Source organism: Juglans regia, chromosome 12 (genome assembly GCF_001411555.2).
Source record: "Juglans regia cultivar Chandler chromosome 12, Walnut 2.0, whole genome shotgun sequence".
Classification (NCBI taxonomy): domain Eukaryota; kingdom Viridiplantae; phylum Streptophyta; class Magnoliopsida; order Fagales; family Juglandaceae; genus Juglans; species Juglans regia.
The window spans coordinates 6,120,305-6,192,393 of record NC_049912.1 but is presented as its reverse complement, the minus strand read 5'-3'; the positions used below and the strand labels follow the sequence as shown (position 1 = coordinate 6,192,393).

The following is a 72,089-nucleotide window of genomic DNA, read 5'->3' as shown; positions in this document are numbered from 1 at the left end:
ATTTTAATTGAAGTTATTGTTGTTGTTGTTGTTGTTGTTGTTATTATTATTATTATTATTATTAATTATCATGTATAACCGATACATGTTGAAACATGAAACTGTCGCAGCAAACCACTAAATTCAGTTCAACCCCACGCATGTGCGTTCATCTCCCTAATCTCCTTGCACCTAGGATTTCTTGAAGCAGTATGTGTGTGTGTGTGTATCCGTAAGGTTTTAAATTCACGCACAACAGCCCATTCTACAACTAGGGTTGCCGCTCAACCTCCCATCCTTCACAAACTACCCGACGTAGAGAGACCTCAACTACATGATCCTCCACGTCCAAACCGAGAAGAAAGCTACAGGCGGCCAGTCACCAGGAACCCATTATCGAAACAAAAGCACCTCTCACAACAACACCACACCCTTCTCCACAAACGATTTCCTCCCCAGCCACTCCACCCCTTGCACCGCCCATCATGGTTGTATCGCACGACACGAAACCCAGCAGCCCCACGAGACACCAATGCAACCTCTATTCCTGCACCACAAAAACAGAGCATGACACTTCCACCAAGCACGGCAAACCAGAAAGCCACAACCCTCCACAACCGTCTGTTGCTTCTCCACGGCAACAACCTTTCTCCCCCACCGCGTGATGCTCCTTCACGTAAAGCTACAGCTACTGTCACGCCAACTTTTCTACCACTGACAGTACAGAGTAGCGGCGAACCAACATGGCCACAATTGTCTTGAACCAGCTAACCTCCACAGAAATTGCTGCAAGGAGCTTCCAACCACCTCAGTTCCGTCACACGACATTCCCTCTCTCGGTAGGCCCACGGCGACTCACATCTCTTTGTTTGCTCCTTGCTTCTGGGTATGATAGCACCCATTGGCTTCTCTATCTCTCTCTCTCTCTCTCTGTGCTCTGCCGCCGCACTTGTCACCGTTGATCTCAACTCAACCACTCATGTTGTCCCTACCTTCTTCTACACGGCGTCCTCTGTTTTTGTTGGGTAAGCAATGCCACACAACCCTTTGATTCTAGAATCAACATTTGATGCTTTAGTTGCTTTTAGGTCTTCAGCTTTCAGAAAGTACATACATATTTTACTATAATTACAAGATTTGCCATTAAAGCCCTTGCCGTGTAGCCATGTTTTGAACCCTTTTAAGTGTTATGACCAAAATAATCCTGACCTTGCGCAGTGTCTTCGTCTTCAGGTATCTCACTTTCTCTCTAAAGTCAACGCCTTCCCTCTTATTTTTCTCTGTTTCATGCGTTTCCTGCTTTGAATTTTTCAGGTGGTGCTACTGTGTTTTCCCCACTCTGATCTCCCTCATTAGACGCTCACTCTCTTCCATTTCTCTTTTATTCTCTTCCGTCTACGAAGTGGTTAATTTCCTTACCGTGGTGTTGACGTTGAGCTCTGTCGAACGGATAAGGAAACCGAGTGCCGTTTTACATTGTTTTTCATGGTGTAAATTAGTGGCTTTTAATATTTTGATCATTGGAAAATTTCTACTATTTATAATCGAATTTGAGGGCTTGGTAATCTAATGGTGTTTTGTTGTTGAAGAAGGATTATAAGGGGTGGTTGTTTGGTTTGACATGGTTGTGCGGGAGGAGTTTTGTAACTGTTCGGGGTTGTGTTGGTTGTTCTGAGTGTTTATATAGACAATTGGATTGATTTGTTTTTCTAGTGGGTTATAATTTGCGGTCTGAGTTGATATTGACAGTCAAGACTGTTCTTATGGCTAGTTGCGTGTGACGAGGTGTGTTTGGTTATGGTTTGGTGGATGTATTGGTTATTTTTGAAATTGAAATACGGTATTTTGGATTGAAGTGTGAGCTGTTCAGTTTAGCATTTGGTTGTTTGAGTGAGGTTATTTTGCTTAATTGAGGGTTGGAATCATGAATTTTAATTATTTTGGATTGAGGTTGCGTCAATGGCCTTTTAACACTTAGTGTATATTTTGTTTTTATGAATAGGTGACGAAATCATTAGAGGTTGTTTTCAAGGCATAAATAATACGCTGCAGGAGTCAAGTAAACGGGATTCCTATGCTAGACTTTATACTAGTTATTAAGATTGAGGTTGACTTTCTAAAGACTTTGCATATTTTGTGATGAAATGAGAATTTGAGGAAAAAAAACCAACATCGGTCGCTTATTTGCACTACTCATGAAATCTATACGAAAAAGGAAAAATATTTTCTTACATGCATTGTGTAGACATGAGCTAAATTTTGTCATGTTGTCTCTGAAATCTGAAAAAGAGCGATATTGAGAATATGAAAAATTGTGCATTGATTTAGAAAGATGTTTTGACTTTTGTTTTCAGTATGTGAGAATGATCTGATTATGTTTTGATACTCTGTTTTATTTTGATATGGCATCTAAAAACCTTTGGCATGGTGTACTGATTTTGTATCTGACTCTGTCTCTGCTCTGTTTGAGTTGGTACCAACTTCTCTGTCTCTGAGTGCACCCACTTTAGAAACAAAGTGGTTTTATTGTGATATTTTCTGTGTGCACACTCGAGGCTCCGAGAAGAATAAATGAAAGATTTCACCTCTGTCTCTGCCTGGTTTGGCCACGGGGGATATCACAACCCTACCATGGGGGTGAAACATGGTCTTTGCTCTATAAGATGCTCTGTTTTGATTTGATGATGATGCTTATGTTATATTATCCCAAAATACTTTGGGTTTTACTTGTCTTAAAACCATCGCTCTGTTACTTTTGAAAAACATGTTTTGTTATGCATGATAACTCTGAAAAAATATTTTTGTTCTACATGCTGTACTTTGTAAATGATCATGTTTGCACGCTAGCATATGTCATCTGCTTTCTGAGTTGTTGATAACCCACCCCTATCTTCATAATATTTTCAGATGATGTGGAGAGTCCAACTGAGGACCTGGATTAGATTGGTGAGCATGATTAAGTTGAGGAGAGAATGTTAGAAGAAGGAATTCTGATGTCCTTTAGTTTTAATGTTTCTTAGATTTAATTATATCTTGGGTTTAGTAAGACTTATGAAATTATCAGTTTGGTTTGTTATGACTACCGAGAGATTGTGGACTCCTTAGTTTATTTTTGCTGTGGTAATGACTTTGTGGAGTTTTCAAGGTGTTTATTTAGAAGACATGAGATTGAGTTTTGCTAATAAAGTTTTTGGAGATTTATTTTAGTTGTGTTGGGAAACTTATTTATAAGTGGTAGGTAGTAATTCTCCAAGCCACCTGGGTTTGGGGCATTACATTTGGTATCAGAGCCAAGTTAGAGGTTCTACAGACTATAGTATGTGAGATTTCGGAGTATAGATAGTCTTTGAGAAATCATTTTCAGATTTGTTGTAGTAGTGGATTGGACTATGAGGTTGAATATTTTAGGTGTGGGAAGTCTTAGGGCAGGTTTGGGGCCAAAACCAAAACACAAAATTCTCATCTCATCTCATCTCATCATTACACCTTTTTCAAATCTCCATACAAAATATAATAAACAATTCAACTTTTTCAAATCCCAATACACATTTTTCAAATCCCAAAACAATAATAATATTAAAACTTAATATTTTAAACTTCAAAACAAAACACAAAATTCTCATCTCATCCCCCAAACCTACCCTTAGAATTCGTAGACTTTAGGATTGACTTTGATGTGTAGGATTTCCCCGGTTTATGAACTAAGTTCATGTTGATTATGGTTTGTTTTAATTACAGAGTCTTCTTAAATAATTAGATGGGGTAAGGTATTAGATTTTGGAGATTGACTATTACTATCGTTGTGCGTACTTCTTTTCTCTCTTTTATAGGTATTCTTATAATTTTGAAGTATAATATATATGTTTTGTTTTAAAAATACCACTAAGTAATTATGTTCAAATAAACTCTATTTTTTTTAAGCGATTATTAAAGATCCGAGTTATTTTGTCAGGATGCCACCTCGTCATCGAGAACAAAGTATGTCGGACCTAAATGCAAACGAGAATGAAAGGGAAGCAAACCCGAGTGCTTCCGAAGTTCTACGAGCAGTTGCACATCAATTAATTGATGACCTCGTGCATAATCCCTCAGGACCCCAACGTAACTATAATGATGGGGGTTGTACCATAGAGTATATCAATCGAATGCACCCCCCTTTATTTGATGGGAGAGGCGATCCAACTCTGGTGGAGGATTGGATTCAGGACATTGAGGAGATTTTGTGGGTCCTAACCTGTACTGATGAACAGAAGGTGACGTACGTCACATTCAAGCTAACTGGGGAGACAAAGAGGTGGTGGATTTCTGAAAGAACTATCAGAGAAGCAGATGAGACATAGATAGTTAGTTGGCTACATTTCAAGCAAATCTTTCTTGAGCGCTTCTTCCCTATCCCTGTCCGTGATGACAAGGCTATGGAATTTGCCACCTTGGTGCAGGGAGCAATAACAGTACACTAGTATGCAGCCAGGTTTTCTGAGTTATCCCGTTTTGCTACTTATCTAATTCTTGATGAGGAAAAGAAGGCTCGCAAATTTGAGCAAGGGTTGAATGAGAAACTTTATGAGCGAGTGGTGGGTTTTTAGATTCGAAACTTCTCAGAAATGGTGAATAAGGCCACAATTTTTGAGCGAACCCTCCAAAGAAGCGTTGCATTTCATGAACAAAGGAAGAGGACTACTCCTACTGGGTACCATTCTGGCATGGACCAGGGATCGTAGAAAAAGAGGAATGAAGGTAGTAGCTCGGGAAATAGGGCGGTTCAGGGTAACCAACAGCCTTATCAGTGTAGGACATGCAATCAAGTGCACTCCAGAGAGTGCAGAAAAGGGGCAGGATTGTGTTTCCGTTGCGGCAAATCGGGACACTACATCAAGGACTGCCTAATGCAATTCGGTAGCAACAAGGAAACTATACTGCCACCTTAGAGAAATGAAGTTCCAGCACAAGGCAGCAACCAACGTCCTATTATGCCTGCACGAGTATTGCACTAACACCTGGAGAGGTTGAGGGTAGGAATGATGTGATCATTGGTATGACTCATTTGTTTTGCTTTAAGGATTTTATTTTATTTTATTATTCTATTTGTGGGTTTTGGATAAGACTTTGAATATTTTGGTTCATGTATAAGATTGTTTGTGGTCACATGTACTCTTTCTTTGTTTTCTAATAACACTATTGTGTTATTTGACTCGAGAGCGACACCATTCTTTTGTTTCCACGGCTTACTCTAGATTTTGCACTTTAGAAACTGAAAAGTCGAAGCACAAGTTAGTGGTTGCGATCCCAACAGGAAATTCGGTAGTCTGTAGTGAGATTCTACCGGGGTGCCCTTTATCTATAGAGGGAAGACTAATGCCAGCAAATTTAATAGTGTTCCATATGATTGGGTTTGATGTGATTTTGGGTATGGGTTGGCTGGCTTCTTACCATGCTAGTATTGATTGTTTTTAAAAAGAAGTGGTTTTCAGACCCCCAAAAGAAAGTGAATTTCGGTTCATAGGGTCGAAAGTGAGGTTGGTTCCACCCATCATATCTGCCATTTAGGTTGGAAAATTGTTACGTGATGGTTGTCAGGGATTCTTAGCCTGTGTGGTAGAAGCACCAAAAGAAGAGTTGAAGTTGGAACAGATACCTGTTGTGAGCGAATATCCAGAGGTTTTCCCAGAAGATTTATCTGGACTTCCACCCGAGCGAAAGGTAGAGTTTGCTATTGAATTAGTCTCAGGCACGGAACCTCTTTCGAAAGCACCTTACCGTATGGCGCCGTCTGAACTAGTGGAACTCAAGGAGCAGTTGCAAGATTTGTTGGACAAGGGTTTCATTAGGCCCAGTGTATCACCTTGGGGAGCTCCAGTTCTCTTTGTGAAGAAGAGTGATGGATCGATGAGAATGTGTATCGATTACAGGGAACTTAATCGGGTGACCATAAAGAATAAGTACCCCCTACCCCGTATAGAAGATTTGTTTGATCAGTTTCAGGGTGCTCAGGTATTTTCAAAGATTGATGTTCGATCGGGTTACCATCAATTGAAGATCAGGGCGGAAGATGTGGCTAAGACGGCTTTCAGGATCCGATATGACCATTATGAGTTTTTGGTCATACCTTTTGGCCTGACTAATGCCCCAGCAGTATTCATGGATTTGATGAATCGGGTGTTTCATGAATTTTTAAATAAGTTTGTGGTGGTTTTTATTGATGATATACTGATATACTCCAAAAGCAAGACCGAGCATGAAGAATATTTGAAATTGGTACTTGGGGCACTCAGAGATAAATAGTTGTTTGCTAAGTTGAAGAAGTATGAATTCTGACTTGATTCAATCACATTGCTGGGGCATTTAGTTTTGAAAGATGGCGTTTCAGTGGACTCAGGAAAAGTGGAAGCAGTGGTTAATTGGTCGGCGCCGAAGAATCTTCATGAGGTTAGAAGCTTCTTGGGATTGGCGGGTTATTACCGTCGATTCATTGATGGTTTCTCCAGGATAGCAGTTCCTTTCACTGCACTCACCAGGAAAAATAATAAGTTTGAATGGACAGCAAAGTGTGAAGAAAGCTTCCAGGAGTTGAAACAGAGATTAGTGACAGCTTCGGTGTTAACAGTCCCCACGGCTAGAGGTGGATTTGTTGTCTATAGCGATGCATCAAGGCTTGGATTGGGGTGTGTACTGATGTAACATGGGAAGGTTATAGCTTACGCCTCCCTCCAACTGAAGGGGTATGAGTAGAATTATCCCACACATGATCTGGAACTCACGGCAGTCATTTTTGCGCTTAAGATTTGAAGACACTATCTATATGGTGAAAAGTGTGAAATTTATATGGATCACAAGAGTTTGAAATATTTCTTTACCCAAAAGGAATTAAATATGAGGCAAAGGAGAAGGCTTGAGTTGATAAAGGATTATGATTGCACCATTAATTATCACCAAAGCAAAGTTAATGTTGTAGCCGACGCACTAAGTAGGAAGTTAATGGGACCGACAGTTGCAGCCCTTACCACTCAACATGAGTTGTTAATGGACTTTGAAAGAGCCTGTATTGAGGTCATCGCTAGTGATACAAATGCTTTCATGGCCAGTTTAATAGTTCAACCTGCCTTGATAGATAGAATCAAAGCTGCTCAGAAAGTGGACTCAGGGTTAGTGAAGCTAGTGGAAGAAGTCGGGAAAGGAGACAAACCTGATTTTAGCGTCTCCGAGGATGGAGTTTTGAGGTTTAGAGGTAGAGTATGCATACTTGCTGATGATGAACTAAAAAGAGTAATTCTTGAAGAAGCACACCGTTCTCTGTACACAATTCACCCAGGGAGTACCAAGATGTATCGGGACTTGAGAGTCTTTTGGTGGAATGGTATGAAAGGAGAAATTGCTAAATTTGTGGAACAATGCCGAACTTGCCAATAGGTGAAGGCGGAACATTAGAGACCTGCAGGATTATTACAGCCACTCCAAATTCCAAAATGGAAGTGGGAGCATATCTCCATGTACTTTGTGACAGGCCTACCAATGACATTAACCTCACTAACGAAGACCGCTCGTTTTGTGACCATTAAAGTTTCTTATAAACTGGAGAAACTAGTTGAGTTGTACGTGCAGGAGATAATGAGGTTACATGGAGTACCGGTATCCATTGTGTTGGATAGAGACCCTCGTTTCACTTCCAAGTTCTGGCGAAGCTTACAAGAGGCAATGGGTACTAAGTTAAGTTTCAGTACTGCTTTTCACTCTCAGACAGATGGACAGTCAGAAATGACTATTCAGACTTTAGAAGACATGTTGAGGGCGTGTGTGATGGATTTTAAGGGAACTTGGATGCGACATTTACCATTGGTTGAGTTTTCTTATAATAATAGTTTTCAGGCTAGCTTTTGGATGGCACCCTATGAGGTTTTGTATGGCAGAAGGTGTAGATCTCCATTATATTGGGATGAAGTAGGTGAAAGGAAACTTCTAGGGCCAAAGATTATTCAGCAAACCACATAGAAGATAGACACCATTCGGGCTAGAATGAAAGCAGCTCAAAGCCGACAAAAGAGTTATGCAGGTAAATGCCGCCACCAGTTAGAGTTTGAGGTTGGAGATAAGGTATTTTTTAGGATTGCACCAATGAAAGGAGTTATGAGATTTGGAAAGAAGGGTAAGTTGAGCCTAGATATATTGGACCGTTTGAGATTCTTGATCAGATTGGACCAATGGCGTACATGGTGGCTCTGCCACCGACATTCTCGGGAGTGCATAACTTGTTTCATGTGTCTATGTTGAGGAAGTACATCCATGACCCCACCCACACTATAGATCATGAACCCCTTCAGATTCATGAGGATATGACATACACCGAGGCACCGAGGCACCAGTGCGGATTTTGGACATGAAAGAGCAAGTGTTACGGACTCGAACTATCCCTTCAGTTAAAGTATTGTGGAATAATCATGCCATCAGTGAAGCAACTTGGGAATTCGAGGAAGAGATGCAAGTTAAGTATCCTCACCTGTTTGAAGAGAATTTTTATAACTTGTAGCAAATTCTAAGGACGGAATTTTTGTAAGGGGGGAGGATTTAAGGCCCAGTGTTTGTGAGGCCCAGATCGTGCGCAAAGCCCCAGCCCTTTCCTTGGAGGAGTGCGAAACAATGCCATTTTGGGGTAAGTTCCCCTGCTTCCTCAACCTCCCCCGATTCTTTCTTCCTCTTCTTTCTCTTTCAGTTTTCCTGGTTTTCCCTCTTCCGGACGTCTCCCTCTCACATGTTACCCACTTCCCTTCCCGTTTCCATCTCTTGTTTTCGTTGGTTCTGTTTTCGGGAGTCCGAATATCATGCCCTAAATTTCCTCCATTTTCCTTTCCCTTAAAATCGGTTCTCACTCTATCGCATCCCTCCAATTCTGAAGATTAATGTGCCTCTCTCTCTCTCTCTCTCTCTCTCTCTCTCTCTCTCTCTCTCTCTCTCTCTCTCTCGTGTCCCTCTATTTCTGCAGTTGGTGTTCTCTCTTCAGACTAGGCTTTTCTCTCCCTCTTGCGCAGTGTCTTCGTCTTCAGGTATCTCTCACTTTCTCTCTCAATTCGACACCTTCCCTTTTATTTTTCTCTGTTTCATGCGTTTCCTACTTTGAATTTTCCAGGTGGTGCTGCTGTGTTTTCCCCACTCTGATCTCCCTCATTAGACGCTCACTCTCTTCCATTTCTCTTTGATCTCTTCCATCTGCGAAGTGCTTAATCCAATGTTTTGAATACCGTACCGGACGTCATACCGGTCAAGGCACTGGAACGAAATATTTCGGTACCGGTACCGTTTTGGAATAGCGTTTCGGGATAACGTTTCGGGATAGTCGATATATAAATAAATTATATATATAAAAATTATATTTCAAAATAATAGTCTATATATAAATAAATTATATATAAATACATATATATATAAATTATAAATAGTCTAGTCTAAATTAGGAGTTAAAAAATAAATTTGTAGTTTGAAAAAACGAAAAAAAAAAAACACATACAGGCTGAAATATCGGCCGGTACTAGCCAGTATCGGCCGAAATATAGGCCGGTACAGGCCAAAATTTAGTCCGAAATGGCCGGTACCGGCCGGTACGGCTGGTATTTTAACCGGTACGGAACATATATCATACCTGTATCGGCCGGACGGCTGAAACGAAAAATTTCGGCCGTACCGGCCGGTACGGTACGAAATTTAAAACACTGGCTTAATCTCCTTGCCGTGGTGTTGACGCTGAGCTCTGTTGAACTGGTAAGGAAACCGAGTGCCGTTTTACATTGTTTTTCATGGTGTAAATTAGTGGCTTTTAATATTTTGATCATTGGAAAATTTCTACTGTTTATAATCGAATTTGAGGGCTTGGTAATCTGATGGTGTTTTGTTGTGGAAGAAGGATTATAAGGGTTGGTTGTTGGGTTTGACGCGGTTGTGTGGGAGGAGTTTTGTAACTGTTCAGGGTTGTGTTGGCTGTTTTGAGTGTTTATATAGACAATTGGATTGACGTGTTTTTCTTGTGGGTTATAAGTTGATATTGACAGTCAAGATTGTTCTTATGGCTAGTTGCGTGTGACGAGGTGTGTTTGGTTATGGTTTGGTGGATGTATTGGTCATTTTTTAAATTGAAATACGGTATTTTGGACTGAAGTGTGAGCTGTTCAGTTTAGTATTTGGTTGTTTGAGTGGGGTTATTTTGCTGAATTGAGGGTTGAAATCATGAATTTTAATTATTTTGGATTGAGGTTGCATCAATCGCCTTTTAACACTTAGTGTATATTTTGTTTTTATGAATACGTGACGAAATCATTAGAGGTTGTTTTCAAGGCATAGATAATACGCTGCAGGAGTCAGGTAAGCGGGGTTCCTATGCTAGGCTTTATACGAGTTATTAAGACTGAGGTTGACTTTATGAAAACTTTGCATATTTTGTGATGAAATGAGAACTTGGGAAAACAAAACCAACATCGGTCACTTATTTGCACTACTCATGAAATCTGTAGGAAAAAAGGAAAAATATTTTTTTACATGCATTGTGTAGACATGAGCTAAATTTTGTCATGTTGTCTCTGAGATCTGAGAAAGAGTGATATTGAGAATCTGAAAAATTGTGCATTGATTTAGAAAGATGCTTCGACTTTTGTTTTCAGTATGTGAGAATGATATGATTATGTTTTGGTACTCTGTTTTATTTTGATATGGCATCTGAAAACCTTTGGCATGGTGTACTGATTTTGTATCTGACTCTATCTCTGCTCTGCTATGCTTTGCTCTGTTTGGGTTGGTACCAAATTCTCTGTCTCTGAGTGGACCCACTTTGGAAATAAAGTGGTTTTATTGTGGTTTTTCCTGTGTGCACACTCGTGGCTCCGAAAAGAATAAATGAAAGATTTCACATCTGTCTCTACCCGGTTTGGCCACCGGGGATAGCACAACCCTACCATAGGGGTGAAACATGGTCTCTGCTCTGTAAGATGCTCTGTTTTGATGTAATGATGATGCTTAGGTTATGTTATGCCAAAGTATTTTGGATTTTACTTGTCTTAAAATCATCACTCTGTTACTTTTAAAAAATATGTTTTGTTCTGCATGATAACTCTGGAAAAAATATTTTTGTTCTACATGCTGTATTTTGTAAATGCTCATGTTTGCACGCTAGCATATGTCCTCTACTTACTGAGTTGTTGATAACTCACCCCCTATTTTCATAATATTTTTAGATGATGTGGAGAGTTCAACTGAGGACCTGGATTAGATTGGTGAGCATGATTAAGTTGATGAGAGGATGTTAGAAGAAGGAATTTTGATGTCCTTTAGTTTTAATATCTCTTAGATTTATTTATATCTTGGGTTTAGTAAGACTTATGAAATTATCAGTTTGGTTTGTTATGACTACCGGGAGATTGTGGACTCTTTAGTTTATTTTTGCTATAGTAATGACTTTGTGGGGTTTTCAAAGTGTTTATTTAGAAGACATGGGATTGAGTTTTGCTAATAAAGTTTTTGGAGATTTATTTTAGTTGTGTTGGGAAACTTATTTATAAGTGGCAGATAGTAATTCTCCAAGCCACCTGGGTTTGGGGCGTTACAAATATAGCCAAGTATTCTACTAAATTATAATTTGAAAGTGAAAATATTTTATTAGTATTTAAATAATTTATTATATAAGCATTCATTGATTTTAAATTAAACAGAATATTTATTTATTATTTTCTACAGTATGAATTTAATTAAGTGGAATATTATGACATGTTTTCTTAGACATATTTAGTTACGTTTAATGCTTCGTATAGGTAACGTGTTACGAAATGAGATTCAAGAAGCAGTGCAGCGAGGTAAAGCTTGATCATAAATTAGGAGTTGCACATTCGTTAGTCAGATAGATTATTATTAAAACCAATTTTTGAAAGCCAGTGTTTATGAATCTTGCATGTCACGATATATGCAAACATGTCATTTTACAGTTATTTATATTTGTATGTATGTCATGCATCTCGTGTCGCATAAGACATGTAAGCTTTCTTAAGTTCAAGTGTAAAATAAAAAATCAGATCAGTTTAATCAGATAACCATTCAGATGCATGGTACCAATGCAATTTCAAGGTGGATGAGTAAGGCACGGACTCAAGCGTGGTCCACTGTTGTATGCCAGAAGACTACTCAGAGGCTCTCATTGCGGCCGCAGGATGTCGGGCTGGTGCCCAACCTCGTGTCGGGCTGGTGCCCAACCTCGTACACAGGGTTAAGTGAGTTGGACAGTCATATCAGACAGATAAATCAAATTTGTCAGTTAATTAAGATAAATAAGTTATTCATAGCGTAAGTATCAATATCATCAATCATGATTTAAAACTCTCATAATGCAAAATTTTATGAAAACCTTACGTTTATTATGTTTATGTTGTGATGATTTTCTAACTAAGTTTTCGATTCATTTTAGTTTTATTTCATATTTTTAACCACCCAGGTGAAGATGGTCAGTATGAGCAGGTGGGCGAGGCTTAGAAAGAGCAGTTGGATATAGTTCCAAGATTTAATTATTTATTTTCTTATATTATTTAAGTTATGTAATCTCTTGCCTAGCTATTTTTACATAAGTGACATCTCTAACATTAGGGAATGGGGTGTTACATCTCATCATATAGAATCTCATTGCATAACCTCTTATCACATAGAAAGTCAAGTAGGGGATTTACTTTGCCGTTCAACTCGAGAATCACTCCCACCCAACAAACATACAAGTCGATTTGCTTGTTTCAAATCATCCAACACACACCAAGTATACATGTTGCACCGGGGATACATTCTACCGGGCCAGCTAACTCGAAGATACCACACAGGATACTGTTGGGGCTATCCCACATCGGTTGTGAAATGGGTTGGTGGTCAGTTATAAGTGTGAGGAAAAGTCTCACCTCTTGAGCTAGCTTTTAGGGTTGAGAGAGACCCATGACCACCTAACACTAGTGTCAGATCCCAGATTTATCAATAATCTCAGGCCCAACAGTCAACGGGAGAAATAAGTTATCTCTGCTTTGACTTAAGGCCAGATGTGTGAGGGGAAGATTGTTGGGGTCGTCCCACATTGGTTGTGGAAGGGGCTGCTGATCAATTTATAAGTGTGAGGGAAAGCCTCACCTCTTGAGTTACCTTTTGTGTTGGGTTTTCTCTCCTATATGGAGGATAGCCAATGTGGGACCATTAAGCCCCCATGGAGAGAGGATTTAAGCCAAAATTAATTAGGTTTTATAACCTAATTGCTGCTCTTATCATAGAAGAGAGAATGAGAGAAAATCGTGTGAGTGATATTGGGAGAGAAAAAGACAGCAGCCAAAACAGAGGAGCTTGCAGCTTCAGTCATATACCTTTCGGAGTTGTTTGTGGTCCGATTGAGCTGAAATTTTGTAGGCACATTCAAAACTGAAGGCTCTACAATCTAAACGGTGGAGATTGGATTTGAATAAATATTTCCAGTGTTGAGGGCTGTGAACAGTAACACGTTTTAGTGAGATATCTCCTAATCACTCTGTTTGGTTGCCAAGAAAGTGTTTCTTGAGATTATTGTTGATTGTTTGCCTCTATTTCTATATAGAGATACCAATTTTATACCCACTATTTGTTGATAGTGGAGATTTGGGTGGACTACGGTCCCATGGTTTTTCCTCCAACATTGGAGAGGTTTTCCAAGTAAAAATTGATTGTCTCTGTGTGTGTGATTTTGGTTTATATTGTGCTCTATTTAATTATTCCTGACGAGTCCACACAAAGTGGGAGAAAATCATTTTCAGTTTTTAGTGATTGATTTGGTTATTTCAAATAAGTAATTGATTTTTCTCAATAATGTGGTATCAGAACGAGATCATAACCATTGAATATTTTGTGTTAAATAATGGAAGCTAATTTGAGTAAAATTGTTACTTTGAATGGTTCGGACTATCATACTTAGAGCACTCTCATTGGATTAACTAAAATTAAAGTACATTTTTTATGAATATAAAATGAATTTAGCATTTAGCTATTACATTCACATAAGTTTCTACATTGGAATAGTCATTTTTTCATTATATGACAATAAAATAATATAAGATGAATTTAACTTTGACTATTCACATCAAATCTCCACATTAGATTATCCATTTATTCATTATATAGTAATGAGTAATTAATAATTTTGAAAATTTTTTAATTTTTTTAATTTTTTTAATTATGAATTTATTTTATTTTATCATATTTTACTATTCATAATATTATATATTAATTAGTAATTGTATTCTAATTATATTTTTTCAATTGTCATTTAAAATGGAGAGAGAAATAATTGATATTAAAAGGAGAGAAAAAAAAGAATATAAAATAGATTTGATAAATGAATAGTTCCTTTTAAATTTGGAAATTATTTTAGATATTACTGTAGCTATATTTGGAATATAGCTATTTCAATGTGAGCTATTTTATGACTTAATAGCTAAATTCTCATTGGATTTAGTTTTTAGCTAATCCAATGAGAATGCTCTTAGAAAGGAAAAATTGAAGACCTTTTGTTTGTGAAGCAATTTCATTTACAGGTGTTTACTTCTGAGAGCTTGAAAATAAGTCTGATGAACAATGGACTTTGCAACATTGACAAGTTTGTGGATACATCAGGCAGTGGGTAGATGATGATGTTTTAAACCATATTAGTGGGGAGACACATGCATGTACACTCAGGAATAAACTTGAATAGTTATATGCCCAGAAGATTGGAAATAAGAAAATGTATTTGATCAAGCATTTGATGACTTTGATACCAATATGGAACTTCATTAATAGATTACTTGAACACAAGGAATAATTAATCAGCTGGATAGAATGGGCATCAAGTTCGAAGATGAGGTATGGGGATTGTGTTTGCTTGGTACATTGCCAGACGCTTGGGAGACATTTAGAATGTCATTATCTAACTCAAACTCGAATGGTGTAATCAATATGGATCTGGCGAAAAGTAGTGTTTTGAATGAAGAGATGGGAAGAAAATCACAAGATTCCTCTTCTTAGTCAGAGGTCTTGATTATAGAAAAGAGGGGGATTAGTAAAAGCAGAGGTCCAAAGAGTAAAGATAAGGGCAGAAGAGTCAAATAAGTTTGCTAATGTTGAGTGCTATCATTGTGGCATGTAGGTGCAAATCAAGAAATATTGCAGAAAATTGAAGAGAAAATATAAGGAGAAAGGGAATGAAAAGAAGAACGATGATGGAAATGATGATGATCAAGTTGTTAGCACTACTACTGGAGACTTCTTCATTTTTATGATGATAATGATGTTGTAAATATTTCTTCTCATGAAACTAGTTGGGTGATTGGTAGTGATGCATACATTCATGCTACACCTCGAAAGGATTTCTTCATAGACTATATACCTGGTGATTTTGGCACAATAAAGATGGGCAATGGTGGCTTGGCAAAATTATTGGTATTGGAGATGTGTGCTTGGAGATAAATAATGACACGATGTTCATTCAGACATGTAAAGCACATTCCTAATATCCATTTGAACTTGATTTCTACAAGTAAACTTGATGATGAAGGGTATTGCAACACCTTTAGTAATGGCCAATGAAAGCTTACAAGGGTTGCTATGGTTATAGCTCGAGGTAAGAAGGTTTCAATTTTGTACTCTCCAATAGCATTATTAATATTATGGAGAATGAACTCACAGTACAACTGTGGCATAAGAGGCTTGCCCACATGAGTAAGAAAGGCTTGACTATATTGGCTAAAAAGAGTTTTTTGTATGGAACGAAGAGTGCACCTTTAAAAATGTGTACTCGCTATTTGGCAGAGAAGCATAATAGAGTTACCTTCAAAAGTTCTCCTCCTTCAAGAATGTCAAGTATACTTGATCTAGTGCATTCAGATGTTTGTGACCAAATGAATACAAGAACACTTGGTGGCTCCTTCTATTATGTGACTTTCATAGATGATCATTCAAGAAATTTATGAGTTTATATCTTGAAAAGAAAAGATCAAGTATTGGAAATGTTTAAATAGTTTTAGGTCTTAGTTGAGAGACAGACTGGAAAGAAGCTGAAGTACAGTACATCCAAACTGATAATGAGAGAAAGTATTCAGACCCATTTGATGATTATTACAAACATCAAGGTATTCGACATCAACAGACACCTCCCAAGACTCCTCAGCTGAATGGTTTAGCTAAGAGGATAAACAGAACACTGATTGAGAGAGTGAGATGTTTGTTTTCAGAAGCACAATTGCAGAAATCTTTTTGAGGTGAGGCTTTAAGTATAGTTGTAAATGTTCTTAATCTCACACCATGTGTTCTTCTTCAGTTCGATGTACTAGACATAGTTTGGATTGATAAGGATGTTACCTATGATCACTTACATGTCTTTGGATGTAAAGCATTTGTACATATTCCCAAGGATGAGAGGTCTAAGCTCGATGTAAAGACTTGAGAGTGCATCTTTCTATGTTATGGTCTAGATGAGTTTGGGTACAGATTATATGATCCAGTTGATAAGAAACTAGTGAGAACTCGAGACATTGTGTTTATTGAAGATCAAACCATACAAGATATTGAGAAGATAGATAGAGCAGTGTTTCGGTGCAATGATGGTTCAATTAACTTGGATCCGGTTCCAATGGCAGATTTGCCAGCAGAGGTTGAACATGTTGTTCAAGATGAGTAATAAAGTCCAAGTGATGATACTGCCTTACGGAATAAGACCCTTGATCAGTTGCCATAAATAGAGATACCACCGAATGTTCCACTCAGGAGGTCAACCAAAGACCGACGTCCTTCCACTCGCTATTCTACAGATGCGTATGTGTTAATGACTAATAGGAGAGAGCTCGAGTGTTATGCAAAAATCATGGAAGATGAACATAAGCAGAGTGGGTTTTCTCTGTGCGTTGTTAGAACTTGAAAAAAAATTCACACTCATGATAATGATTCTGATATGTTAACGAAAACCGTAACAAGGGATAAGTTTGAGTCTTGTTGCTCAATTTTTGGGATGGTGAGTCCTCCCACATAGTCGGAGAAAGGAGAGATTTGTTGTGTTGGGTTTTCCCTCCTATATGAAGGATGGAGAGAGGGTTTAGGCTCAAATTAATTATGTTTTATAATCTAAGTGCTGCTGCTATTGGAGAAGAGAGAATGAGAGAAAAACATGTGAGTGATATTGGGAGAGAAAAAGACAACAACCACAATAGATTTGAAGTAGTATTTCAAGTGTCTAGGGTTGTGAACATTAACTCATTTTGGTGAGGTCTCTCCTAATCATCGGGGAGGTTTTTCACATAAAAATTGATTGTCTGTGTGTGTGTGATTTTGATTTATATTGTACTCTATTTAATTATTTCTAAACGGTTCACACAAAGTGGGAGAAATGATTTATATTGTGTTCTATTTAATTATTTCTAACAGGTTCACACAAAGTGGGAGAAATTATTTCCTCTGTTTAGTGATTGATTTTATTCCAAATCGGTAATTGATTTCTCCCAATAGATACGCCCGGGAAATCTCTCAATTGGTCCATCAAGTGAGGCCAATACAAAAGCATTCAACCCTGATCATCACGAGGACCATTACTCCTTTGTATGAAACTCGTATAAACGCATTGTAGAAATGGCCTAGGGACTTCATAGTTCACAACCCATCCATGAGGATTGATGCACGATAAAGCTAAGCATCCAAAATCACCCCATCATCGATCTAAACCATTGAAACTTAATATCTCAAAATCTCAATATAAAGATATTCGTAAACATAATGAGTGAACATATTCATTATTTCATGAGAAGAGAGATGAAGGTTACAAAACATGCAATGCTAAAACTCACAACATATCCACAACATTTATCTCACATTTCCCAGTAGATAGATCTCTCAACCAGAATAACACAATTTGAGGTCTGCATTATTCACATTGATGGCTCAAACAATAGTTGACATGATAATACCAATGCTATACAGTAAAACAATTCTTATTATCACACGTTATAACTAACAATGTAATCACCATAAGGGGCATTTTAATCTACATAACTATTAGAAAATAGAGTTTTGAGACTAAACTGACTCTTTTATCGTAAGTAACTAAGTATAGATATTCAGGAATGAGGGCTTGTTATTTTTCTTTTCATCTCCACTACTCTTCTCCCTCTCTCTGATCCCTTTATTAAGTTTTCACTCTTCAGCCATCCCCTCACTGTGAGCCACTCTGCCTATTGCCATTGTCAGATGTTCTCGCAATTGTTATCCTATTAGTCTCTTCAAGTACTTACATTCTCCCCTCCTCTCTATAAAATTCTCTCTCATTTTTGCTCTCTCACTCTCTCACTTGCACACAAGCTCTTCATTTCTCTATGTCACTTTCTTCATCACTTTATTTGGATTTGATTGTTGAATCTATGGAACCGATGATGTGCACCGATATGCATTTTGTAGTTTTTCTAATATTAAAAAAAAAATCACAAACGAAATGCACTATCAATGCACATCATCAATTGACTTGGCATTTTCCTAAATTTAAATTAAGGATGAGTTTGTACACAGCTAGTTGGTATGGTACCATTTTGAGTAATTGGACTAAATGTAATGTCTAGACATATATGGACCATGCTATTTTTTTATAGCCTTGAACAATTGAGTGGGTCTCAATCTTATTTAAATGGTCACTATCCCATACTCGAGAGTTGTTGTACATATTTATATTGTTACTTTTAAAACTCAATTTAAAATTATCAAAATATAAAAATAATATAAAGTAGTAAATGATATGACTTCAAATGCTACATTTGCACGATCTTCAAAATTTTTTATTACAAAAACAAAATTAATAAAGCTAACCATAATAAAGATTATTTTAAAACCTGATGTCGTCACCATATTTTCTTGTTGAAATTATTAGACTTTCCTTGTCTATTTTTTCTTCTACTGTAGTTATTTGAGATTGCTTGTTTTATCTTTCTCTATTAGAAAAAAAGAGAGGGGTTTTTTTTAGCACTTTGATGGACAAAAATGCCCCTCTTTTGATTGATGCTGCACAGTGCATGCTTTGCTTTTATAAATGAATATTGAATTTGTCCTTAGACTTTTAGTCATCTTATAATTTTGTGTAGCCTTCTTTTAGTTCTTTATATTTTATTCTTTTTTATACAAGGTGGAAGATTTCCAACCCAAATTTTCTATTTGGAGAATCGAATCGTATGCTTTCCGGCCATCAGACTCTCGATCTTCTATTTTATTCATGACTCTTACAACATTAATATTTTTCTCGAGTCATGATTCTCGCCCATTGCCTATATATTGTACTAAGAAGCGACATTATGAGGTTGATTTATTTTTTTCTTACCATGGATATCACAACTAATTCATTAAATATGGAGTATTAAATAATTAGGACCCACTACTCATACTTGGCTATGCATATGAGTTGGTAAAGAGTTAAACCAAATTATCAAGATTTTATTAAATTATCAATATTTTATTTATTTTCAAGTTTTTATTGTACTTTAACATACTAAATAGATTTTTCTTTTATTGGCAAATAAAAATCGTGAGAATAGATAAAAGGTCAAATACACACGGCATATTAAATAAATTTATTATTAGACTAGGAGGATTAATGACTTCATTGCTGTGCCCTCCAACTAGTCGAATTAATAAGGCCGAAAATGATGGGAGCAGGTATTGCAAAGAAAAATTATACTCATTATCTTTATATTACCATAATCTTTTTTATCAAATATCTAGTGCATTAATGATGAGTAAAAGAACTCAATTAATTTAAAAAAATAAAATTAAAAAAAATTTTAAAAAATAAAAATAAAAATAATATGTAGTGTATGAAGATGATGAATAATAAACCTCTTCCTTCGTTAATATCATATTCTACTACATCAATTGAGAAAGTATTGGAGTTGAGTTGTACTATACAAAAGTCTCACACTCATATACACCACTTAAAAATATGTGATTTGACTTTTTTATCTTTATATTTTATATTTCAATTCAATATAAAATATGAGCGTAATAAAATAAAATTATATGTTTTTAAGTAATCGATATGAGATTTATGTTTAGAATTTGAGTAATGCTACATATAATTGTGTAATATATAATCACTTTAAAAAAGAGTGAGATTCATAATTAAAAAATTAATTTATTTTATATAAGTCTCATATATTTATTCATTTTTTTAAAGCTATACGTACCTTGTATACTCATACAAGTACCATTTCTCTTAAAATTTTTCATCCGGATTCACCTAGCCAATGCCCATTATTCAACGCCGTCAAAATCTATTTTTAGGTTTCCGTTATTGTTGTAACAAACAGGTCTGAGTGTAGAATCTTGAAAGTTGCGCATCCTAGGTTAATTGTAGATCCCTCCTGTCCAAAATCATCACTCTTGCACGACACACGTACGTACGCGTGTGTTTATATTTATGTTTTATTTTTCTCTCCGGACATAATTCTAATATACTAAAAATTAAAAAAGAATTATTCTGTTTAAATTCAAAAAATATATTATTTTATCTCATCTCATTTCATCACATCTCATTATTATAATTTTATTAAATTTTTATATAAAATATAATAAACAATTCAATTTTTTTAAATTTTAAAATAATAATAATATTAAAAAATAATATTCAATAATATTTTTTTTTCAATTTTCGTATAAAATCATCTCTTACGGTGAATCCAAACTAGCCCTTATAATAGCCTGTGGAATTTCTTTGAAAAGCAACTCATTTTTATATTAAAAAAATAATGTCAAATCTATTATAAATTATATTACCAGAACATGTTTTATTTATTTATTTATTTTATAATTTCATATTCAATTAATTAAGTGAAGATTGGTATGTTTAGAAATATAATTATTTTAAGATATTTTAAGATTATTTTATTATTATTTATAAATTATTATTTTACTACTATTTATAAATTATAAATTATTATTTTATTATTATTTATAAATAATTTTATTATTATTTACAAATCATCTGAAATACTCTTAATATCTAAACAAAGTCTTAATTTCAATATTGGCAATCTCAATAATTTTACTTTCTTTTTTATTGTTTTATATTTTTGTGAACTAATTTTATGAATTATTTTTATCATCTCAAATTGTATTATATTCTAAGTAATATTTTATTTAGAGTTATTGTATTTTTAATATTTGTTTTTGTTTATTTCTTGATATTGTGTTTGTTTATTTTTTTTTATTTACGTAAAAAATGCTTAAAAAAAAAACAAAAAAGTTTACACTGTTGGTACAATTCCTCGGTGGGTTTTCTCGACACTAGCATTGTCTAATATTTAATTCGTAAAATTAAAATTTTTGAATTTTTCTTTTAAATTAAATTATATTATACAAATATTCGCAACAAAATTTGTTCGAGTAGTTGTAAGTATTATTGCTCATTTCTCAACAACCACCCCGTAGACGACACTTCCCTAGGCCACAAACGGAAACGGCGTTACTTAGTAGCCAATCGAACTGTTAAACCCTCACTCTGCACCCCTGAGCCGTCACTACCACACCTGGGACTACACAGTGAACTCTGAACCGCGGAAAGGCTCGAGCTTTTCAATATCATCGCCGGACATCTGATACGTGTGGAAAAAGAACATCGTGAAACCGATTTCGTTAGCAAACGAAGACGTTAGGACTGTCTGTTTTCGCTGTTTATCGTTGAGGGCCTTTTTTTTTTTCTTTAAATATATATATATATTTTTTCCTTCCAATGGCTTCGGAGGATGTGAAGAGCGAATCAGCGGTGTCGACGATCGTGAATTTGGCGGAGGAGGCGAAACTGGCTAGAGAGGGTGTGAGGGCTCCGAGCTATGCTGTTCTCAGTATTTGCAAGTCTCTGGTCGCTGGTGGGGTCGCTGGAGGCGTGTGAGTTGCATTTTCATTCCTTTTTTTTTTCCTTTTATACGAGTTTTTCTTATAAAGGAAATGGAAACGGAACTCTTGGGGCGGGGGGGGCGGAATCTTTTGTGGTCTGTTATTTATTTAATTTTGCTTGACTATTGGAAAATCTGGAAAAGAGGATGGAAGGATTGAATCTTATTAACTATGTAGTCAAATGCCTTTTGCACATTTGGATTGCTGAGGAAAAATGGGAGATCAAAACTGAAAAACTGATTCTTTGTGTTTCTGGTTGCTTACTGGTGAAAACAGAAAGAAATGAAATCTCTCCGAGGTGCACATGCGAAAAACTACTTCCCGAGGGCCTGTGCACCCCCGGGATTAGTCAGTCGGGATGCCGTTGGACGGTGCCAATAAAAAAAAAAAAAAAAAAAAAAAAAAGAAACGAATCTCTAACCTCTCCAAGCTCAAATGCTTGGTTGCGAAATTCAAGTAGGATAATCAACTGAAGCTGAGATTTTTATTGGTTGTTGGGAGAAGAAAGATATTGAAGATTGTTAATATTTAGTTACTATTCCCATATGGGAACTGAGATAAAAGAATCATCCCATTTCCACAAGAAGTGACTAGAAAAACTGTATTTCCTCCAGAATTTTCCAAGTTTTATAAAATGTAGCTGCCTTGGCAAACTATGGTATCAGTAACTTCTAACTTGCTTTAGTGGAAATATTTATTGACTAGTTCATATTTGCACCTAAGTATTGCTGATTGATGGCTGAGACAACATGCTGCACATTTCTTTCCCATTCTCACGGTACTGCCGTTTCATAGAATGAAAAGTTTTCATGTCTATGCAGGTCACGCACAGCTGTTGCTCCCTTGGAAAGATTGAAAATACTGCTCCAGGTTGGTTTATATTCAGTCATTCTTTCTTTTAATTGCAATAGATACTTATGCTTGTTTATATATGCGCAGTCACTTTGACAGGATATTTCCCATTCTTTACATGATTTCCTGTCATATGGATAGAAAGGATCTATGGGGAAATTATTGGAATAGATATTGTGAAAGATCCATTGAGACCTGATAGAAAAATTCTATGATCATGCACCAATCTTTCTTGGGATCACGAATCCCAAATTTTTTAATGAAGAGGAGAGATCTAATTATTTTTCTGTCTATAATTAATTTCTTCAGTGTAAAGGCCCCATTAGTAAGTGCTACAAGATCTCGCAATTTGGAATCCATTTTATGGACCCAAATTCATTAGTATGGAAAATTTTCTTTTCCAAGTGAAATTCTAAGTGAAATATTTTATGATATGTTAATTAGCTCAGGCAATATGCAGGTTCAGAATCCCCATAACATAAAATACAATGGAACAATTCAAGGGTTGAAATATATATGGAGAACTGAGGGTTTTCGTGGGCTGTTCAAAGGAAATGGTACTAACTGTGCACGTATTGTTCCAAATTCTGCAGTCAAGTTCTTCAGCTATGAACAGGCTTCAAAGTAAGGTTTTCTGCTCAGAACCTATGTTAAATTCTGTGTTTTATTATCTATCTTATGCTTTTAATTTGTGTTTGTGGATTTTATTTTGGGGTCCAATATAGGGGTGTAAAATTTTCGGTCCAAACCGGACCGAAAATTTGTTTGGTCGGTTTTGTCCTCCATTTGTGGGATTGAATGGGTTTCGGTCCGGTCCCGGGGTTTGTGATTTTTGGACCGGACTGGACTGAAACTGACTGAACAATATAGATTTTTTAAAAATATTTTATATATATATATATATAAGATATTATTTTACATAATAATTGTATAAGTTAATTATGTAATTTTCATATAATCTATTATCATTGACCATATAAAATGTTAAATAATATATGCTATCAATTAATAATATATCATAAATCATATGATAATTTATGTTATCATATGTGGATACATCATACATTTATACAAACTCTACTATTTTCAGTTAATTAAAGTAATTATGTAATTTTTTAAGATACCTAAGTTGCAAGTAAGCATTAATAATATTTGCTATCAATTACTAATATATCATAAATCATATGATAATTTATGTCATTATATATAAATACATCATACATTCATACATACTCTTCTATTTACACTTAATTAAAGTAATTAGGTAATTTTTTTTAATATACCTAAGTTGCAAGCAACCATTAATAATATATGCTATCAATTAATGTTATATCACAAATCATATGATAATTTATGTCGTCATATGTAGATACATCATACATTTATACATACTCTACTATTTACACTTAATTCTTTTTCAAGTTTTTTTGTTCTATTTTTTGTATATAAATAATTTTAGGCTGAAAATGGGATAAAATGTTAGGACTTGGGCCGAAATCTGACTAAAAATGTCAGTTGGGCCTAAAAATATAAAACTGTCCCATTTGGCGTTGGGTCAGACGGAACGGACCGATACTTAACGGTCTGGTCTGGTCTGGTCCATAAGGAAATTCGGTTCGGTCCGGGGTGGGAAAAGGGTGGACTGAAGTGGTCCGGTCCGGTCCCAAAAACACCCTATGGACTGACCAGACCAGACCGAATTCACCCCTAGTCCAATATATGAATGTTAATTTCCTATCGTTAGCAAATTCAGTGAAACATGAACTTGAGCCAAACTATGTTTGTTGGTTGTGTTGTTAATTTTAAAGATGTAGCTGTCACGTGTGAATTTACTGATTGCATTTATAATGCTGAAGCACATGAAACTTTCTAAAGGAGAGGAAAACAATTATATACCTTTCAGATACTTCTACATTAAGTGCATGTCTGGGTCTTTTTAATATGGAGTAATGATACTGTGTGATGAACTAAACTTGAATGTTTTCGTCATTAACTCCCATAAAGTAGTATAGGCATTCTCTGATATTGGATAGGCGTATTAGTAATTGTATGGTTAGAAAGAGAAATATCCACTGATTAGTGAGGACAATTGATTATATTTTTTTTTAATTTCTATGTAGGGGAATCTTGCGTCTATATCAGCAGAAAACTGGCAATGGTATGTTCGTCTTGACCATAATATTTTCGCATTAATGGGTTGTGTAATTGTTTTTGCATTAACAAGACTCATTGGGAGACTTGGTTGAAACATAATAATTTGCTTTGATTTGAGAAGAAGGAAGAGACGCGAGGTGGGGTGAGGTGAGGTGGGGTGGGGTGGGGGGTGGTGTATGATAAGTGTAGGTGGTGTATGAGATCTCACGTTGCTTGGGAAGGAGAAGTTCTTACTCTTTATAATGGTTCTAATGAGGCTTCAATTGTATCATTGACTAGTTCTTTTTGGAGTATAGTCCATGTGGCTGGGGCCTTCATTGGGGCGTTACATGGACACTCTTTGTTCCTTCGTGGTCACACATTGAATAATTAAAGGAATTTTTGCATAAAAAAATGCAGTTTAGCCTCATTTTAATTTAATAAGGCATGAGCATACTACATGTGAGTAGTGCATTCGCTTGCTTTGCTCCTGTTTCTACTATTTCAAGTTAGAACGTATAAATTTATTTCTATGGCGTACACATGGACTTCATTAGTTAGACAATTCGATGATGAACTTTATTGTGTCTTTACTTACAAAAAAAAAAAAAAAACTTTATTGTGTCTTAGGATTCATAAATGGAAAGATGGTAGTCAGTGGACATTCCAGTTATAAAAAAAGTTAAGTGGACATACCAGTTGTATAATGCACTTTTCTCATTATCTCATGCAGAAGATGCTCAGCTCACTCCTCTCTTGCGGCTTGGGGCTGGGGCATGTGCTGGAATAATTGCCATGTCTGCAACTTACCCAATGGACTTGGTACGAGGCAGGTTAACTGTACAGGTACATAGTTTTCTAACTCTAATAGCTTGAAGCAAATACATTCTTGGAAGTTTCTGGGAATCAGCATCTCTATTTGTTTTTAAGTAATTGAAGATTTTATTGTTAAAGAACGGAAAAGGGATAGCCCAAGTACACAACGATATGCTAGGGATTCACTTTTTTTTTAGGGGACGACCTAACTAGAATTAGAAAAAGAAGATTAAGAAAGTCATGAAAACTCGGCCTATTAAAATTAAGGAAAGCTGCTCGAAGGAATAAAGTGTTGAAAAAAATAAGTTTTAAGCTCCTCTATCATCTGCTTTTGATCTTCAAAATTTGTATAATTCATGTCCTTTTAAATTCACCATACTAGATAGATAGGGACCATCTTTCACACCATTGCACTCTACGTGCTTCAATATAATCCTCTCCAATTGGCAAAGAGGTCTACTATCCTTCTAGATAAGCCTAGCCAAACCCACTCGTCTGAAAAAGTCATTCCGCCAGGCAATGACAATCTCGCGATGGAGTGAAGGTGGTCTACAGATTTCTCTCTTGCACCTACAATACTGATTTGTCATAGTTGTTTACTTAGGTTATCTATGGTGAGGATCTGTTTAAGTATTCCATGCACAAAAGCATCCTTCAGAGATGCCTTAGTTTGCGAAATACTCTTTCAATGGAAGGACTTGTTTGAAGATAGTTTGTGAAATACTCTTTCAAGGGAAGGACTCATTTAAGGACCTTGTGGAAAGATCGAACAGTGAACTTCTCTTTCTTGGAAAGGGCCCAAAGAGTCTTCTTGGCACATACAAGACATAATATAGTGAAGTAAAAGAGATTGAAAAACTTTGTGAAGGCATTAACCTCTCAGTCATGAGATACTCTTAAAGAAGTAACATTCCATGATGGGAGCAATTGGAGAACTTCAATAGATAATCCATTTAAGCCTCCTGTGTATCTGCAGTATTTTACAGTTCTGGGAAAGCTTCAATATAATCCTCTTCAATTGGCAAAGTGGTCTATCCTTCTGGGCATAAAGTCCTTGCCAAACTCACTTGTCCAGAAAAGTCATTCATCCAAGCAATGACGATCTCATGATGGAGCGAAGTTGGTCTACAGATTTCTCTCTTGAATACCAATTTTTCATATCTGTTAACTTAGGTTATATATGGTGAGGATCTGTTTAAGGAAGTATTCCATGCAAAAAGTAAACTTCTCTTTCTCGGGAAGGGCACAAGGACATAATCTAGTGAAGTAGAAGATATTGAAAAACTTTGTGAAGGCATTAACCTCTCAGTCATGAGCTTCTCTAAGAGAAGTTACATTCCATTACCTGTATAAAAAGAGTAACATTCCATGATGGGAGCAAGTGGAGAACTCCAATAGATCAGCCATTGAAGCCTCCTGTGTATCCACAATATTATACACTTCTGGGAAAGCTTCTATATAATCCTCTCCAATTGGCAGAGGTTCACTATCCTTCTGGGCATAAAGCCTAGCCAAACCCACTCGTCTGAAAAAGTCATTCCCCTAGGCGATGACAATCTCATGATGGAGTGAAGGTGGTCTACAGATTTCTCTCTTGCACTTAGAATACCGATTTCCCATAATTGTTTCCTTAGGTTATATATGGTGAGGATCTGTTTAAGTATTCCATGCAAAAAAAGCATCCTTCAGAGGTACCTTAGTTTGCAAAATACTCTTTGAAGGGAAGGACTCATTTAAAGACCTTGTAGAAAGATCGAACAGTGAACTTCTCTTTCTTGGAAGTGGCTCAAAGAGTCTTATCGGCACCTACAAGACATAATCTAGTGACGCAGGAGAGATTGAAAAAACTTTGTGAAGGCATTAACCTCTCGGTCATGAGCTGCTCTAAAAAAAGTAATATTCCCTGGCCAATATGAAAAGAGTAACATTCCATGACGGGGGAGCAATTGGAGAACTCCATTAGATCAGCCATTAAAGCCTCCTGTGTAGCTGCAATATTATACACTTCTGGGGAAGCTTCTTTGAGGGCTCTGTCAGCGCATCATAAGTCATGTCAAAATCTAGTCCTAAAGCCATCATCCACCTCAAGTCTGGTATGACTAAAAAAAGCTCTTATCCTCTCTCTCTCTCTCACATAACCTCACCCTGTACATACATCTCATTAGAACACCACCCACCCCAAGAACATCCATGTTTAACCCCAAAGCCACTTCCTTAGAAAGTTTCGTATTTCTGAACTTCCCTAAAAAATGGGGGAGCACACTCTAGCTTCGTCAACCAGGTCAAATTTGAAGTCTTTACTGACCTTGCTCCATAATGTTTTTGGCTGAAACTTCTCTATACCATTGACCATGCTAGTGGGAAGGAAGAAGGAAAAATAGGGACAGAAAATATGTAGACAATTTAGAGAGAGTACTCTCGATCAAGGTGATTCTAACACCTTTAGATAAATACATCCTCTTCCACCCAATTAGTCAATGCTTAGTCTTCACGTTCACATTATTCAAACAGACATAATTCCAAAGGTCGGCCAATATGTTTATATGGACAAAGAGGATACCTTGCACCCTTATAAGCTAGCCATACCATCCCACATTAGAAACATTACCCATATAAACCAGCTTTGACTTGAATAAATTCACTTTCAACCCAAAAACAGCTTTAAATATGAAAAGGATGACGGTAGTCCGAGTTTTCCCCGCTAGTTCTACGGGAGCGTAGCAAGGGGAGGGGTAAAACGGTTGTTCCATGAAGCCAAAAATAATATCATGGAATGTGAGGGGGCTGCATGATTCTAATAAGCGGCTCCAAGTCAGAAATTTACTTCGCCAATGGAAAGGGGATATTATTTGCTTACAAGAAACTAAGTTGGAAGTTATCACAAGACAAGTAGTTCGAAGCTTATGGAGAGGGCAGCATGTTGGGTGGTCTTATTTACCTTCTAGAGGAGCTTCTGGGGGAGTCCTCATTTTGTTTGATACAAGGGTGGTGGAAAGGGTGGAAGAGGGTGTGGGTGATTTCTCGATTACTTGCTCCTTTGTTAATCTTGAAGACGGCTTCAAATGGGCCTTTGTAGGTGTTTACGGCCCTAATATTGATTCTGAGAGAAGATTTTTGTGGGAAGAACTGGCGGGGGTCATTAGTTGGTTAGACTTACCAAGTTGCATCGGGGGGGACTTTAACACTTTGCGCTTTCCAAGCGAAAGGTCGGGAGCTTCCCTCATCACTCCTGCTATGAGGGATTTTTCTGATTTCATTTCTGAGCAGGCGCTCATGGATATTCCACTATCAGGAGGCTTGTTCACCTGGTCCAATACCCGTGATGTTCCTTCTTGGTCGAGGTTAGATAGATTTCTATTTACCTCCGATTGGGAGTCTCATTTCCCGGATGTAGCTCAAAGAAGACTACCCCGTTTATGTTCCGATCACTTCCCCATCATTTTAGATTGTGGAGGCATCCAAGGGGGTAGAAGGTATTTCAAATTTGAACATATGTGGCTTAAATCTGATGGCTTTGTAGACAGGGTCAGACAATGGTGGACTTCCTATAGTTTCCAAGGCTCTCCAAGCTTTATTATGGCAAAAAAATTGAAAGCATTGAAACAAGACCTGAAGCAGTGGAATGAGCAAGTTTTTGGCAACGTATTTCAGCAGAAACGCTCTCTTATTGAGGAATTACAGGGTCTGGAAGGTGAGGAGGAGGTTAGAATCCTCTCTGAATCTGAGAAATTTCGTAAAAGCCAGGTAGTTGCTGATCTTGAAAGGGTTACTTTGATGGAAGAGATTTCTTGGAGGCAAAAATCAAGGGTTCTATGGCTTAAGGAAGGGGATAGATGCACGAAATTCTTCTATAAGATGGCTAACTCTCACAGGAGGAACAATGCTATTGATACACTGATGATAGATGGGGTAGCTTGTTCGGATCAGACGGTTATCAAAAACCATATTGAACATTACTATCATAATTTATTATCTGAAGAGCATGTTTGGAGACCGAGAGTGGATGGTTTGTCTTTTTCCACATTAGACCAGCAGTGTGCAGGATGGCTAGAAAGGCCTTTTACAGAAGAGGAAGTGGGTAGTGTTATCAGAGGTCTGGCAAGTGATAAGGCTCCTGGTCCGGATGGCTTTACTTTGGGTTTCTTTCAAGTTTGTTGGGAGGTGGTCAAGGAGGATATTATGCAAGTTTTTTTTGATTTTCATTCTAATGCTAGATTTGAAAAGAGTATCAATGCCACCTTTTTAGCCCTCATTCCTAAAAAAGTGGGGCCTACGGACGTGAGAGGCTTTCGCCCCATTAGTCTTGTGAATGGAATGTATAAGATTATATCCAAAGTGTTAGCTAAAAGACTAAGCTCGGTGGTGGAAAGACTTATTTCAAAACCGCAAAATGCGTTTGTCAAAGGAAGACAAATTCTTGACTCGGTTCTTATTGCAAATGAAGTCTTGGATGGTCGTTTGAAGTCTAGAGAACCTGGGCTGCTATGCAAGTTAGACATGGAGAAAGCATACGACCATGTAAATTGGAATTTCCTCCTCTACATTCTTGAAAGATGTGGTTTTGGGGGGAAATGACAGAAATGGGTAGAATTTTGTATCTCTTCAGCTCGTTTCTCTGTTTTGGTTAATGGCTCGCCGGTGGGTTTCTTCAACTCCTCCCGTGGCCTGAGACAGGGAGATCCGCTTTCTCCTCTCCTCTTCCTTTTTGTCATGGAAGCGCTCAGCAAGATGATTGAGGGTCTGGTGGATGGTGGGTTGCTCCATGGTTTCTCGGTGGGGAATGGCAATCTCCACGTTTCTCATTTATTATTTGCTGATGACACGCTCATCTTTTGTGGTGCACATCTTGGACAAATCCAAGACTTGAGGGCGCTTCTCCTTTGCTTTGCTGCTGTGTCAGGATTGAGCATTAACCTTGCAAAGTCGGAAATAGTGCCAGTGGGGGCTGCCCCTGATGTGGAGATTCTAGCTTCCACCTTGGGATGTAAGATATCTTCACTTCCTTTGAAGTATCTTGGTTTACCGTTGGGTGCTCCTTTTAAATCTGAAAGGATTTGGAACGATGTAGTTGAAAGGGTGGAGTGCAGATTGGCTGCTTGGAAGAGACTTTACTTGTCGAAATGTGGTAGGTTGACTTTGATTAAAAGTACTCTTTCTAACTTACCCACCTACTTTTTGTCTTTGTTCCCGCTTCCTGTAAAGGTGGCTAATCGCATTGAGAAGTTACAAATGGATTTCTTATGGAGTGGCTGGGGGGAAGAGTTCAAATTCCATCTGGTTAATTGGTCTACTATTTGTACCCCAATTTCGGGGGGAGGGTTGGGGATTCGACACTTGATGAATTTCAATCAAGCTCTCTTGGGTAAGTGGTTGTGGAGGTATCAAAATGAAAGGGAGGCTCTTTGGAAGTCCGTTATAGATTCTCAGTTTGGAGAAGCTTGGGGAGGCTGGTGCTCGAATGAGGTACGTGGTCCTCACGGAGTGGGTTTGTGGAAAAACATTAGAAGCCGTTGGGGGACCTTCCGGGGTCATGAGCATTTCGTGGTAGGTGATGGTTTGCGTGTCCGTTTTTGGCTTGATAAATGGTGTGGCAACCACTGTTTACGAGATACCTTCCCTGCCATCTTTGCTCTTGCCAGAGTTAAGGAGGCTTCGATTGTTGATATCTTGGTTTTTTCAAATGGTGCCCCTCAATGGAATGTGGATTTCATTAGGGCAGCTCATGATTGGGAACTAGAGTCTTTTTCAGAGTTCTTTGCGGCTCTATATTCAGCAAGTCTTCCAGGGGGTTCCGAAGATAAGTTGCTTTGGAATCTTTCTAAGAAAGGTACTTTCTCTGTTAGTTCTTTTTACCAGAAGCTCATGAATCCCGGTCTATCTATGTTTCCATGGAAGAGCATATGGAAGACGAAAGCTCCTTCAAAAGCAGCTTTCTTCGTCTGGACAGCTTCTTTGGACAAGATTCTCACTACAGATAATTTGAGGAAACGTCGGGTTGTTGTCTTAGATTGGTGTTGTATGTGTAAAAAGCATGGGGAGTCAGTTGATCACCTGCTTCTACACTGCGAGGTGGTCAAGGCTATGTGGGATGATGTATTCTCAAGACTCGGTCTGTCTTGGGTTATGCCTTGTAGATTGGTGAACTTTCTAGCAAGTTGGAGAGGCCTTCATGGTGACTCTCAGGTAGCGGCAATTTGGAGATTGATACCAATATGCATGTGTTGGTGTATTTGGAATGAGAGAAATGCTAGATGTTTTGAAGATCATGAGAGAACTTTGGCTGAGCTTAAAGCTTTCTTTTTTAAGTCATTGTTCCTATGGGCGGGGGCTATAGTTTGTAACGGATCCAGTGTCCATGATCTTCTCCTTTCTATTGTAACCTCTAGCTAGGCGTTTTTTCATGTATACTTCCTGTGTACCTGGGCCTTGCCTAGTTCTATGAATACAATATCTTTGATTACTTATAAAAAAAAAGAATATCAAGGTATCATCTGCAAGTAAAAGATGAAAAATGTTAAGCACAACATCACGCTTGCTTGCTCCCACATAAAAGTCAGAGAGAGCTTCCGTTAATAGTAGCGGCAAAAAGAGATGACAGTGGCGGTTTAAATTTTTAATCTTTTAGAGGAAGCTTATTTATCAAAGTAAATGGAAATTCATTTCATATAAAATATCCTTGCCTTTTGTGATCATTAGTTATTTTGCATAATAATTTCTTAACCTTTTCATGGGTCGTATATTTGCAGACAGAGAATTCTCCTTATCGGTACAGAGGAATATTCCATGCTCTATCAACTGTACTCCGGGAAGAAGGCCCACGGGCTTTATATAAGGGCTGGCTTCCTTCTGTTATTGGAGTTGTAAGTGATTTTTTATTCATATTTTTTGCCATTACTTTGGAGTAGATAATTACAACTAGGATCATTGTATGGTGTTCTTGATCATTGAGGATGTAGGAAATAAAAAGCACAGTATCTCCCAATAATCATATCGACATCTGCATGCTGCTAAAGCCCTGGTCATCTTAGCAACCATGCCGACCTTGTACTTTTGGCAATGTTTCCTCCACCCATGATTATATTTTTCTTTCTCCAAAATAATAGAGATGCTGATGAAATTTCAGGCCTCAACATGACCAAGTATACCTTGAGTCTGGTATCTTGATTGATAAGTATGGTTTTAGACTTCAAATGGTTACTCTCATGTTGTGTATTAGTTATTATTTTTGTTAAATACTTTATTGTATGGATCTTTGTATTAAGTTGTCATTCAGGTTGCAAGGATTATTTATTTATTCTTTTAGAAGGACTAAATGGCTTAAGCTCATGACTCTTACCTGTCTATGCCTCCTATTAGAATTATTGTAGTCGACCATTGTCAGATTAGAATACTAGTTTGTATAATCTTTGTCACAACATGCCATATAAAGCTGTAAGCCCCGAGTTGAATTCTTGATCTATGAGTTTGAGTGCTTTTTGTTCTAATATTGTAGAAAGAATTGATGGGAAAATTGGAGGAATGGTCCTGCAGTAACGCTGAAAAGAAAAGGAATGTAGATGGAGGAGAGAGAGGGCTGGATAACCTCTAATAATTTTGCACTCCAATAATGGCCTGTGCTTCAGTTGTTTCCTGTTTTTGATACTGTATAACCTGCATGCACACAAACACTTGTACGCATAAACACGTACACAAACATCTGTACATATATTGGTGATAAATTTCAGAACTTAATGTTGGTCTAGATTTTCTTCTGCTGTTTAGAGGTAACTGGGAAAGAAGAGTTTAATGAAGGATGGAGAAATTAAAATATTAGATACCAGCTGTTCTTGTCCCCTTCTCTGCTGATGCTTAATATGAATTACTCATATTCTTTTTAGGCACTTTTGGTTTCCCTCACGAGATTTACTTGTAAAAAAATTTCTCACCCAATTTTTGTGTAATCCTGGGAAGATGTACCCTTGAAGTATAGTATGCAAATTTATATTTTCCATTTGATGTTTGCAGATTCCATATGTGGGTCTGAACTTTTCCGTGTATGAATCTCTAAAGGATTTTTTAATTCAAACTAAACCATTTGGACTGGTTGAAGACAACGAGTTGAGTGTGACAACACGGCTGGCGTGTGGGGCTGCTGCTGGAACTGTTGGACAAACTGTTGCGTATCCTCTCGATGTCATACGTAGACGAATGCAGATGGTGGGATGGAATAATGCTGCTTCTGTTGTTACTGGTGATGGAAGGAACAAGGCCCCACTCGAATATACTGGTATGATTGATGCATTCAGGAGAACCGTTCGACATGAGGGCTTTGGGGCATTGTACAAGGGTTTGGTCCCCAATTCTGTGAAGGTCAGTCTCATATTATATGTGATCTATGTTTTGAGAAGTGTGGGAATAATCTTAGGTCTAATTGGTTTGACGCTTTCCAAATAGAATTTTTGTTTTGGATGGTCAAATTGACATTTTAGGTTCACCTGCTAAGGGAATTTCCATTATTCCTGACACCAAGGTATTTTGGCACTTCCTTTCACTGGAATATAGAAATATCAAGATTTAGGACTAAAATCCCACTGGCTGAATAGAGGAACAAATAAAAAAAGAAAAGTGCCTCTAAATATTATGAATGGCTGTGGCATGTAGACCTTTTATTTGGCCATAAGCACTCAAGGCTGCTATCTGTTGTGTATGATTTATGCCTGAAATATTGGGCTGCTTTCGAGGTTTTAAATTATCTGTGAGTTTTGATCCTTCGAATCGTTATAAGATTTCGAGTTGCGTTTCTTCAACCATCTAGTCTTAACAAATTTGGGCTGTGGGATCTCCAACCTAAGGTTCATCCAGATGTGGGCCCCTAAGTGCTGCATTTATCCCTTTTGTGGAGGTATTTATTCTTCAGAGTCTAGAATGTGGTTCCTAGTACGTGTAGAACAGTTGGGTTAAACTACTGTGATTGATGTTTAGGGTTTGAAGTGAAGGATGGTTATACAAAGAGGTTGGTCCTTTCTGCCTCAGGGAGTCGTACCTTTTTATGACCTGTAAAAGCATAGTTTTCCTTTCCAGCTCTTAAATATTGAAAATCGGTCCCTTGCTTGTTAATTTACCCAGTAAGTGTGCCTCTAAGATGCGAATACACCCATGATTGCCTCCAGTTTCCAGTTTCCACTTTCTACTGCCTACTTAAGGTTTACGTACACTTTTTTCTTTACAAATCAAGTTTTTTGAATGATATGTAACTGATAAAAATTCAGATAATTTAGTATGTTCATGAAATTAATATCCATCTGTCAGAGTTTAATGAACATATCTTTCCATGCATTAAGGACTTGCTTGATGTGCTGCCTACTTTTCCAGGTAGTTCCATCTATAGCAATTGCATTTGTGACATACGAGGCGGTGAAGGACATTCTGGGAGTTGAGATCAGAATATCAGACTGAAGTGTGCTAATTATTGAAGAAATATTCTCTTTATTGTAGGTAAGGGGACGGAGAGAGGTAAACTAGGGGTAATTTTTTCCTTCTCGTTTCTCCAATAATGAGTTAGAAGCATGCTGAAGTCTGTTTATAAATGGTTTTCCCGTGTTTTCCTATCTATGTTTCCTTCTGGATATTCTTTAGCTTTGGCTTCTTATTGATATGCCAAGTCAAATAAATGTTTTGACAATGCAAGAACGCATTTGCATGCCCTTCCATAATAACACAGAACGCTTTCCTCCATGTATATTTTTACTGTGGTTCATTCCTGAGCTCTCTCTCTCTCACTCCACATGCGCAGAGATCGTTTGTTTAATTGGGGATGAAGTTGAAGGCAGAATCTATCTTTACGATAACAGAATTACAGAGAAAATTACGGAGATAAATAATGCCCTATTCCCAAAAGGTTTCAGTATATTTTGTGATTTTATCTTGTGGGTTTGAATTACCTAAAGGATGGGATTAGAGGTGTCCCGAAATATTAACTCATTTTTTCACATTTGTCACACTACATCATTATATATTATATAGGTATTTGATGAGAAAAGAAAGAGAACGGAAACTAAGAACTGTTTTGTGGTTTGCTTTTCCCAGTAGTCGATTATGAGAACATGATATGCATGGTAACATTGTTCTCAGCAACTGTAAGATATACATTTTTGCTTCTTTTTCTAAATTATTCTCTTGGCAATGTGTCTTGTCTTCTTCTTCTTGGAAGAAATTCTCTGTTGCGTAGAGCTAGACGAAGCCATCGTAAAAAATCTTTGATGTTGGAGAATAGGTTGCTGCTGAGGAATACATTATCAACATCTTGATACTGGATGACAAAGAAAGATGGAGCTTTTGTTTGTAACCGAGACTATTGTACATTCTGAAGGTCTGTAAAAGACATCCAGTAACGGTATCTGGAATCAGGTGTCATCGTTCGAAACCATCGAAAGAGCTCTAGCTACTCATATTTCTTCCCCCACCTGTGGGTGAGTTATCTTGATATGCAAGCTTTGGCTTCAAGGCTTCTTGCACTTTTCCGTAAACTTTGCTCGTAATTTTGTTTAACTTGGTTTAGGCATGTTTAGTTATCATGGCTTCAAGGAAAAGTTTAGGCATGTTGGCGGTCAGTTTAGAAAAGCTCGAACTTGATTCAATATAATTGAGCCAAGCTTAACCGGACAATTCCCTTGAATAGACTGGAATACAACTCTACTTTCACACACCTCCCTTTGACCAAACAAAGCTCCACCCAACCCTACTCGAATAAATGGCATCTTTTGGGTAAAATACGATATCATGGTCACCCACCAACGACCAGAACGAACGGCGAGTAGAATTCCTACTTCCACTCAACTATATAATGCTTTAAGGTTAGAGCTGAGAGCCGAGAGCCGAGAGAGAGATTACCAAAGAGTTTGTCTACATACAGTTCCCAAGTGGAGTCCCCGAGACAAAAATATTTGAACATGATATCGCTTAATATCATTTATATTTTGAAAGAATTGTAGCTTAAACGAGTACTGTAACTTTTGTTATAATATGTGATTTTAATTTAGAATATATGATATAATTTGTGATTTTAATTGAGTATATATGATGATTGGTGATGAGAAATTTGTTGAAAAATTTAATGTGGGATTTGGCTTGGACTAGAGAAGTTGGTGGTGGTGTTTTTCTAAACGTTGAATCTGGCAGCCCTATGCTTTTAAAATCACCACCTGTCCTATGTGATGGTTATGCTTTTAAACACTGTAAAGTAATAATCAATGAATAATTAAACAAGATGCTTTAGGGGTTGAAAGTAGGTTTAAAAAAAGAAGTGGTGGCTGTTAATCAATACGTACTCATATGCAAATATATAAGAAATTACTAAAGAGACAAGAAAAATGATTTTACAATAGGATAAAACACTAGGGTAGTTATATCATCATCATCATCATCCCTCGTCATCATTATTCATAATCCATCATCATCATTATTTATTATCAATCAAAACCTTGATCTCAAGTGCTTCTTACGATGGCAATTACACTTGCGGTAATCATCCCTTCTTCCCTTAATTTATTATTATTATTATTAATTGGTTTTGTTGTTGTTTTTTTCTCTCATTGTCACCCGCGTTCTTTCTATTTGTTATTATTATTGTGTTGTCTTAACATATATAATTATTATTTTTAAGTTTTAGTCATATCTTCTTCATGTACTATTTAGCTTAAAGTTTAATTATTTGGTAGTAGGATTTAATATTGCTATTGTTTTTAGTTGTTATATGATGTTTAATTTTTCTTATTAATATTTTTTGTGGTTGCTATTGTTCACTATAAGGACGAAATTTGTTAGGGACGAATTAAATTTCGTCCCTAAAAGTCATTTTTGGAGACAAAATTTACATTTCATCTCCAAAAATGCCTGAGCTACTAAATTCGTTCGAACAGATAAATATCCATTCAAACAAGATATTTTGTGACAAACAAAATCGTCTAAAAAAAAACCGTTCGAACGGAACAAAATAGATTTGAACATGAAATTAATGTATGTTTAACAATATATAATCTGTTCGAATAATAATAGTGGTGGAAAATTAATTTATTTTTCCCGGGGAAAGTTAAATACTGTTCGAACTTAAATTTATTTGTTCGAACAGACATTTTTTCCATTAATTTGTTTATCATCATTAATTTGTGCATATATTTTTTCCATTAAACTAATAAATATGTTTTTCATTAATTTGATATTATTTTCAAAATATAAAAATGTGTATATATATTATATATTATGATTTGCGGTGAGTTAAAATATTTATAAATTCATAAATTAATTTTATGTAATTAATTTCAAAACTTTATAGTAATTTATTTTATGTTAAATTTATATAAATATAACTTTAAAGATAATATCATTTTTTATATTATCATGAACGACAAGTAAAATGAAAAAAATAAACAAGGTAGCAAACACAAAAAATAAAAAACATACATTAATTACATCTCAAATATATAATGTTCAATACAACATAAAAAAGTAAAATAATAACTAAAACAATCTATTTGCTAAGTAGATCAACATCCTCTTGTAATATTTTAATGTGTCCTTCCAAATCCTTAAACTTCTCCATGATAGGCTTAACGAACTCTACAAACAGAGCTTGTACCTGATCCAAAGTTGCCCCAAGGGGCTGTCTCTTAACAACGACAGTACTACTAGAAGCTGGATCTGTTGGCGTGGCACTCGGCTGTTCTAGTGCAGTTTTCTACAAGTGCCCTTTGCTCTTGATGAATGTGACATTGTTAAGGGGCCCATCTGTGGTGACCTTCGCTCATTCACAAACACTGTAACCCTTGATTGGAGTAGGAGGTTAGATAAAAGCAGTGCAAATGACTACCTTTACTGGACTAGCGTGACTCCGATCGAATACAGAGGAAGAAATACAATGCCAGATCAATGGGATCCTCCCATGCTATCCATAAAAAAATTGGCTCGATCGATCCTGAAATCAGTCTTGTGTTTTTTCAGATTGATGTTATAACCAACAATCAAATTAAGCATTCTGAAAAATACTATACAATCAACCTGTCAGATCACCTTGCTCCCATCATATTGAGGAGCCGAAGGGTTTCACACTAGCTGACGGACCTGATTGTCTGTGAGACCATCATCAGGTAGATCCTCTTCCTCACTACCATCTGAACTAGCATTCGACTCTACATTCGGCGCTAGCGTTGAGGATGCGGCCGGTGTGTCTGAATCAGATGGTGCAGCCGCTGATCCCGATGTAGCCGCTGTAGGATATGGGCCGCCCATGCGCGGGATATTAAGGAACTCAGTAATAATGTTGGGAGAGAAAGTAATACTCACTCTCCGGACCGCTAAGGTGTAGAACAAAGTACCAACGTTTACCTCTCCCATGGCATGGTAAAACTCACCAACCATCTTTGGATATGCAGTCCCTCATTGCTGACAGATCGGTGTCCACCCCCACTCGGTGAAGATGGACTGTATGCTCCATCTATCCCATGAAATATCAGAGAAGTCAGACAAAATGATCTCATGCTCGACAAGTATAGGCCTTATCTCTTGAGCATGAGCTGCTCCATTATTTTGGTTGGGTTGATCTCTCGCACGTTTTCTTCCGCTGGATGCCATTAGTATATTGTTTAACCATAAGGAAAGTAAGAATATAATTAACCATAATATTTAAATTATATTATTGAAGAATTATCCTATATTGAACGGAATTAAAATAATAAGTTCAAACGAAATATATTCTGTTTGAACTAGTAAAATATATTCGAATGGACTGTTCTGTTCATTCGAACCGTCAATTTGTGTTCATTCGAACAAATTTATTTTGTTCGAACCAAAATAAATTTGTTTGGTAGCTGAGTGTTCGAATGGACTAGATTTCGTTCCAACGGGAACACGCCAAATAGCTATGGCTGAGTCGATTCAGCCCCAAACGAAAAAACTCAATCTAGATGTTATCCTTTTTTTCTAATCGGTAGAAATGATTAAGGAGTGAAGCTCAATCATTTCTACCAATTATTTTGATGTTATTTCTATGGAATATATCAAAATGGGGGATTTCGGATTCGAAATCCATACCCCCCAAACACAACCCATTTGAACATAAAACCAACAATAGATGTGGAGACTTGACCATACCTCTTAGAAGTTCAAATGTGGGGTTGCTACGACGGTTGAGTGGCGGTTTTTGCAGCAGAGATAAGGGGCAAAATCGTTGCTCTCGACGGCTATTGGTTCAAATTGAAGTGATTTGTTTCATTGTATTCAAACTGGGTATACAATGACTGTGGCGTCTCATTCGAACAGGATAAATATCCGTTTGAACGGTTATTATACTAACATATTTCTAATTATATTATTAATAGTAATATATAATAATACTAATATTACAAAGTACAAATGTATAAAAATAAAACTAATAATAGTATTATAATACTTTTATTTAATATATTTAGTATATTATTTGTAATATACTTATTCTATTACTTATAACATACTAAATACTATATAGTGCAAAATTAGAAGTAACTAACATATAGTTTCTATATGTATTAATAAGTTATGATAATTATACTCATATAAGTTATATAATAATATATATAGTATAAGTATTATATTAACTATTAGACCAAAAGTATATTATATATTATCAATTAATACAATAGATTATAAAAATTATAGGAAATTACTTATAAGTATAATAATACTATTATTAATTCGAATCCAATAACGTCTCGTTTGAACAGATTTATCTATTGGAATGTGTTTGAAGGGAAATTTTATACCATATACTCTGAATGTTAGTTTATTCGAACGTGAAAATTCATCATTCGAACGCACTGGTGAAATTGTGTTACAAAAATATCATTTGATCTTCTCTTTATTTGAAGAATATGCCAAAAACTATTCTGATTTGTCAATTTGAATGACAATATTACACACTTGAATGAGAATTAAATCGCGGTAGATTTGACACCTATTTTAAATTTTCATGTTCGAATGCATAAATGTCCAGTTCGAACGAGACTTCACAGATTCAAATACCTCAACCTCTAGTTCATTTTCACAATGAAGTTGGATTTCTTTGGAGGCAGAGCACGACATTGTGTGTGTGAGAGTGTTGTGGAGAGAGAGGAACAAACTTAGTGAGAGAGAAGGGATTCTTTAGAGAGAAGAGATGTATATAAGAGGTATTATTTTTTTGCTTTTTTTTTTTTTTTTGGTATTTCAAGTTTCATTAATGTTAGTTTATTACACACGATTTAGGGTTTTCTCATAATGTGTTTTATGCTTATGTAATGGATTCATATTTTGTTTGGATTGCTTAAATTTGAGGTAATATTTCTAATTTTTAGATTTTTGATAATTTATAGCTTTAATTAATCATGTTAAGATTTTTGGTATATTTATATTTCTGCAATCCCATTTAAAATGTATCCTACACCAATATATGTATCTTATGAGATTGTGTTTATGAAAATTGTGTTTTGTGGTAAATGTTTTGTCTCTGTTTTGTGTCTGGAATTTGGACTTGTCCAGTTCGAATGCTATAATGTTTGTTTGAACAGGATTCTGTCCGAACATAATCTTGTTTGAATGGACTAATAAGATTTTATTTACAAGATTTTACTTAAAAGACTAATAAGATATATAAAAATTATACTTAAAATATAAAAAACTTAATAATTATTACAAAATATTTTGCACTTAAATTAAAATTAATACTTAAAATATAATATAACATAGGAATTATTAATACTTAAATTAATGTTTAATACTTATAACATATTTAATTAAAAAACTATATAGTATAACTACAAAATATTTTGCACTTAAATTAAAATGGAAACTTAAAATATAATATAACATAGCAATTATTAATACTTAAATTTATAATTAGTACTTAAATATTTATAATATTGGTGATTAGTAATGTAATTTTGCAATGTATTTGTGATTTGGAATATGATTTGTTTTCGAATTTGTTGTATAATTGTAGGAGTTGGACAATTTTGGATTTCAAGGTTATTTTTATATGTACTTGAACCTTAGACCCGTTCGAGAGTGTGGCCAAATATTCTCTTAAAGAATATTTGGATAAAACTCTTGAATCGTCCAAAGTGGACAGTTTGGAATTCTATCATCTATATGGTAGATATATTCAGTTTAAACTCTTGTGTTAGTCAATTAAAATTTTGGTTTAGTGATTTCTTACATTCTTCGAGTATGTGGTCTGTAAGTTTCTCGGCCCATGAATAGGGTCGACGACTTATTGTAACTAGCATACTTGGAGGATTGTAGGGTAATGCTGCCGAAATTTTTATTAACATTAGCGATTTGGACTGGGTATATATGCGATATAGATGATAGTCTCTCGAATGAGATAGGATCAACTACCTTATAAAATAAATGGTAAACAAGTATGAATATACTCTTTATAGTGTTTTTCTTTTATAGACATCCAAAAAGTAACGGAAATAAAATAGGTAAAAGTTGGATGCTCTTGGGAGATAGACTTGGGGGTGAGACTATAAGGAGTATACATAAAGGGTGAAGTTTTTTATAGAGTTTGCTTGCATAAGTGTTGACAGTTGAGGGTTTATAAGATGTCTGTGCAAAAATCTTAGTTCTTATAATTTGATGGTAGTGAAGGATCATTTATTTGTAAATAGAATTAATTCTAAATACTCATATTGGGTCTTACATGGTGAACCATTTTCCAAAGGAGTTAGATTTAGTAGTCAGCTTATATGCCCATCGGATGGTATACACTTTCAAATGATGAGATAAAAAATTTTTGTAATTGGTTCATGACAATCAAATTACCCGATGGCTATGTTTCAAACATGTCAAGATGTGTTCGAACACATGATTAGAAGATAATTGGTATTAAAAGTCACGACTGTCATGTATTTTTGCAGCGTCTGTTGTCGGTTGGTGTGCGTGGATAGCTTACTCGAGATGTTCGTATAGCTCTTATAGAATTAGGGAGATTTTTTAGAGACATTTTTAGTAAAATGTTGAAAGTTAATTCATTGTTAAAAATGAAAGTTGATATTGCAGTAATATTGTGTAAATTGGATAGTTTGTACCCGCCTTCATTCTTTGATGTAATGGTTCATTTGGCAATACACCTATCTTGTGAGGCTTTAGTCGTTGGCTCAATTCAGTATAGATGGATGTCTCCTATTGAACGATTTTTTGGGAAAACTTAAGCGATCAGTGGGGAATAAAACTCGTCCAGAAGGTTTGATTGTAGAGTCATATATTGATAATGAGTGGCATACATTTTGTTTAATGTATTTCCGTGGGGTTGATACTAGATTTACAAGACCAGATTGAAATTATGAAGGTGGATGAGAAATGAGAGTCTCATCGACATTTACCGTGTTTTCCCAGATCGTACGTCCCATAGGTGCACAAGGGGGCTATGGCCTATGTGGGTGAGATTTTGAAAGAGCTCGATGGTATGTCTTGAATAACTGCGCAGAGATTGACTATTACTTGAGATTAGTGATGATCCTCTAAATCAATATTATCTTTAAGTCTATGTATAATAATATAGTATAACTTCATACAAATTAACCATTCACATGAACATGCGCAACGAACATATACAACTACTTCGCGCAAATGGTGTAACTGACGTAGAAAAGACCCACGAAGAGGAATTTGCCTTGTGGTTTGAACATATGGTATTACTATAAACCCTCATTTTATAATACGAACTTGATGCCACTAAACTCCACTTTTTTTTTTCTATATAATAATATTTATTGATGTAGGTTGTATCGAAATATGGTGAAAATTTAGAAGAAATCTCACTAGAACTGTATGCTATAGCATGTGGTCTGTCCAGGAAGGCCATCCAGTACTCAAGATGTTTGGTGCGTGAATATAGATTTCACAAAACTGACAGAGAATGATATAGAAAAACTCAAAATTGTGGGGTCGTAGTCGAAGGAAGCCATGGGGATGATAACATTGACTTCTACAAAATTGTGGAAGATATCATATCATTAAAGTACATGGGGGAATATATGGTCTAATTGTTTAAATGTAATTGGTGGGATGTCTCAAATCCTAGGTTGGGAGTGCGTAACGATGATTATTTTGTGAGTGTCAATACATCTCGCACATGGTATGAGGATGATCCCTTTGTTCTCGCTTACCAAGCGAATCAAAATTTTCATTTAGATGATTTGGAGTATGGAAACCCATGGCGGGTAGTGGAAAAATTTGCACCAAGAAATGATATGATTACATTTTAGAGTCAGACAAACCACATGAAGAAGTTGATAGTCTAGCAAATGAAGAAGCATATCAAGAAAACGAAGTAGGCATCAATCTATTTGTTGATTTAAGCCAATATGATATGGTCCCATTGAGTAGAGAATATGTTCAACCCGAAGTAATTGATGGTGAAACATCGGAAGAAGATGAATTAATTGAAGTGTCTAGTGAGGATGAGGGCGACTGATCCAACAAAACGGACAGTGAGTGAATTTCAAACATGGCTTTTTGTTAGTATTATTTTTATAAATATCCGTAATGTTTGTTTGAATAATAATTTGTTACAATTTCAAATAGATATGCCTCCCAAACAGAAAGCAACAAGTGTGCCATCTCCATCTATTACTGACTCCCAGTGTGATTCACTTGCCACGAATAGTGAGCCAACATTACCAGACCAAGAACAATGTATTTTATCAAATTAAATACCACATTTAATGCTCAATTTAAGTAATATGTCTATAAAATAAAATAATTTAATTAAAATACATGCTTTAATTAATGTATATATAGCTGTTGTAAGCCAGCGTCGAGATAGTGGAACTATGATGGGTGTTTGCATAGAGAAAGTAAGGAAAATGGGTAAAATTAAAGTTGATATTCCTGATGATCATACCAGTAGCTCCGGAGATTCGGCAACATGCCTTGCTTCTTATGTTGATACACTTACTTACACATATGCACCGATTGCTATATTCTCTTGGTCTAAAGTTTCCCAAGATGTGAAAGACCATATCAAAAAGTGTTGCTCGGTAATAAGCTACATCTTAAGCAACTAAGTATATAATATGTTACTTTCAAGTTATTTTGTATTTATACTAATTGTTTATAATTTTTAAAAGGATGAGTTTGAGCTTAATTTTGGCTGATAAGATGATCGATTAACGGTTGAGGAACTGATGTCGAATGCATTTCAGAGGTACAAAGGTTGATGACATGCACACTATAAGAAGTTCAGTACTACAATATAGGCAGGCCAAATTCCATTCCAAGCAATGCCACCAAATGAATGAGAGAAGGTTTGTGATATGTTTGAAGATTCTGCTTATCAAGTAATTTCGTTGCTATCTTTTTTTAATAGTATATGATAGATGTATTAAACATATAAACTAATTTTTTTTAGCAACGGAGTACTGTGAACAAAGCAAATAGATCAAATTTAACGATAGACCATCATGCGCGTTCTCGATCTTTTCATCGTTTGTCTAACAAAATGGTAAGTTATTTTAGTCTCTGTTAAATATTAACATATAATACATTTTTATAATTTAAGTTCTAATATAGATTTTCCTTTTGCAGAAAGAAGAAAGTCCTGCTGACTTTGATCTGACCCAATTGTATGCTAAAACACATAAAAATCATGATAGTGTTTGGGCCAGTCCCGAAACAGAGTCAAATTATGTAAGTTTAAGTTTCTTTAATCCATTATCACTTAATATTTTTGTTACTTATACTAACTTTAATATTTTTGTTTTGATAGGACAAAATGAAATCTCTTAAGGAAACTGTTGCGGATCCATCTAATATATCATCTGTCAACGATGCTCAGATCCCTTCTCAAGTTTTTGGATCACGTTCTAGATATTTGAGGGGTTTAGAATGTTGTGTGAAGGTATCCTCAACATCATCATCCTCTTCTCGAGTCAGATCGAATGACAACAAGACTAAGAAATTGGAGGAAGCAACACTTGAGATAGAACGATTGAGGTCTAAGGAAAAAAGTTATTGACCTGATTAAATTAAGCATCGGATCTTGAGGCAAGATTAGAAGAGAACATGCATAGGAGACTGGGGAAAGAGGTACAAAAAGCTGTGCTTGAACAATTGCAGTCAATTATGTCCCAAAACTCTATACCACTGCCACAATCTTAAAATTTATTTTTTCTTTCATTGTCTTTTCTATTATTATGTTCCAAAAGATTTGAACAGTTGATGTTTGAATTACAATTTGTGTAATACTAGTATGATATTTTTAATTAATTAAATTATGTTATGTATGATTAATACCGTTCGAATGGTAAATAAACAGTTCGAATGATAAATTACCATTTATAAATCCATTCGAAAAAAAATAGACCAATTCGAACGAAAAACAAGAAATACAGTTCGTACGGACGTTTGAACAATAAAATATATTTCTTTGAACAACATTAATTTTCAAAAAACCGTTCGAACGACAAAATTTCACAAAATAAAATGTCTGTTCAAACGGACATAATTTATATTCAAACAAAAGTCATTCGAATAAAATATATTGGTTCGAACACTCCGTTCATTTGAACAAGATCAAATATGGTTATTTGTTCAAATCAAAATTTTAATTTGTTCGAATGGACGGGTCGGTTCAGACTGACAAATATTCCATTCGAACAATGTTTTAAGACGAAATTGGTTCGTAAAAAAAAAAAAAAAACTCCAGTTTGAACAGTTTCGACTGGTTCCACCAAATTTCATCCCTAAAAGTGATTTTTTGAGATGAAAATTGAGTTTTGTCCCTAAAAGTGATTTTTTGAGATGAAAATTGAATTTTGTCTCCAAAAACCTTTTGAGACGGTCTTTTAGAGAGAAAATAGAGACCAAAATTTTGTCTCCAAAACTATTTTGGGACGAAATTGGGGTATTTTGAGACAGTTTTTTTGTCTTAAAAAACCATATCTCTTGTAGTGATTCTTATTAAATAATGTATTTAGTAAGTTTGTTGTTATCATATTACAAATTATATTGACCTTAACATACAGTTAAGTACACCCAAATGTTTTAGCAAAGTTTTAATATCGCCAAGTGTGTGTGGTCTTTGGCCTTCTTTACACAAAATTATGTAGGGAAGCTTGGACACCAGCCGTGTAGCCCAGAGGTGTACGAAAATAATGATCTTACACACCCCTTCCCTTCCTGTCATGGTGTGATGGCGGCATGGTATTTCATGGAAAAATGGGATCCGCACTCATTCCCTAATGTGACTTTTTAAACGTGAAAAAGATAAACTTTAGATAGTTTGTAAGGGTTAAATTTCTAGTTGAAGGGATGTTCAATACCAATATGTGAGTAACGTGATCTTTCTCAACAGATAAAACCCAAAACAAAGTGAAGAAAGGTATGATTATCACCATTGCCATTGTCGATGTCGTCATCGTCGTCATCCTTCATCATCATCTTCAACCATCATCATAACTTTTATTGTTGAAGTGATTGATGAATTTTTCTTAGTATCATTATTGATTCTTCCTTGTGGGGGATATTTTTCTTAAATTTCTTACATATTAAGTCTCATTTATTTTCACAAATGAGATGAGATGAATTCAGATTAAAGTTAAAAGTTGAATAAAATATTATTAAAATATATTTTTTTAATATTATTTTTATTTTAAGATTTGAAAAAGTTGAATTATTTATTTTATTTTGTGTGAAAATTTAAAAAAATTATAATGATTAGTGGCATGTCTTTCATTTCAAAGGGTATGCATCATGTGTAATAGGTCTTTTTTTTTTTTTTATGATCATCCCCATTAGAGCAAAGTAGAAGAAAGGGTTGGGCTCTAAATAGGGTGCTCCCACTATGTCTTGGAGGAATAATTGTTGTTTGGCTCCACTATGGAAACCCTTTCTATATCCTCCAATTCTACACTTGGGAGGTGGGGCGAGCTCTTAGTAGGGGTGACAATATATGTTATGATCTATAAATTTTATACGAACACGACACAAAATAAGTTGGTGTGACTTTGATATAATTGAGTTTGGGTCAAAATGAATTGATCCAATAACACACGATTAATAAACGAGTTAGCTAGTTATAAATCTTATCATTGTATTATTATATATGGAATTATATATGAAACATGTGTTAAATGGGTGTTTAGATATAAGGGATGGTTTGTAATTCCCGAGTGTCTTTTTTGTTACCACGATTTTCTTCCGCCATAAGTGAGGTTTATTAATAAAATTGGGACGGGGTCGCTAATGGACAGGTGGCTTCCGACTCTTCTATAAAAAAAAAAAAATGTGTTAAATGGGTGTGTCCAGGTTAACCCACTAAAAGTTAATGTTACTAAACGGGTTAAGAGGATCGTGTCGTATCATCCGTGAATTAAACGGATTGAGTTCAAATTTGAAGGTCATGGGTCAGGTTCAGGTTGATTCATAGTTTAATATTCTTCACATGACACGAAGATGACTCAAAACACAAATTGCCTCCCACCATGTTTGGCTAATAATATTGTTATCATAATATTAGTAATTCTTATACTATCTAAGTTTTCTATTTTTTGTTCTTTATTTTGATTTAATGCTTTAGGAAATAAAAAATTTCTATTATTGTTAATTATTTTTATTAGTTCTCATTTCTGATTATTATCACTTATTGCTCTCTACTAACCACAATGTATATGGATAACATGTCATCGCGTATTTATTAAGAGGTACGTGGTTACTATTTTTATTGTTGCTATTTTCGTATTCAATAGATCTTGTTTTAGAGAAAATTAGAAATGCAGGGGGGGTGCTGGACGGGGGTCCCCTTCCACTCCCTCGATATTAAAGGCCAACTCCGAGATTTCGGTAATAATAAGGATGACCAAAATATTGCGGGCTATGTCTTCAAAGAGAAGATAATTGACGATATTGACCTTCTACCAAGATAAGATATCAAATTGCTGTGTAAATGGGTGCATCTCTACTGCCAAGTATCTAGTCAACTCCAATTGGTTGTTTGAAGTCTTTTGAAGATTGGAAACGTGTTCTCTCAGCCCACCTATGCTTTTTCACTATTCGAGGAGGAGGCGATGTGGTAGGTGTGGGAGCCTGAAATATTACCACCCCTGAATGCAACAAACTTATCAAATAATCTATTGAGAGTTTCCTTAATTCTTGCCACAATATGATCCGCTCATGCCTTCCTATTGACCATTTCCAAGCATACGCCATCCATCAATGTTGTATTGGGGTCAAGAGAACAATAGCTATATATAAAAAAATCTTGATTTTACTCAAATCTCCCAAATACTTCTCATACTAATTAGGAGATGTTTGATAATTTTTTTTTTTATCTCATCTCATCTCATTTCATTTCCAAACATCATTTAAACGCAAATACTTTCAAACTAATCATTACAATTTTTCCAAACTTTCAAACAAAATACAAAAAATAATTCAACTTTTTTAAATAATATTTTAACTTTAGAATATTTTTATTCAAGTTTTTCTCTCTTATTTTTTAAAACCCCATAAAACATTATAACTGAAACCATTTTACTACTATTTACAAACAATTTCACTACTATTCACAGATTTTTCACTTCATCTTATTCTCCAAGCATCCCCTTTGTCTTCATGTTCATTCTCATATCCCGACGTTCCTCACTCTCATATGTGTCACCCAACTGTTTTTTCACCTGACATACTTGTTGATAATATTCATTGGATATAACGTACAAAGACCTGGAAATAGTGTTTGTGACCTTGTAGAAAAGCCTACAAAATTCTACAAGAAGGGAACTATATCCCAATCATCATCCTAGGCCACCCAATTAAGTCAGAGGCCTTTTATACTACTGAGCCGTCTTCATGAAGAAAGTTGAATTCCATCACAACCCCTTCTTGCATTCAATACCCGCAGTCCGCATAGTAACTTTGAATTTATCAAGCTTAGCCTGATGGATAGTAGCCCTAAGTGATGGTACGGATGGGTCACAACCACGAACGTTCAGTGAACACCATCACTAAATATATTGATCTTCTATGATGGATCCAAAAGAGAAAATAAAAACCATCCTAAAAAGTCGTTTTTGTCACAAAAAATTTGTTGCAACAAAAATTCAATATTTTTCCTTTTTTATTTTTTGTCAAAAGATAAATGGTTCCTTTGCGAGAACAATGGCATTTTGTCATTATTTGAATTGCTTGGGTCAGCTCCATGAATCTTTTCATGCCATTTCAACCGTTTATATCTTTGTCTATATTTCTGAGCTAGATATCCAAGATTTAATTACGAGTGAGAATAGATGATTTGGTGGCATCGAAGTCTAGCTAGCTAGGAGAGTTCGGAATCTGAGGCATGACCAGAAGGTGATCTGGGTATTCTTTTACCCGACACTGGACTCATCAATATTAGCTGGCTTTCTGAACTCATTCTCATACTACGCCCACAAGGGGTTATTTGTGGAGGTCTTACTCGTCCTTTTGGTGTTCCTGTGCATCCAATAAACAGAAAAAGAAATGGATAATATTGTCATCAAATAAATTAATTATTCATGCAGTACTAGATGATCATCAACATGTGAATGGCTTATGCATTTAAAACAGTACTACATATTGTTCTTCCAGCTTGTATGTGATTGCTGCATGTGTCAATGTAAAATATACAGCATTCTAATCATGAATATCTTTGAAGCACACCTAGTTTTATTTTGAAAAATAGTTTCCATAGCAGAAAAATGATATTCACGATGTGTCATCAAATTATTACAAGATAATTAATAATTTCTCAATCATCTGATGCCGCATCATAACTGCTATAGGTCGGTCTATCATCCTTATCTAGAGTTGAAATGATCAATGACTCATATAATACTAAAATGAGGAGTGTTATAGCTACAAAGAGACCATACAAGATTAAATCTACAAACATATATGATTTCATATAATACGTTAGATTTGTTTTACATTAAAAGTAAGTTTGCAATCTAACGTACTACATCAAACTATATTAGTTTGTAAATTTATTTTTATGTGATCTTTTTATGGCTAGAGTGAGAGAGAAATAGATACATAATAGGTCCTACATAATTTATTGAACATTTAATACTATAAAAAAAATTCACTCTGGAAAGTACGTACCTTGTTGTCTATTTACTTTAAAATCTGGAGATCTGTTTGGCAACGAGTTTCTCTTGTTCATCCTTTCAGGTGAAGCTAAAGACTTCCTTTCATTTGCAGGTGAGAAGATTTGGTCGTCCATCATTAGCATATATTCATCTCCACAAGCTGAAGCTCCATCACTTCCTGATTCCGAATTTTCTTTTAGGTTTGTGTTTGTTTTCTCTTTCTCCTCAACTCTGTAAACAAACATCTGAAATGGGACTTGTGATGTTGGCAATGGATCAGGGCACCCCATTGAAGAGAGCTTCCTCAAGAGTCCAGACTCGATGTCAATGTAATCTACCATTGGTGTTGGTGGATCTTGCTGGCTACTGTAATCAGGATTCAGTGCAAGGAACCGTTTTACATAACGAAGAATCCTACAGATGGATGAGAAACTTAGCCGTTGGTTTGGATCGGAATGCCAACATCTCTTTGTCAAATTGGTCAAGTATTTTGGTGAGTAGTATGGGAAAAGAGGTCTCTCTCCTGCCCTAATGTTCCTACTCATTTTGTCTCCTTGAAGATGGCTATCCTCGAAAGGAACTTTCCCAGTTAAAAGTTCAAAGCAGACCATTCCAAAACTGTACACATCAGACTTTTCTGTGTACTTGGTATTCTCTGCACTTCCATTCTGTTCTTGCTCTTCCAGAACTTCTGGGGCATACCAAATGAATGGGAGGGTTCCATTCTGATTTGAAGAGCTTTTTTGGCTGACATTTCGAACGGAGGATAGTCCAAACCCTGAAACTTTTGCATGACAGTTACCTTCTGTTGAGCTGCTGCCTCTTGCTTTGACAAGAATCTTGCAAGGATTCAAATCTCCATGGTAGATTTTCTTGGAATGCAGATATTCCATTCCTCTTGCAATTTGAAGCATAAGATCGACTGCAGCTGAAAGTGAGAATGGATTCCGTTTCCTTGGGCCAGAAACCTCTTTGATGTAGCTGGAGAGGTCTTTGTTCATGAGTTCCATAAGCAGATAACACTCTTTCTTTTCCTCATCAGTGAACCCACAAAGAAAGTGCATTATATTTGGGTGGGAAAGAGATAATAGGTTTGAAATCTCTGGAACAAGAGGTTCAATATCTCCGAAAAAATGCCTTATGGCAAAGCTTTCTCCCAACCATTGGATCACCTTGTATTGACTCCCACCCCCTAATCGTCTCCTCACCAGGTAGTCCCTAGACCTCAAAAGGATTGAACTTGGCAAGAGTCTTCCATTTAGAGGCTCTGACCCATTTAAGTTCGTGGAAAGAAGAACATTGAGTTGTTTATCATACGTGCTCGAACACGATGTTTTCTTTTCCTGGAGCTTGTTTAGAAGTATCCATCTGTCTTCCTTCCAAACTGTGTCAAATCGATCACAAAAATCCTGAGTCACGAGGTACTGTTTTCCAAATTTCCACTGGAAAAGTTTAGAATCTTTATATTCTGTTCTATACTTGCTAAGATACACGAATCTCTTCTTTTGAACATCACCCTGATCCCACCCAGAAAACTCTCCTGCAGTCTCAATCGCTTCGATGACAATGGGAATGCTACAAAGCAAGTTGTGGATGTGAAATTCAATGCAGTCAGTGTTCTGATAGAGGGTAATGGCTTTAGCCCACCAATCCTTGGTTTCCAAGCACTGTCTAATATATGCTTCTCCTTCTTTGAATATTTTGTGGAGTTCTCTCAGAGGCTGCTCAAGAACTTTCCATTTCAGGTTCTTTTCTTCAAACCTCAGGTTCTGTCTCATCTCATCTGCTATTGATTCGAAAGCGAAGCTGAAGATATCAAGCAACAGACAGCACTGCCGCTGGTTGATTTGGATATTGTCTCTGAAAACCATTAGAGTTTTCATGCTCCCTAGTACCTCCCCAATGTGACGAAATTGCTCCATCTCCTGATCATAACACACGCATTTGAAAGCAGTTCTCAAATTTTAAGAACGATCCAAAGCACATCACGAGATTCATGAATGCAGCAAAAGAAAAATCATACAGGAAAAGAAATTTGTTCCAAATGGAACAAGATAAAAAAAAGGCAATAAAGAGATAATTACTAATAGCTGTGCTGTGTTCAATGGAAACGAAGATGGCAACGATCAAATGCCCATAAAGCTGCCAAACAAGCCAGAAAAAATTAACTTTTTTGAGAATTTTCCTTGAACTTTTTCCTTGGAAAATTTCTCGCGTGTTTCTTTGTTAGGAAGTAGTAGATGCGACACCAGTGGAGTTGGATGGTCCTGCGTTTGTGTGGGGCCGTGTGTCCGCAGAAGTGTTCCCCGGAAGTTTCGACATTCCAGTTTCGAATATAGTAATTGTCGGTTAATCGTTTCAACTGAATTGTTGAACTCTACGCGCGTTTTCTTCCCTGTAATTCTTCATGATGGGGTACTCAGAAAGACTATTTTTAACGAATGCTGCTGTTTCTACGAGTTGTTTTGCTGTTTTGAATCATGGAAAGCGCATTCTGTTGTGAATCGTGATGTTGGATTTGCGCCATCGAATTCTTCCACCAAATTTTCTCTCGGAAAATCCCAAGTAATTAAGCTTCTTCATGATCTAGAACCATCTTCTCGTCCAGCAGCGCCTAGGTATCATCATAAGCAGCATTTCAGTTATTGGAGGTTGTGACCTTAATTCTCTTAACATTTCTAGGCATTGGTGTTTCATGAAATGTCAGAGATATGTGGTGGAGATCACAATAAAGAAAGTGAAATCTAAAGTCACTTTTTGAGAAATATTCTAGCCATAAAGTAATTAGATAACAATAATCTCATAAACTAATCGATGTGTGTTTAACATGAGCTTGTTCTAATCCTAAACTTAATGCGTCTATTGAAATCTATACGCATCTTCTGGCACGATCTTGAACCTGACATACAATCAGTATTCATGCAAATTTGACATCTATATATAGTGCCCAGTATGATGGACAACGAAGGCATTGATTTCACAGACAGGTGCTGTGACCCCCACCTGGAAAATTTCTAGAATAATAATATATAGAACTGCAGTCCAGAAATGGTTCAGGAGTTGGGACTTGGGTTGAGATATGATGGTTGCTACTTGTCAAGAATATAATGAAATAATAAAATCTATATATTTCCATCAACTTAAATTTTTGAGATAAATAATGATTTTTCATGATATCAAAACAGAGGTAAGAACATAATGCTCTCGATCTAAAAAAGAGGTGCAAAAGCATCGAGATGTACAAGTTGTCTCATATACGTAGTGAAAATTAGGAGCCAAGTCCTACATTCTCGTGGACAGTGGCGGACCTACGTGTATCCAGCCCCCAACCCCAAAAAAAAATCTTTTTTTGAAAAATCAAAATATACTCTAGTTTTTAATCATAATTTTATAAATATAGAAAATCGCTCCACCCCCCCCCTCAAAAAAAAAAAATTATAATCACCATATGCTCTGTAAAATTTTATAAAATTTCAAACTTATTAATATGGATTCCAAAATTTTTTATTATACAATATTAGACTTCTTAATATGGAGTTCAAAGTAAAAATATAAGAAAAATCATTTAAGGTCTGTGATCTATATGGAAAATAGTTGAGAGGTTTTATCCTCTAGACTTCATTGAGCAAGAAAAAACTTATTTAAGGTCTCTATTATAAACTATTATATGCTTAATGTGACACGAAAATATCTCGAGTTTAATAAACTAGCTTAGATAATAGAATGAAAGATGACATTCTAAAAGATCACTTGATAGTTTTTATAAAGTAAATAAATTCTAAATATTTCATTACAAAAATAATAATAGATGAATATTATTTCATGAAACTTTAACGTAAAAAATCTGAAACATATATTAAGACGTTGTATTTTTAGAATTTTTTTTCTACGTGTATATTGCAAATTATATAGATCTAATTTTATATATAGTTATGATGTTTGTATTATTTTTGAATTTCAATGTGTCACACACTAGAAAATTTGGCCCCCCCTTAGAAAAATTGATGGTTCCGCCACTGCTCGTGGAGCCCACAAGTCCTGAACAAAATAACTTAAAAATATAAAATTGTGAGAATTCTTTCCAAAAGAAAATATTTAATACTTATTGCCACAAATCAAGCTAAACTTGGGATCAAAATCATTTCTAGTATTTGAAATAAAATACTTTCTAAAAAGGAAAAATTTAGGGTAAACTGAATATTTGAGGGAGAAATTGCTGATTTTGGGATTAAAATGTGAACCAACAAGTAAAGCATGGCAACCGTGATGTGCATGCGGAAAAGATCTTTACGAATTAGGGTTTTATACGCGATTTTGATACTCATAACAACAATTATAACTAAAATACTACCGCGTGTTATATTGCCCCAATCTAAAGAAGATTCACATTTTTTTGCCATAGTTGCATTGATCTATATGGAGGCATTAAATCAGATTATAATAGCTCCGATGAGCTAGTACGCATGCATGTAGTTTGGATGAAAGTGGTGAAGATGAATAAATCTCTCGTCCATGGCAAAACAATGAAAACTTTCATATACACTACAAAAAAATATAGAATTTTCGGCGTTTGATATGCGCCAACAACTGTCTCAAAAAATGCCGCTAATTTTTTTGCCAACGTTCGATATGCGCCGGCAACTGTCAGTATTTGTCCATTCCGGCGTTTGAAAAAACGCCGATAATTGAAAATTTCATTAGCAGCGTTTGTATACAATGTAGCGGCATTTATTTAAACACTGCCAGTTTTTCTAAATTAACGGCGTTTATCGACACGCCGCCATTAGTTCATTGCCATCTCATTGCATAAAATAGTGGCATTACAATGAATGCCACTGCTAGTACGTTGTTGGCGCATCATATAAATTGGTGCCACCAATAGTACGTTGGCGACACATTGAATAAATTAATAGCGTTTAGATAAACGCTACTATTAATACAAATAGCGGCATTACAATAAACACCGCCGCTAGTATAGTGCCCACACATCATATAAATTGGTGGCATTTATTTAAATGCCACTAATGGTACGTTGGCGACACATTGAATAAATTAACGGCATTTAGTTAAACGCCGCCACTAATTCAAATAGCGGCATTATCATACACGCCGCTGCTAGTACGATGTCAGCGTATCATATAAATTGGCGGCATTTATTTAAACGCCACTAATAATACATTGTGAGACATTTATTAAATTAACGGCATTAATATAAATGCCACCACTAATCAAAATAGCGGCGTTATCATAAACGCCGCTGCTATTACATTGCCGACACATCTTATAAATTAGGAATATTTATTTAAATGCCACTAATAATACGTTAGCAACAGTTTGAATAAATTAACGACGTTTATATAAATGCCGCCATGAGTACGTTGCCACCACAATCCATAAATTAATGGCGTAATGTAAACGCTTCCTCTAATTCGTTGTCTGCACATTGCATTAATTAACATCATTTAGGACACACTGATAATATGATATACCACAATAAAAAAAACTATAATATTTAAATTAATAATAAATATGATATAATGGATCATTATTCATGTAATAAAAAAAATTACAAATCAAATCACATCAAAGTGATTTAATAACTATATATAAAATCATTACATGTGAAAAATTCCTGAACATTTCAACTCACAAAACATTTTGAAACTCTGTTACAGATAGATTAGCCAAACAGAATTTGTACAACTTTCCACAGTTCATTTCTCAGCTGCCTCTCGTAAAAGTCTACTTCATCTCTTCCTTTCACAAACAATGCAGAGAAGTGTTTCTAGTACCATAACATCCCTATGCATGAATGAGAGACATCAGAAATTGACAGATCATAATAGATGGGAAGTGGAAAAAAGTTAAACAAAATAAGAAGCAATGATCGATCCTTTTATTTCCCTTTTCCAAACATATATATATATATATATATATATATATATTTGCTCTAATTAATTCAATATGTTAATTAGATCCAGCCAACCTAGTTCTTTTTGTCAAAAATAATGTAAGACATACTCTCAGAGCACAAAAAGAATAATTATGGGGTACTGGCAAGTTATATAAAATATATTTCTTTCTGCATTTCCCCACTTTCTGCATTTCCCCACTTTCTGCATTTCTTCATGTCAATGTGTATGGGGTACTGGCAAGTTATATAAAATATTTAAGAAGAAATAAGCAATATTGAAGCAGTACTACATAGCTTGAAACAGAGCAGTTTGTTCTACATTTTAAAGGAAGATCAGATCACATGCCTGTCAATTAATTAGGCCGCAGCTACAAAGTGGGAAAAAAAAAACTAAACTTGAGATCAAGATTTTTTATCTTCCAATGCATGCAGTCCCACATAAATCTAGTTCAACAAGGTACATCAACAAACAAGCATAAACATGAAGAAGCAAAGCTTGATGAAGAGATGGACAGATGAAAAATGAGAGGAGTTACTGCATCTTCGTAACATGAATTTCTGCAAAGTCATGATAGTAGAACCAAACAGGGGCTGTGCGATGGAGACTCTCTATGAGAGCAGCTACGAAGCGGCGACAAGGTGGCTGGGAGGTGGCAGTGTACTGTGGAAGCAGGGAGAAATATTGTGATGAGAAAGAGAGAGAGAGAGAATGTAGAGAAAAAGCATGATTTGAGGGGGTTTACTCATAAAATGGCGGCGTGGGATTGGAGTTGCGGACAGTGGTGCTGAACATCAATAAACTGGGCGGTGGAGGCTTGTTTTTTGCCTCACGGCATGTTCTGTTGCTACTTGCGGCGGCGGCGTGGCCCAACTGTAGCAAGACATGGCTCTTGGTTTGGAGATAATGCTTTGTTCTTCTTGCTTAAAACAGAGGCTACTGCCGGATCGATACTTATATATATGTAGGTGGTTGCTGGTTCTTGGCGTACTTTCACATGTGACTTCTGATGCAGATTTCCAAGAGCAGAGGGTGGCGGCGCTGTTGGTTGGTGGGACTTTCGTTGTGCATCAGAGGACTCGGTTGCATTGGGTGGTGGTCATACGCGGCTCATGTGATCTATCATGGCTGATCTTCTCGTGATGCAGCGGCGCATGGATTAACGGCATGAAGCGGAGGCTGATCTTGGCGTTGCTTGGTGGTTCTTTGGTTCAGGATGGCAGTGGCGTGGAGAAGCTGTGGCAGTGGTTGGTCTTGTCCGGTTCTCCTCCGATGAAGGTTGACATGTGCGTGGGCGGGGCTGGCATCTCGTTGGATGACGGCGTGGGCGAGGCTGAATCTCGTTGGTTGATACTCATGATCTGAACTCTAGAATTGAAGGAATAAAGGCACCAATTCATATACTATAATTTGTAGCGTTGCCTGTAAAGGGAGATTTAAATTTCATGAAAAATTGAGGCAGTGCGCCAACTTAAATCTTCATTAGTTTTCATTAGTTCATTTGGGAAGTGCGGAATCATGTTTAGGGCCCCAAAAAAAATTTATGTAAAATTCAATATATTTAGAAATGTCTCTCTCTATTTTTTTTTCTTATAGTTATTAAATTTTGTATAATTTATATATAATATCTATTTTCAAAGATGTGATCCCATCAAAATTAAATTAAAATTAATAAGAGAAATAATAAACTTGTTAATTTCTATTTATTTTACATAAATATGTCATATAGTAAAATAAATCGGCCCCTCTTCAAAGAAATTGTTGGTTCCGCCACTTTCTTTCTAATTTGTTGACTAATATTATGTATGTACTCCTCTTTCTTTCTAATTTGTTTACTAATATTACGCTTGACCAGTACTCTTTGATCCAAATATTCCAATCCTCTTTGTAATTGAAATGTTAATATAATATTTTTTGTATTATACATAATTATATTATATAATAATATTTTATTATATATATTATGTATAAGATAATGTTATTATAATTTTATGTTAATATAAAATATATATATATAATAAGGTTATTATAATATTAAACATGAATATTTATTTGATTATATGCTTTAAATAAAATATATACTAATAACATTTTATGGCTTAATAAATTCTCAATATATTAATCATTTTGATAATTATATTAGTGAATTAGTAATACTAATATACATTAGTATATAATGTATATTAATTTCAATTTATACTTTATGGTCTTATACTAACACTCTATTACTATTAGTAATATACTTTAAGTGTATATATAAATTATTATATAAATCACTATAATATTAGTTGTACTAATACTACATCACTTATGATACTATTGACTATATATAGTGATATAGTAATATTAATGTTATTAATGATATAAACATATATACTATCAACACAAACTCTTCAACACCGTTTTATATTGCCAATCAAATTGTGGCCGCCTAACCAAAATACAAGGCTAACTCGTGTAGATTGAATGATCAAGAAATTGTTTAAGATCTTCAACAAAAAATATATAGAACTTGACCACTAGACCTTAAGCAAACTCTTTAACTCCTGGTTTTAAGTAATAGGTTAATGTAGTTAGACTAATGAGAACAGACCTTGAAATAACACGGATATTATATACAACTTGACCACTAAACCTTAAAATAACTTTAGACTGAAGCTGTTATAATGTATGAAATGTAATTCACACAAATTTACTAGAATCATTTATTTGTTCAAAACTAAATTAACCAAGCCTTTTATTAGGACATAAACCCTTAAAATAAAGCCCACTAAGCTCTACTTATAGAAATAAAGAAGATTCTTAAGTTTTTCCTAAGTAGAAATTTATTAAAATGTAGACCTAACTTTTGAATTTGAAGCCTTTAGGCTTGGCAAAGTGTCATTGTAGGTTGGCGTGAGGCTGTCGATTAAGTGTTACTTCTATTTTCTTCTTTGGCTTCTACAAAACTCTCTCTTCTTCTTCTTATTTTTTTTCATTTCTCCCCATGTAGCCTTCCTCTTCAGTGGCACTTATGTTTCATTATTATTATTTTTTTCTTTTTTCCCTGTTGCATTAATAGCAGTAATTATTAAATAATATATCTTTATCAATTTTAGACTTCAATATTGATGTGATTTAAATTTGTTTTCAAATTTAAAGAAAAATAAGACTAAATTTTTAGCTGCATGTCGTATAGGGACTCTCATCAGTGTTGTTTTAGATATAAATATTAAGTTAAATTTTTTAAGATGCTAAAGATATTATATATATATTATATATATAATATATATGCCCACGTTATATATACTAATCACGTTATTTGCCCTGGCAATATATAACCGGATGGCAATATATATGCCCACGTTATATATATATATATATATATATATATATATATATCAGTATGTATAACGTGGGCATATAACATTTTATCTTCTCAGTGTTTTATCTTCCCAGTGTTTTCAAAACTCCAACAATACTAGGGTTGCCGAATGTTTTAACCAAACACAGAGCATCGTGCCGCGCATATACGTACGTTCCCACATAGCAATGCCTCTGATCACTCCAAAGCAGGACAAACGAAGGTCGTTCCTCCATCGATAGATGTCTGTTTCCTCTATTTTGGACCCTCAAAACAGAGCAAGAAATAGTAGTGCAAATAGAGAGTTTTCCACAGATCAAACACCCACCGTACGTAAGTCTCACGTTAAACTAATCTCCATGAATTTACTCTTTACGTTATATTGATCTCTATATATTTACTCTATGTTTCTGCCTCTCTATGTATTTATTCTATGAATCTGCCCCTCTATGTATTTACTCTATGAATCTGCCCCTCTATGTATTTATTCCATGATTTTATTGAAATCTTGCTAGCTTTGAATGGGATAGAGACCCAGTAGAATAGAGATTGACTATAAATAGGACTCTCTCACACCGAATTGGACTCAAAAGACACCAACACCTAAATGAAGTTTGACTCCAAATAGCCATCAAACAAACTACTGCATCTAGAGACACCTACTAAATCTATACATGCTCATGCAATACCTTAACTCATCTCCAAACATAACCCTTATACTCTTAATTGGCAACAAAAGATGGCATCAATCCTACTATTTAACAAAAACCTTTTAACTTCTATTGATTGAAAACAGACAATGCTCTCAGACCAACCTTGGTGACCAACGAATTTAACTAAAAGGGGAAGTGGTAAGAACATGTTTGATGCATATATGATTCACAATGCTTGAGAGAGAGGGATTATGTCCAAAGTTTCCTTTGACTTTTGCATTCTACGGAATGAATACAAGAATATCGAATAATTCCTTGTATACTGATCTCAATAATTCCTTAATCAATCATAACATGGAAAACAAAACAACACATCATATATTTTAATCACCAACAGCTGCATTAAAAAAAAAAAAAAACAGATGACATGTAACCACTCAAACATCAAACCTCATAATATATAGGGTATAATATTTCAGAATATCAATTATCCCTGCAATCAATAGATATTTTGTAATTTAATTTTCTGGTATGCTTTGTGTAATTTAATTTTGTAAAGTGTACTTTTTACAAACACCTGTTATAAAAAAAGTCTATATATTGTACTGGCATACATTGGAAAAGTACGTGAGGAAATATTCTGAATCAAATGGGATTATTCAAGAGCAAAATATTCTTTAAGAACTTTTTACAAACACCTGCTGTGCATTGGAAGTGTATGTGAGGAAATATTCTGAATCAAATGGGATTAATCGAAAGCTTTTGTTAGCAAAATGAGAGTTGAAATATAGATGCTCTTTCCAGCCAAAACAATTACCAAATTAATGTGACAAGGCTACTTTTATTATTATTATTTTAAAACGTATTAAGGTGATAAGGACAAATTAATAGATTTAAATAAAATTAAAATAAAAACTATATAGGTGGTCATTTGAAGGGGAAACTTTATAGGACTACTATTAGACTAACAGTGTTTCACATATCACATATTATAAGTTTGGGCTTTTATATTTATGCCTAGATTTATGCTATCGAAACCTTCATGAGCCGTGACATAGTCGTTGTTGATATTTATATTTATGCTTTATTTTGCTTTACTTTTCAAAGTTCAATATTATTTTCCATACTATGTTTTAAGTTATTGATGATCTTGCATTCTCATTCAGTTCTATTTTCATATTTCAAATATATTTAAGCTAGGGACAAAAGTTAGATGAAAAAACCGACATACAAAAGAGTATGTCGATGGTGTCAATGAGTTTTTGAAGTTTGCATGTGAGAATGGTCCTACAGATTCGTCGATTTGTTGCCCATGTAGAAAATGTAGATTGCGTATGATGTTCATGCCCAACATGGTATTTGATCATTTGATTAGCTATGGAATTTCTCAAGGTTACACCATTTGGCATGCTCATGGGGAGAGAAAATGGGAGGCATCTTACCATGCTATTGGTGCCCAAAACAATAATGAGCAAATAAATGAAGGCTCCAATGAGATGACAACAATGTTATATGATGTTTTTTCAATGTTTGATCCTGAAATAGTCAAAGGTACTGGGTCTGAAATACGTGCGGAAGCTGGAGAAGCTGGAGTGCAATATGAAAATTGACAAGATTCAAACGAGAGTTAATAAATCTTACAATATGTTGAAAGATGATGATGAGCCATTATATGAAGGGTGCACAAAACATATTAAGTTTAGTGCTATCGTACGTCTCTAGAATATGAAGTGTTTGGGTGGATTGAGTAATAGCATATTTACAAAATTGCTTGAATTTGTGAATGAGTTGCTCCCACCAAGAGCATCATTGCCTAAAAATACATACGAGGCAAAGAAGTACATGAATAAGTAGGGCTGGGATACGAGAAGATCTTAGTATGTCCCAATGGTTGTATGTTATTTTCGAAAGATAATGAGAATCTGGAAACATGCGTGGTATGTGGAACGTCAAAGTGGAAGCAAAAAGAGTCTATGGATTAAAGGTCTAAAAAAGGTAAAAGAAGTCCAGCGAAAATATTATGGTGGTTTCCGTTAAAACCAAGGTTGCAAAGGCTTTTTATGTCATCGAAGACTTCTTTACAAACGAAATGGCATGCTATAGGCCGCACAAATGATGGGGTACTAAGGCATCCAGAAGATGGTTTGGCTTGGAAGACGTTTGATTCACGACATGATGAGTTTGCCTCTGACCCCCACAATGTTAGGCTTGATTTATCTATATATGGCTTTAATCCTTTTGGTAACATGAGCATTTCCTATAGTACCTGGCTGGTTATGTTGGTACCTTACAATTTACCTTCTTGGATATGTATGAAACGATCAACTTTCATGCTATCGTTGATTATACCAAGACCATCATCACCTTCAATGAATATAGATGTATACTTAGAGCCTCTAATATTAGAATTAAAGGAATTATGGGAGGTTGGAGCATGAACCTATGATGTTTGCTCTAGAGAGATGTTTACAATGCGCGCGGCTTTAATGTGGACGATAAATTATTTTTCTGCATATGGTGATTTGTTTGGATGGAGTACAAAAGGTCGTTTATCATGTCCTTGTTGTATGAGTAATACACGATCTAGATGGCTTAAACATGGAAAAAAAAAATTCCTACATGGGGTATAGAAGATTCTTGCCAATAAATCATAGGTGGAGAATGATGGCAAGAACATTTGATGGTACACGAGAAATTGATCCTCCACTTACTATGCTAATACCTGATGAAATTTTAGAACAATTAGATGATGAAAGATGCAATGCTAGAACAAACCGTAAAAGAAATAGAGTTGTGGGGTCTACTACGTTTAAGGAACACTCATGGAAGAAACGTAGTATTTTCTTTAGTTTGTCTTACTAGAAAGATAATTTATTGTGTCATAATCTTGATGTGATGCACATTAAAAAAATGTGGTGGATAATATTGTTGGCACACTGTTAAATATTGATACGAAATAAAAAGATGGTTTACAAGCACGCCTTGACTTACAAGATATGGGTTTGAGAGCACAACTTCATCCAGTTATCACAACTGCAAACAAGACATATTTGCCTCCAGCTATTTTCACAATGAGTAACCAAGAGAAAGAAGACTTGTTGAAGGTTATAAAAAATGTAAAAGTACCAAATTGTTATTCTTCAAATGTTTCACGTTGTGTCAAGCTTCAACATCGTACTATAGTGGGCATGAAGAATCATGATAGCCATATATTGATGCAACAACTCCTGCCAATTGCATTACGTGGGTCATTACATAAGAAAGTAATAGAACCCTTAATCGAGCTATCTGGATTCTTTAAGAGAATTTGTTCGAAAACGATGTGGCTTGAAGATTTGGACCAATTGGAATCTAGAATACCTTACATATTGTGCCAATTAGAAATGATATTTCCGCCATCATTTTTCACAGTTATGGTGCACTTGACTATATATTTAGTTGCAGAATGTAAACTTGGAAGACCCATGCATTATCGATGGATGTATCCCATTGAAAGGTATGTTATAGTTATTGAATTAAAAACACATAAATCCATTAAAGTAAAAAAAAAAATTAAAAAAAAAAAATAGTAAAAGTCATCTCACGATTTTTGTTGTAGATACCTACACCGACTTAAGTTTCATGTGCGTAACAAAGCTGCGCTAGAAGGTTCCATTGCTAAAGGATATTTGCTGGAGGAATTATTGACGTTTTGTTCTCGTTATTTAGAATCTGGTCAAACGGTTTTCAATAGACCATCTAGAAACCCGGATGATTCTAAAGGGAAAGTTATTGACGTTCACCTCGATTTTACAACGTGGACTCAAGTACATCGCTATATTCTCTTCAACTCTGATGATTTCACTCCATTCTCGCATGTGAGTTCCAATGCTTAATACATACAAATTAAGTTATATTTCATTTATATTTGTGTAATTATAACAGACATTTGTGATGTCGTGAACATATGTAGAATGCACTTGGAAATATTGAAGAATACAATTGATGAGAGGCATGCATCGAATGACGAACTACAGAAGAGGCACCAAGACCAGTTTTGTAATTGGTTTCAAGACTATGTACTATTTACACCCCATTCAATATTATTCACATAATTTGTTATGTCTCGTTAGTTTTCGTCATTTACTCAATTCTAATAATCCAACCTTTCAGGTAATGAAAATGGTCGACAATGGAAGAAATGAATTGGGCCATAAAGTCGTAATGCATTCTAAAGGTCCCATGCAAGTTGCCAAATAATTTAACCGAATTGTCATCAATGGCACAAAATATCGCACTAGGAATTACGAAAATAGAAAGAAAACTCAGAATTGTGGTGTTAGTGTGTGTATAGAAGATGGCCCTGCTTGGTATAGCAATTAACAAGCATAATTGAGATTATGTATTATGATGGATCTTGATATGTGTTATTCAAATGTGATTGGGCAAACGTTACTAGGGGTAGAGGTTTCAGGGTGGATGAGTTTGGGTTTAGTCTTGTCAATTTTTCTCATCTAGTACACACTTGTAATCGGATAACTGATGATCCGTTTGTTTTATCTTCCCAAGTATCTCAAGTATATTATGTGGCAGATGAAAGATGTCCAAATTGGGTTATCATCGTTAAGACAAAACCAAGAGACGTGTGTGACACTGGTGAATAGGAAGTGACTGATGACGATGAGGATGAATATTTAGTCAACGAATGTTCTAACACTTCCAACGATGAAGCTATTGGACTTGCTACTGACGATGTTGTATGAATGCAAAATGACATAGATGGAATGACGATTGAAACTCCTCAATAGTGTTGAGTAAGAAATATATATTTAGACTTTTTAACATGATATCTCTTATAACTTTACTTCTATTTCATATCATGCTCCAAATATTATTATTTCTATTGATTTGCATATATGTAAACTTGTTTTTGTATAGGTACAATGGGTCCAAAAAAGAAGGCAAAGACTATCAGACCACACTTGCGAAGATAATTTACTTCAATACCAGCTGTTCATATTGAGACACAATTATAGCCATCCCTTGATAGGGCAGCCCATTCATTACCCTCTGTCAATGGGCCACCCCTTTCTGTTGATAGGATGGTGGAGTCATCATCTTCTGTAGATTTTCCTTCCCCGCCATCATTATCTTCACAGAAGGGACTCAACCTTCTATATCGATACAAATGGGAGGCCAACTACCCAGACATATAGAGATCAACAGAGAGACCCAGTCATGCACACCTGTACCACTAGTACCATATTCGGAAGCAGAAAATGTCGACTTATTTTTCGACATTGGAGATCGTTTTGCTGTCATTGTTGGTATGCTTGTGTTTTTCTTACTTCTTATTTATTTTTCTATGAATGCACATTTACACAATAGTAACAATGTCACTAAATCCATTTTTACAGATAGTAATGGAGGTAGAGTAAAAAGACCATTGCACTTGATTCATGACATTTGGCATCTTCCAGAAGGGGAGCAAATTGATATGGAGCTCAATAATCTTGGTCAACCCATCAAAAAGCAAGACTCAAAGGTGGTAAGGTTTGGTGGCCTAATAGCGAGAACTAATAAGTTGGTTCCAATAATTTACAAGGATTGGAGGTCGGTGCCTAAAACCATAAAGGAGGAAGCGTGGGGTCTTATAATGGTATAGAACTTGTATTAAACCATTGTTATTAATTAAATAGGTATATTTTGAAATTTTTGTTAGAAATCAAGACATATACTTATGTAAATTTATTTTGATTGTAGGGCAAGTTTAAAGTTCCTGATGACAAATTGGATGCATTCAAAAAATGGATACTGAAGGACTTGAGGAAGAAAGGGAAAGACTACAAGCACGAATTGAAAAAAAGTTACTTCATGAAAAAGACACCTCTGTAGCACAAGTTGTGGCAAGGGCAAGTCTCGATATGATGGACTTATCGCAACTAGCGGAGTTGGCCAATCTTTGGTTCGATCCAAAATATAAAGTAAAAATGCGCACATTTCTCTTAGATTTAGAAAGTCAACCAACTAGTTATTTTAATCATAATTCTCATAATTTTTGTGATGTTGTAGTCAAAATGTAATAAACATAAGGAGTGTCGTAAGAAGCAGGTGGTTGTTCACAGCGGATGATCAAAAAGTTATGCAAGATCTGCCCATGATGCGGTATTTATTTAATTAGTATTTATTTACTGTTGAATATTTGTTAGTTCTTTGTTTTCAATATATGTGTTTAATCTAAAATATTGGACGAAGAAAAAATCTACTGGGACATTGCCAAGTCGAGCCCAATTGTTTGTCACGACCCATAAGAGAAAGGATGATACTCACTACAATGATGAGACGAGGAAGAAAGTGGTATGTTTACTTTCAAATTTATTACTTTTTGATTTTAACGGATTTATAAGATGAATAATGTGTATTTTTTATTATCTATTACAGGCTGAAATGGAGGAACTTTTAACACAGGACACAAATCCGATAGAAATAGGGTCTAGAGGAACTATGACTTGGGCATCAGATGTTGTTTATTCAAAAGTTATAGGTCCTGAACGGCTTGGACATGTGCGCGGTTTGGGGTTTGGGCCAATCCCTACAAGGCAAGCTTGTCAACATTCGCTACCAACTTCTACGCAAGAAGATGGTATATTCAAGGAAGAGCTTGATAAAATGCGGAACAAATTAATTGAATTGCAAAACTTAGTAAACACATTCATGCATGCACATGTGAGCACCCCACATATGTTTAGTTGATATCAATCAACCTTATTTCAGAATTTTTGGACTCTTATTTGAATTTATTTTCAGGCTTCAAGACAAAATCAAATAGAGAATGAAGAGGAAGAGAAAGATGAAAAAGAAGGGTGATGAATAAGAAGAAGAAGAAGAAGAAGAAGAAGAAGAAGAAGAAGAGGAAGATGAAGAAGAGGAAGAGAATGACGAGGATTGAGGGGATTATAAGTGAAGAATCTGAAATTATTTTAATATTTTAGTTTAATGGTATTTGCAACTTTCCTTAATTGAGATAATATTTATCTATGTCATATATCGACGTTAGCTCCGTTTTGCTAAGTTGGAATTGGAATGGATTCTAAAAGTTTTAAAGTCAGGTGTTAGGTGAAGTGGTGGATTATGTATTAGTTTTACTACTCTTTTTCTAAGTTGTGAATCTTAGTAAGATGCCCTTTACTAGTTTGGTTTATGACCCATTCTTTGAATGAATAATTAGTGATTTATAAAGAAAAATTATTATTCAAGTCCCTTGATCAATTTTCGGCCTTTTTTTAAATGCCACCAAAGCTATATATTATTGCCGACATAACAATATAAATGCCGGAACACTACTAATTTACTAGAGTAAAATTTATCAATTGTAAGCGTTTTTTAAACAATATAAACGCCAGAAAACTCAATAATTTACCGGCGTAAAATTGATCAATTGTCGGCATTTTGTTAAACGCCGAGAAAGCTATATATTATTTTTGGCATAACAATATAAACGCCGGAAAACTCAATAATTTACCGACATAAATTTGATCACTTTTCGGCATTTTTTTAACACTGCAAAAGCTATATATTATTACCGGCATTGCAATATAAACGCCAAAAAATTTAATTATTTACCGATGTAAATAATAAGCCCCGGCAATAATATATTTTTACCAACGCATAAACAACTGCCGATAATATAAATGCTGGCAATTCTTACTTTTTTTTTGCAGTGATATATATATATATATATGTATAAAAAATATCTTGAGTTCAATTTGTATTTTGACCTAAAAAGAAATTCCGAATTCAGTGCGGGAGTAAAGTTTATGGATTGTGGGGTCTTTAAGAAGGCCTTGAAGATACATATGTATAGTACTAGGATTAGATACAATTTGAAGATACATGAATTTGTATTTTACCTTAAAAGTTTATGGCAAAAGCATATATACAAATATATATATGTATATAGAAATGCTATATGTCCCGAAGGTGTGTCCCGAAATTTTTTTTTTTTTACTTAGTGATTAAGGAAGTGTTTTTTAATGATGATATGAATTTTTTATTTTTTTTTATAAATGTTTATGATGATTAAAGAAATACATGAAAAAAAAGAATAAAAGAATAAAAAGATGAAATGTACATTTCTGGACACCAATTCGGGACAAATCTTCGGTCGGTGTAGTATTACTCATATATATATATATATATATATATATATATATATATATGGGGAGACCTCCCCTCCCCTCCCATCCCACAAACTTTGGCCACCACATGGTCTCCAAATGCTGCTACCTTATAGTGGCTAGACTTGGCTGGCCGGCCACCATTGAGTGGGAGACAGTGGAAGGGGAAGTCTCCCCTCCCACTAATAATATATATATTTTTTAATGAAGAAATTATGAAAATATTTATTTTTTATTTTAATTTTGCGTTCATTTTCGAATTCAGGTGTGAGGCGTCTTATCTAGATACAAACGGATATCTACCCCGGGTAGATGCTTAATGCAGCAGGCAGATATCTGGCCACATCCACACGTACACCTGCATGCATGCTCGAATTTTAATTACCAAATATCCGTCGAGGGATCCCACATCGTAATTAGATCATGATGTGGTGGGCAGTGGCTATGTACTTGTTTAGCCTGATCTTTGCCTACATGCTTGGATCCTTAACTAATATGGTAACAAATTGGTTATTGGACTCTATGTGCAAGACCCATTTGTCTTCTTTTACATTTCTCTTGGCCAGGATTCGAGAGAAGCTGTTAAAGAATCCCATTTTGACATGATTTGCCTGTGTGTTCTTGTTGATATTGTGTGTGTAATAGTCATTGGCCTATTCACCTACTAGCTTTAACTTTTTGGGTTGGATACTTCAATGAAAACCTCCCAAAGTGCAAGGAGAACTCACCCGATCAATCACACCATCACAATTAGTTGAAGTGAAATAGTTCCTAATTTAGTTGTTCCAGCAAATACAACTAAAACTTAATTGATTTATTTGACATCTCAACAATGGGATGATGCAGATTAATAGAGTCATCTACAACTTAAAATCTTCATCCTTTTTAGGTACGCTATTGCAATAATGTAGTCGTCCTCTTCACGATCAAAACTTAGAGAGATACATTTGAAGAGTTCGAGAAGATCTCCATTTCTTAATGTCCTTCCGACTCCTTCAGAATTCGAACTACATACCATCGCAATCAAATTTGCATAGATTAACTATTCTATGCAAAACTATTAGATTCTACGTACATTTATACTAGTACTGTTGGACTAGTACTCTTAGGAAAGAAAATTAGTGTCAGACTACCTTGAGAATGTAGCTTTTTTTTTTGGCCAAAAGAAGGGTAGCACCTCCGGCACTTTATTAAAAAAAAAGCCTCACTTATGGCAGAGGGAAACCTTTTACATCCGAAAATCAAAACAACAACATAGCCAAACCAAACAAAAACCCAAATAAACCAAATAAACAAGCGTTACAATCTAACATGCAACAATCCCGCTTTATCCAACCTAAGCATGCCTTTCAACTTACATGGCAAAGCAATAAAATCCGAAAAAGTGTTATTGTAACCTTTCTCGCCCCTACGAGCGAGGAAATCTGCCACATTATTCCCTTCGCAAAACTGATGATTAATGTTGAAATGCACGTCTCTTAACAAAATCAACAGATCATCCCAATAATCCCAAAGATACCACGTCGTACACTTTCGACTACTCAACCACTTAACAATCAACTTGGAGTCACTCTCAAGAATTATCTGATTAAAACCCAAATCTTTACACAAAGATATACCAGCTATTAACGCCATTAATTCAACCTCATTATTAGTACCATGACCAAAATAAGAAGATAACGCACCTTTGAAATTACCTCTCTCATCACGAATGACCCTTCCTCCACAAGTACCCGGGTTGCCCTGGCAACACCCATCTACATTCAACTTAATCCACCCATCAGCCGGTTTCCTCCAATAGACCATTTTTGGACCAGGCCTTGCACGATCAACATATGGAACTTCAAGAGCTCGGAGGATAGCCTTATCTCTAGCATAAATAGGCCATTGTTTCACCATAATAGATGAAGTCTTTCGTATCCAAACTTTAACTGCCAACCAAACACCTGACACCGATTCAAATGAGTTTTCCATTCAAGCCTTGCATATCTAGAGATGCCAAGTAATAATAGATGGGATGACACCGAGAAGAATCCCCTTATGACTCGACTTCTTTGACGCACTAAACCACTGCATCACCATTGCCCACCATGACATACTAGGAACATGGTTAAGTCCCAGCGCAATGGCAACTGTCTTCCATACGTCCGCAGCAATACTCCCAGTGCACAAAACATAATTTAAATCTTTCGAGTAGCCTTGAGTGCAACATTTACACCGAGAGGCCAACGGTATTCCAAGAGATTGCATCTGAGAGTCCAACGCTAGCCCATTGAATCTGGCTTTTCACATACACACATACATTTTCTTCGGAAGAAGGTGATGCCAAATCCAATCCATGCCCAGTTGGTCCGTTCCTTTGACACGAATTAGCTCCCACGCTGAGGCCGATGTAAACTCCCCCCTTGAGAATGTAGCTTGCAGAGGGTTGGTTTAAAACAATCCAGACCATGCACCTAATTAATTAAGCTTGCATGAGGCTGGCCTGACGATATATTGGTGGCAACAGCTAACCCGTACCATCTGATCCTGATCAACAACTAACACAAAAATTATGTTCATTTTTATCATCATGATCAGTCAATAATTAGGAGAAGCGAGTTGGCAAACTTCTTGTTTTTTCGACCTTCAATCTCTGTCTGAGTTGGGGGTTGAGAGCTGCAAATTTGTGTGTTAGTAGGGTTCTTCACTGTGGTCAAGTGTAGTAGCTAGTAAGATTTGTGGGGCTAGGTTAGTAATTGGACTAAGGGATTGACACTTGGGACTATCTCAGAATTTTGTGAATAGTAGTGAAATGGTTTAAATGAAGATGTTTTGTTGAATTTTGAGAAAAAATAGAGAAAAAGTTGAATGAAAATATTATAAAGTTAAAAATTTCTTGAATATAATTTATAATTAATATTATTTTTCTTTTAAAATTTGTAAAATTTGTATTGATTTTTTTGTTTTGTTTTGAAGTTTGTAAAAATTATATTTATTTATTTTTGTTTGGATCATGATTAGGTAATGATTAGATAAAAAAATTTGAAAGATTTAAATGGAAAATTGTATTCTATTTAAGTGATATTTAGAAATGAAATTATCAACAGAAGTTTTATGAATTCTGAGAATTCTTATTTACCCAAACATGCCCTCAACTGGTTTGCAATCTAAAAATCTCTAGCATTGGCATTTATTTGTTTGCCCGCAAATATGTGAGACATCTTTTTGTTTAATTTGCTTGTAACGACATC

General features: G+C 35.5%; 2 protein-coding genes across 4 annotated transcripts; one reads left to right on the top strand and one right to left on the bottom strand.

The window, feature by feature from the left end:
• The first annotated feature begins 21,440 nt into the window (after positions 1-21,440).
• On the top strand, positions 21,441-36,416 carry LOC109020384 (mitochondrial adenine nucleotide transporter ADNT1). Of its 3 annotated transcripts, none has more exons than XM_035683674.1 (9): positions 21,441-21,885; positions 22,716-22,764; positions 23,207-23,370; positions 24,867-24,904; positions 25,613-25,725; positions 32,442-32,555; positions 33,700-34,044; positions 35,047-35,169; positions 35,885-36,416. In XM_035683674.1, exons 1-8 carry the CDS (start codon positions 21,731-21,733, stop codon positions 35,128-35,130), a joined length of 1,062 nt encoding a protein of 353 aa, XP_035539567.1. In that variant the 5' UTR covers positions 21,441-21,730; the 3' UTR covers positions 35,131-35,169; positions 35,885-36,416. The 3 variants fall into 3 exon arrangements, with proteins under 3 accessions (XP_035539567.1, XP_035539568.1, XP_035539566.1); XM_035683675.1 differs by lacking the exon at positions 35,885-36,416 and adding an exon at positions 35,468-35,844; XM_035683673.1 differs by lacking the exon at positions 35,885-36,416 and having other exon boundaries at positions 35,047-35,848.
• A 13,583-nt stretch (positions 36,417-49,999) lies between these two features.
• Positions 50,000-52,714, bottom strand: LOC108989143 (mitogen-activated protein kinase kinase kinase 12-like). The gene is made up of 2 exons (XM_035683887.1): positions 50,806-52,714; positions 50,000-50,157 (listed from the first exon to the last, which is right to left on the bottom strand). Exons 1-2 carry the CDS (start codon positions 52,712-52,714, stop codon positions 50,000-50,002), a joined length of 2,067 nt encoding a protein of 688 aa, XP_035539780.1.
• Positions 52,715-72,089: the final 19,375 nt, after the last annotated feature.

Excerpts from the sequence above, each read along its gene's own strand:
- LOC108989143 (XM_035683887.1), bottom strand. The coding sequence starts at position 52,714 with ATGGAGCAATTTCGTCACATTGGGGAGGTACTAGGGAGCATGAAAACT. Across the intron at positions 50,158-50,805 it reads TAAAGTAAATAGACAACAAG|GAACACCAAAAGGACGAGTA; the intron begins GTACGTACTTTC and ends TTGGATGCACAG.
- LOC109020384 (XM_035683674.1), top strand. The coding sequence starts at position 21,731 with ATGGCTTCGGAGGATGTGAAGAGCGAATCAGCGGTGTCGACGATCGTG. Across the intron at positions 24,905-25,612 it reads TCAGCAGAAAACTGGCAATG|AAGATGCTCAGCTCACTCCT; the intron begins GTATGTTCGTCT and ends TATCTCATGCAG. Across the intron at positions 32,556-33,699 it reads TTCCTTCTGTTATTGGAGTT|ATTCCATATGTGGGTCTGAA; the intron begins GTAAGTGATTTT and ends TGATGTTTGCAG.